This window comes from Gracilinanus agilis, chromosome 2, assembly GCF_016433145.1.
Source record: "Gracilinanus agilis isolate LMUSP501 chromosome 2, AgileGrace, whole genome shotgun sequence".
Lineage (NCBI taxonomy): Eukaryota > Metazoa > Chordata > Mammalia > Didelphimorphia > Didelphidae > Gracilinanus > Gracilinanus agilis.
This window is the reverse complement of record NC_058131.1, coordinates 190,605,339-190,677,427: the sequence shown is the minus strand read 5'-3', so window position 1 is coordinate 190,677,427 and position 72,089 is coordinate 190,605,339. Positions and strand designations below refer to the sequence as shown.

General features: G+C 40.8%; 1 non-coding gene and 1 pseudogene across 1 annotated transcript; both read left to right on the top strand.

Annotated features, from left to right (window-relative positions):
• The first annotated feature begins 26,171 nt into the window (after positions 1-26,171).
• On the top strand, positions 26,172-41,387 carry LOC123233455 (annotated as a pseudogene).
• A 17,688-nt stretch (positions 41,388-59,075) lies between these two features.
• Positions 59,076-59,199, top strand: LOC123238531. The gene has a single exon (XR_006505690.1). It is a non-coding gene; the product is annotated as a U6atac minor spliceosomal RNA (small nuclear RNA).
• The last annotated feature ends 12,890 nt before the right edge of the window (positions 59,200-72,089 follow it).

Sequence of the window (72,089 nt, the reverse complement as noted above, 5' to 3'; positions counted from 1 at the left end):
AGGGTGAGGCAGAGACTGAGTAGGCTTAGATGGTAAGGTGGGTAGAGAGATAGGTTTTTCTTCTGAATCTTGAGACTGATGAAGCTATCTTACTGTTGTATTTTCTTGGGGAGGAATGGACAAACTGCAAGGTATCCTAGCAGTGCAAGTACACGCAGGAATGATACTAAATGAAGTCATTCTGAAATTGTGAGTCCTGTGAATCCAGTAATGCTCTCCTAGATAGGGAGCCATTTTAGATAGGCAGGAAACTGCAAATTCACAATGTGGGTCACACTCTCCAGCACCATCTTTGGTCACTGAGCAGTGCTTTGCAGAGCACAGGCTGTGGGTAGGGTCCCCTCCTAGGATTCCCTGCCCTGAAATGCTTCTCAGGGTTAAGGGAGCAACTTTAGAGATCTTGCTGCTGCTCTCCCCAATGTTCCACCTCCCACTTAAGCTAATGCTGGAGGCCCATGGGGGCTCAGAAAGGGTCTTTAAAAAACGGACTAGCAGGAGCAAAATACTCTCCTTTAAAGGAGGAGAAACTGGAGATTTGGGTTACACCTGGTTTTGTTGTAGAGAAATCAGAGCTTAATTCCCCAAACCTTCCTCTATTTAGGGGGAAAAAATCTAAAAGCTAATCTTGTTAACCTTCCTCAATACTCAACCCCTTCTCACCAATCTGGAGTTTTGGGCCCTGAGGTAGTAGCTTTGATCAGTCCTGATTACTGGGTCTGGTTGATTTCTTGCTGTTTTTTAGCTAATCTAACTTAGCTACTAACAAACCTAGTTAAGGATAGTTTAGAGAGAGTAAAAAGTGAAGGAACTGAAGAAAATGAGAGTACTCATCAAACCTTTATGGTTGCCAAATTATAATAGTTAAAATTAAATTATGAGGCTACTAGTAGCTTAAATAATTTTATTACCTCAAAGTGATAATAAAGAGAGGGAAATGTAGGAAAGAAGTTGAGAGTAGCTTAGTTTACTAGCCTTTTTGCAGTTCTGATGGATTGAATCTCACCACCAACATCGGTCCCTTCAGGTTCCAATCTCTAGCCAGAAGAGAAGAAGCAGTCCCTCGTCTCACATTATAAGCAGTTTTCTCCACCCACTGGCTTTCCCATCTCACATCTCAAGAACCAGTCATAGTTCATTAATTTGCCTGGCACCGCCCAGGTGGGGGCAGAACCTGTGGGATCAGTTTCCCATCTTTTTGGTTTCAAATTCCTTTCTCTGAGGGTTTGTCTATACCTGCACATCTCAGTGGTAAACAACCTTCAGGCCAGTGATAGATGATGTCAAACAAAGTGACATAATGGAGAGAGAAATTCCCTTCCCACACAAGATTAGAAGGGGAAACAACTAGGAAAAAAGAATTTTATACTGATAAAGGTTTCATTTCACAAATATATAGAGAACTCAGACAAATTAATAAGGATACAAGTCATCCCCTGCCGGGGGCCATCAAAACCCACCCTGTCTGACATGGTCACAGGGGGGACCCCGAGGAAGAGCATGGCAGCCTCAGGAAGGATGGAAATCCCTCACTCAGATACCCCTGTGTTACTCTTCTCCTACTATCACTTCTTATTATTGATTATTGTGATCAATATCCCTACTCAGCCCCAGGGAAAAACAGAAGAACAGTCAAGGCAGTTACTAGAACCCTCACAGGCCTCCTAGGAAATTCCCACCTTTACATGCAATAATACAGAAATCCCCCAAGAAGTCATTTCACAACAAACCAGAAAATAGTGAGTTAATGTTAAAGATTTAAAAACCCTAATTTAGATATTCCATACACAGGTGCCTGCAAAAACAGATCAGAACAGTCTCCAAGTTTTCCCCCTTCCTGGTCCCTGATTCAGTTTGGTATGTTAAAATAAAAGAACAATGAATGATAAATGGAGAAATTGTCTCCCATGAAAAAGCTTGTACTTTCCCACCACTGTAGCTCAAGAGATATGTCAAACACACTTTGAAAAATATTGAAAGTCATTGGAGAATGAAAAGTTGTAACAAAGTATGACTTAATACTTTATCTCTATGTATGTAATCTTAAGAAAAAGGTATAAAAATTAAAGTCAGCAGATGGCAGATCAGAACAGCATCAGCAAGCTTACTGAGTTCCTGGCTGTTCTCATAACATCTCAAAATTGCTTAGCTGTTCCGCCCCACCCCACCCCAACCCCAAGATACCTAGACTGCTGGAGCAGGCTTTGGGCAATCCCCCACTTGAGAAATGGTCAAAAAAGATGAATAAGCAATTTCCAGATAAAGAAACCAAAGCCATTATTAATCATATGTAAAAGGTGTTCTAAATTGCTCTTGATTAGAGAAATGTAAATTAAAATAACATTGAGGTACCACCTCACACCTATCAGATTGGCCAACATGACAGTAAAGGAAAGTGATAAATGCTAGAGGAGATATGGCAAAAATGGAACCCTAATGCATTGCTGGCAGTTTTGAACTGATCCAATGATTCTGGAGGGCAATTTGGAACTTTGCCCAAAGGGCTATAAAACAATGCACTTTTTGATCCAATAATACCTCTACTAGATCTGTACCCAGAAGAGATTTTTAAAAATGGGAAGGGACCTTATTTGTACAAAGATATTACTAGTTGCTCTTTTTGTGGTGGAAAAGAATTGGAAACTAAAGGGATGTCCCTCAGTTGGGAAATGGCTGAACACATTGTGGTCCATGATGGTGATGGGATACTATAGTGCTATAAGGAATGATGAACAGGATGATTTCAGAAAGAGTGGGTAAGACCTACATGAACTGATGCAGAGTGCAATAAGTGAAATAAGCAGAACCAGAAGAACATTGAACACAGTAACAGCAATATTGTGGGACGTTCAAATGTGATCAACTTCACTGCTCTCAGCAAAGCAATGGTCTGGGACAATTCTGAGGAACTCATGACAAAGAATGCTACCCACCTCCAGAGAAAGAACTGTTGGAGTCAGAATTCAGATCAAAGCATGAAATTTTTCACTTAACTTTATTTAGCTTTGTGTTTGAAGGTTTTGGTTTTACATGATTATTCTCACAAAATGAACGATATGAAAATAAGTTTTGAATCATAACACATGTATACTCCAGATCAAGTTGCTTGCCAGTTTTGAGAGGGAGGAGGAAAAGAAGGAGAGAGACAATTTGGAAGACATAACTTTGGAAAACTGATGGGGAAAGTTGCTAGTACATGGAATTGGTAAAAATGAAATATCTTTATTAAAAAATCATGATAACTTCAAAGGATCTTTGCAGGAATCCTGCCCATTTGCCTGGAGGAATCTCAAAGAAAAGATCAGTGAAAACAGTGAAAGGGACTAGTGAGATGTTTTTGAGGTCTGTGATGATGGCATCGATAGTCTTTAGTTGGTCTCTCACACATTTCTCTAAGTGGGACACTCCCTATGTTACAAGAAGTGACAAAGCAACCATCTCCTCCCTAGCTGGCTGACAGGTAGTCCCAAGGTCAACTGGCAGTCCATCACCCTTGCTCCCAAAGTACAGCATCTTTCTTTTCTTTTTTTTAACCCTTAACTTCTGTGTATTGGCTCATAGGTGGAAGAGTGGTATGGGTGGGCAATAAGGGTCAAGTGACTTGTCCAGGGTCACACAGCTAGGAAGTGTCTGGGGCCAGATTTGAACCTAGGACCTCCCATCTCTAGGCCTGACTCTCAATCCACTGAGCTACCCAGCTGCCAAGTACAGCATCTTTCAATCCATTTCTCATGTCCTCCAGCAATGCCCTTATTTTGTCCTTTAATTGTTCTGGAACCACATTTGTGGAACTTTCAGCTTCCTGTAGATTTCTTCCTCAGCAACAACTCAGGTAAGAAATTCAAAAGGACTCTCAAGCCTCTTAGGATATGTTCCACTGCATGCTGGTCACAGTACATGCCTGGGGGTCTGATGCTGTTGGGACATCTCTGTAGGATGACAGGTCCACATTCACAATAACTATCAAATTAAGGAGGAAAGGTCTTAGAGGGTGCATGTAGTCCTGGGGTACTGGTGGTGCACCTGCCCACCATGTCTTCTCTGGTGCTACCAGTCTGCTCTGCTTTATCGAGGTGACCACTGTGGTATTGAAGTCTGCTGATTCAGTCCAGTTTGATGACTGGAGAAACCCTGTAGGGGTAGGAGCTTTGAGGGCCTTAAGGCATTTAGCAGCATTCATAATCTCCAGGGCTCTGGCAAACCCCATCTGTACGTCTCTTAAACAGCTATAGGTGGATCTGGGCAGGTCTGCAGGGCATTCTTTCTGTCATCCCCAGAGGCCCAGCCACTTGTGAAGACCATCTAGTTAATGTACAAAAGTCCATACTCCTCCTGGAGACCTTTTCAGTTGTCATCCCAGGAAGGCCAAAGAGGAGAGGGAACAAAGCTCTTAAATTCTCCCTATCTCTCTTTTCTGTGCTTCCCCTTCCTCTGATAGTTCTTGGGCTCTGGTTCTCCCACAGCTCTCTCCAGCCCATCTTCTCTGAGGTACTCAGGGCCACCTTCTTTGGCCTCCTGCTCCTCAGGAGCACTGAGTTAGAAGGTCAGTCACTTCTGTGCCATTGGCTCCCTATACATAGCCCTGGCCCTGGGGGAGGAGATAGTCCACCAGTTGTGGTTTGAATGTCTCCAGCTCTTCTGATGAACTAACTTCCAGAAGACACTTCCCGAAGACGCTTCCAGGTCCCCCACTCCAAGTTCTAGATCTTGAGCCTGCCTGAGACGAAATCTTTTAATGATGGCCATGTTTGTAGTGCCCAGTAGTGAGAGTAGGCCCCAATAAAATCAAAGACATAAGCCACCTAGAGCCAGGCACATGCAGCCTACTCCTCAGCAAGGGAAAAGCAAACTTTCCTCCTCCCCAAACACTGTATATCCAGCCAAGAAAATAATAATACAGGAGTTCTGTGAAAAGAATATACAGAATTCCATACAAAGCTGGGTCATACATTGATGTGCTGACATGTGATCTATTATCCTATAGAAAACACTGCTTAGAGCCACTAAGGTAGCCTACATCCATTGTTTCCATCTTGTAAATCATTACTAGCCATCATTCCTGCAAAAGGCTTACCTAATCCTTTAGCCTTCATCATTTTCCCCATATCATTCTGTTATGTTGATCTTAACAAAGATGTTTGGGAAGCTGAAGAGATGGGCTGAAACTAGAAACCTGCAGGACTCACTCCTCCCACAAACACAGGCTAGAGTGAGTAGGGAGGGGTAGGTACTCCTTACTCTCACCCCTCCCATCAAGCAATTGGAAATCAGTTGGAAATGGAGGCATAACTGATGTCTTCTGGCAAGCCTCAGCAAGGCAAATCTCTATGATGTTCACTTTCTCAATTTATATTCCCCACAGGTTTGACTGAGGGACAATAGGAGAAGCTTGATGTCTTGTCATTATCAAGGACAGACGAATCTAACTTGTATGGGCCAGACAGCTGAAGGAAACTTAGCTGAAGTTGGATGTAAGTATCCCCAGAATAATAAACAGGCACTGCTTTCAAAAGATGAAGTTTATACTGATAGAAGAATAAGGGAAAGCAGGGAAGGGGTTTCAAGGATTTGGATAAGATCTGAGAAGCCCTGAACTGTTAGGTAGAAACTGCCCCTTCCCTACCCCCCAAGGAGGGAGTGGCAGACTTTTAGCTAGCTTGCCCTGAAGCCTGTAATTATCATTTCCAATACCTAAAATTACTATATAACAATTGTGCTGTTGCTAGAAAGGTCTAGTTCTGCTAAACAAGCTAACTGCTGAGCTGAACCAAGATGGTTCTTGCCCCAGATGGCCTCCAAAGTAATCCCAAAACCAGGAACCGCAAGCAGCGTGACCTGCTCACTTCAACCCCCAGGAATCAACTGTTTAACTGCTTTCAAACTGTTCCCTCACCCAGAATTCTCTAGGGGGGGTCTCCTGGAATTATGGGTGAGGCTTGACCCTATATCTTACAGGAATTACACCCTGCCATTTTCCATGTTGCACATTCCCTCCCTCAATACAATTGCCATTGGCCACTTGATTCCCACCATCCCTCCTGAGTCCAACTGCATTCTTACCCCTTGGGACCCCCAACCAGGTGGTCCCCAGTGGGCCTCACAACTGCTGCCTGAACAGATTCTGACCCCCAAAGGGTTGAGGACCCCTCATTGAGGGATTATTGGTAAGAAAAAAACCTTCTCCCAGTACCAGAGGAAAAGTTGGAAAAGTAAAAAGGCAGGAGTCCAGTCAGGAAGGTTTAACAACCAGGGGGACTCACCATGTCTGGGGACTTTAAGCTAATAAATAAATAGGAATAGATAAAAGAAAGAGAGTTGCTCCAGCAGTTTGGGGGATCTATACTACAAACAAAAGGTATAAAAGTTAGCAATGCCCCATTACAGAAATTGCTTGATGTCATAGAAGCTTGGAAAGAAATCATGGAAGCCTTGGAAGAAGTAGGAGAGAGGATTAAAGTGATGAGGGACTGTTAAGATCCCAAACATAAATTAGACCCCTCAATCATAAATTTCAGAAAGTAGACCCCTGTTCAAAACTCCAGCAAGAAACAAAATGACCAGAATTTTTCATTCCCTCCCCATGAAAAAAACCCTCCCCTCTCAGCCACCTCAGCTGAAGAAATCAGCTCTACAGAAAACTTTCTGGGAAATCTTCCAAGGAAAACAGGATTAATGTAGCATAGAATCACTTCCCTCAGAACCCAAGGTAAAATCACTAGGAAAGGCAACCAATTGTCCTTTTCCTTCTGCTGCCCCTTCCCCTGCTAAAATACCCATGATGTATGTCCCCATTACAATTAACCATAGAGAAAAATCAGGACACAAATGATAAAATGCTGCAATATTTCTCTTTCCCAGTAGTATAGCAGATTGGCACACAGGGAACTCTTTTACAGATACATCGGTCTGTGCATTAACGTTTTTAAAAGATTTCAAGCAGGCTACTTCTGTATATGGTACTATAGCCCCCCATTTACACTAAATTTGGTGGAGACTCTTTCTAATAACATTCTTTTCCTGAATGACTGGAAAAGGATAGCTAGAGCTTGTCTATGAGGAGAATAATATTTGATGTGGAAGTCAGTATATGAGGATAAAGCAAAGATTCAGGCAGAAAACAACAGGATTGCTCAGTTTGGAATTACCTATGACAGCAATGGGCAAACTACAGTCTATGGGCCAGATGCAGCCCCCTGAAATGTTCTATCTGACCATGCAACATTATTCCTAATCTGACAAATACAATGAGTAGGATACAATACAATGGAACTTCAAAAGAGTTGCCTTAGAAACAGACTGACAGATGAGCATTTCCTTTCCTTTAGCCCCCCTTTAAAAAGTTTGCCCATCACTGCCTTATACTATTGTAACCCCAATAAAAATTCAGAATGTCGGCTAAGGGTTAAGCTCTATCACACAAGAGCTAACTCACTGTCTGACTACTTCATGTTGGAATTTTCTTTGTCTTTGGGTCTTTATTCTCACCTTATGCTCCCCTTCCCTTAGACTTAAACTCATAACCCATTTTTCTCTCAGTCCCTGTTTCCCCTTTCTGAGTGTTTTACCCACTAGAAACTTTTGTGTAGCTGCTGGTCAGCTGCATAATTCTTTTAAGGGAGGTACTCATAGTATCCCCAGAGCATGCTATAGTGAAACTCATGTACCAAAAAGGTTTACATAAACTGATATAGACAGTTTTAAGAAAAATACTCCCGAATATGAAGAACCGATGGGAGTCGTAAAGCTGTTAAAGCATTTAATTAAGCTTTACAATACTTCCTTTTTGAACTTTGACATCCTTATGGATGAATTATTGACAAAGAGGGAGAAACAGTAGATTATAGAGGACACTAATAATAACCCCCGAATTGCCAATTGGCCAACTGAGGATCCTGGATGGAAAGTTAACTCTGTTGCGGGGTACAGAGACTTAACTACAGCCAGGGAGGCAATAATTGAAACTATGAGGCAAAATTCCAGATATCCAGGAATCTGGTCTAAATTTGAGCACCTAAAGCAGGAAGTGGGAAAGATTCCCTCCACTTTCCTTGATAGACTTATTGACTATGCTGAAAAATGGATTGGGTTGGATATTTTAACAGAGAAAAACGTAAATCACATTTGTAGGCAGTTTGTGAAAAATGCATGCCCTGTGATCAGAAATTATTTTCGGAGTAACTGTCCAAATTGGTTTGATATGAGTCTTGATGAAATTCAAAGAATTGCTAATTATGTTTTCCAAGATATGATAGATAGGCAATCAGAAGAGAAAATGATATAATTGATAACTTAACCAAAGAAATCAGAGAGCTTAAACAAAAACTGAAATCCAATGAAATGCAGGAAAAAACAGTAGCTGCACTAACGACTTGTAGACAACCCAGAAATAACTACAACCCCAGACAATACAGACAAACCCCAAGATGTTATATTTGTGACAGACCTATTCATCTCATGAGAGAGTGCAGATTTAGGGGACAATTATTTGGACAAAACATCAGGAGAATCCGAAGCAATAGGTTTAATCACTTTAACGAATTCAGGCAAAATGGATATAAAAATTATGGGTTTAACAACAGATTCAACAATGGATTTAATAATGCATTCCAATATGGGAGACCAAACTACCCAAATTATTTTGATACTGGATGCTACCATAATACACAACAAGCCCCAGACCTGAATACCATGCAAGAATATATCAAAACAGGTGAACATCCAAAATATTCCCAGGTAGCTGGTGAGAATCCCCAAAAGCTCAATATGCAAAAAGCTGCAACTTCATTATGAAGGCGTCCCAAGGACTGTGTAGTTAAAGATGGAGAAAATGAACTAGGAAGTATGGGCAGTGAAATAAGAATTAATGAAAATGATGAAGAGATTTTAAAAACATGGTAAATTAGTACAAGAGAAATCAATGAAGTGTTAGAGAATGAAGAACAGGAACAAGTGTTGAGTTTTCCTGATCCCAGTGTATTAGTTCCTGTAATGCCTGTCTATTCTCCAGAAAATAGCACAGAAATCCATGTAACCCTAAAAATAGGAACCCAAGTTTACAACTATCTCTTAGACACAGGTGCTGCCAAATCTGTATTGCAGAAATCCCCTGAAGAGTGCAAAGCAGTGGGTTCAATGGAAGTTGTGGGTGTGATGGGAAAACCACAAAAAGTAAAGAAATTAAAGAATTACAGGAAATATAATTTCAACTCAAGGTGGTCCATTAGATTATGCACTCCACACAATAAAACCCGAGTATTCAGTTTACATCAAAAACTTTAATAGAACTAGCACAACACAACTATTATGGGTGGGGCTTTTCCACATTATTTGACAACACCTTCAGCTGTTCGTGTATTAAGAGAAAGAACTATGGCTGCATTGCTCACATGTGAAAAAAGCAACCACATGTGAAAAAAGCAACAACAGCAGAAGAGATTACAACAGACAACAGAGCTACAGTCAAAAAGACATCAGAAGAAGGAATTGTTCAAGAAGAAGGAGAATAAAATACAGAGATCAAGATGGAGACAAAGGAGAAGACAACATAGAAGACACAAAGAAGATGACAGCAGAAAGGATGATTGACCTGTAAGATAGACATTGCAGAAAAAATCAACACAGAGTAGAGGAACACAGAGTGATTATGGATATGAACTGTAAGATTTTTTGCACCATTCTAATAATACACATTTTCACTATACTTGTAAACAAACACTATATAATAACAGCACAAAGACAGAAGACAGTAGCAATGAAGTTGACTTTAATGATTTGGTAAGTATTCACTACAATATAACATACACATATAGGACACATTTCTCACAAACTCTGCAACATCCTAACCAGGTAATGAGTATTCATAGAAATAAATACAGATAAATCACCTTGGCAAGATAATAATAATTGTGCACATTAAATTAATAAGATCTTATTCATAGGAAGACTTTATGTGTTCCTAGGAGATAAAATCAGAACATACATATCTTTCTAAAGAAAATCTTTAAGGTTTTCTTAGACTATCTTAAGGGGAGGAGTTTATTTTCTTCCTGCAAAATGTAAATAGTTTGTAAATACTATGTACAAAGTCTATAATATAATCTGCACATAACATATACATAGGTATAGAAATTGTACAGATCCCTATATTTCTATAGATGTGTATATAGTTAAATTGTTGCAAAGTTTTGAATTTATTAGTATAACAAGTTAATTTTCAGTTTTAATATAGTTAGTTTTGTTTTCTGTATTAGCAATAGGATAAGGTCTTAGCATAGTAAAGAACTTCATTTTAATTGTTCAAACAGGATTTGTAAAATGCAGTTTGCATGAGTTTTACATAGTTATTTTAGATAGACTTGAGTTTTTTGTAAAACATGAATTAAATTGGGCTTTTGTAACTATTTTATTGTTTTAAAAGTTTTTCAAGTTTGCATTTCTGTTTTGCATTTTGAATTTCTGTATTATGTTTTGCATTTGCATTTGTGTAAGTATGTTTTCATTGATTATTTGTTTTCATTGAAATTTTCTTTTCTTTAATTTATATCCCTAGTGCAAGTTAGCATAGATAAGGTGTAGCAATAAAAAAAAGGATAAGCATAAGATTAAGACTATTTGGGGGGGAAATACAATAATAAAATAAGGTTAGGTATAGATTTAGAATTGCATAGAATAGCAAGCATACAGGAGAGATTTTTTTATCTCTCCAGTTGCTCAAAGGGGTAAATTATAAGAATGATATTAGAAAATAAGTCTTGTTATATTAGTTTAGAGATAAGAAATAGAGAGTATGAGTTTTAAGTCTAATGGTTTTTTTTCTGGGAGTTACTCTTTCTGGGAATGGCAATTGGTTTCTGACAGTTGGCAGAGTCACTCACAGAGACTCTCTCTGGGGGCATGGAGGAAGTGACTTTCTCTCTTATCTCTCTCTCTCTCTCTCTCTCTCTCTCTCTCTCTCTCTCTCTCTCTCTCTCTCTCTCTAACTGAGATAGAAGAAAAGGAGGGAAAGATCTGAAGGAGCTTAGTGTTTTCTTTTTCCAACTTGGGAAACATTATTGACTATCTATTACTGTTTTATAGATTATTTTAACTCTGAGAAGAACACAGAAAAACCTGGTCTTCAGTTTGGATTCTGCTAACACTCAGAGTCCTAACTTGGTTCTTGCTGAGACTCAGCCAGCTAGCCTTTGCTATTTTTGTAAATTGGAGGCAAAGTTAAGAATTATAAGGATAATAGTGTTAGTTTATTTAGCAGAGTACAAATTTGGGTTAGTCAGAACATGAAGGATCAGTGTAGCCAGTGGAACAGGAGAAGTGGTTCCTTGTGGAACCAGGGAGTTTTATTTGGGTGGAGTTAAAATCCCTTAGAGTCAGAAATGCTTTTTATCCTTGTATACTCTCAATAAAGCTATTTTTAAAAAGATTTTCTTTAGTGTCCTTGAGCCTGACCCTGAAGGGAAGTTCACTTATGAGCTTCACTTAACTGATATAAACTGAAGATACTTTGCAAGCACAGCAAGCAGAGTATTGTAAGGGTGAAAAAGGGGTTTTATGGGTTCAATATATTAAAAATGGTCACCAGAGGATTGAACTATTATCAATCCTCAATTAAGAATAATCTGAAATCAAAATTGACTTTTATGGAAGTTTATTTACATGAGAGAAGAAAATAAGAATCTATCTCACTAATTAATCCATGTAGATCTTAACCCTCAGCCGAGGGTTAAAGGGCCTGAGGCCTGGAGGTGAATGGAGCAAACTTCATTCACAGAGTCTACAAAATGAAGTGTCTTAATAGAAGTTCAGGAAGATTCAGTCTTTAAACTCACCACGTGGAACAGTCTCAGTCATGAACCAGCAAAGCTCCCTCAGGTCCCCTTCACCAAACCAGAAGCAGCCTCACTCACTCAACTCCCTCTTTTAAAGGGGTCACGAATGCGTCACTTCCAGTGCCTTCCCCTAGCCTGCATGTCCAATCACAATAGATGCTTTCTCATAGAAAGCTTAGGGGGAGGTGCTTTGATTCTGATTCATTACTCACTCTAGCACAGGTGGGTTAGGACCTCCCAGAATTGGAAGGTGTTCTCACCTTTGATGATTAAATCTAAAGATGGGCAGTGTAGACTTAATCTAATTATCACAGTATCAAATCAGTTTATAATAATAATCAATTCATTTACATTTATTTTTACAGGAGAAATGTCTGCCTATGACAAAACATCTAGAACAACACACACAGCATATTCTGGGACACACTCTAAAAAAAGGCCCAAGTAAAAAATGAAATTTCAAAAGCTCCATTTCTAAGCAAAAAGAATTGGAAGTTAGCTTTCCAGTCTTACACAAACCATACAAATTATACACTCACTTACCTTGCTTTTATTTGTTTCATTAAAAAAAAAAAGAGCAAATGTAGCCCCCAGCAGTGAGAGTAGGCCCCAATAAAATCAGAGACATAAACCACCTAGAGCCAGGCACATGCAGCCTGCTCCTCAGCATGGGAAAGGCAAACTTTCCCCTCCCCAAACACTGTATATCCAGCCAAGAAAATAATAATACAGGAGTTCTGTGAAAAAAAATGTACAGTATTCCATTCAAAGCTGGGTCATACATTGATATGCTGACATATGATTTATTATCCTATAGAAAATACTGCTTAGAGCCACTAAGGTAGCCTACATCCATTGTTCCATCTTGTAAATCATTACTAACCATCATTCCTGCAAAAGGCTTACCTAAACCTTTAGCCTTCGTCATTTTCCCTATAAATATCATTCCCTCCCTCAATAAAATTGCCATTGCCCACTTGATTCCCACCATCCCTTCTGAGTCCATCTGCATTATTACCCCTTGGGAACCCCAACTAGGTGGTCTCCAGTGGGCCTGACACATGTTGAGGATTAATCAGAAGAGGTGATGTCACTCTAGCCTTTAGAAATAAGGTAATGTGAGAAATGTCCTCAGGCGTGCGTGAAGAGGGGAGAGGAGAAGCTCTCTCTGGTTTCTGTGCCACAGGTTCACCAACATGGCCCTTGGACCTTAACATTCATCTATGTATATTCCTGTCATTTATTTCTTTTTCTTTTTAATTTTATTTTTCTTGTCATGCAAAACCCACTTCCATATTGGTCATTGTTGTAAGAGCACACTCAAACGTAACCAAACCCCCCCAAATAAAACCCCAAATACACTAATGAGAAAGACAACTCTGGCAGTTCTTTCTCTGGGGATGGAAAGCATTTCCCATCACAAGTCCTTCAGGATTGTCCCAGATCAGTGCTTTGCTGAGAGGAGTCACGTTTTCACAGATGATCACCATCCATTATTGCTGTTCCTGTGTACAATGTTCTCCCAGCTCTACTTATTTCACTCTGCATCAGTTCCTGTAGATCAATGATCCCCAAAGTGGGCGCTACCGCCCCTGGTGGGTACTGCACCAATCTGGGGGTTGGGAGGGAGTGGTGATGGCCACAGGTGCATTTATCTTTCCTATTAATTGCTATTAAAATTTTTAAAAAATTAATTTCCAGGGGCCTAAGTAATATTTTTTCTGGAAAGGGGCGGTAGGCCAGAAAAGTTTGGGAACCACTGCTGTAGATCTTTCCAGCCTTTTCTGAGATCATCTTGATCATTATTATCAGGTCTCCCCAAAGCTGTGTGGACCAGGCAGAATGTTCTTCCTAAACTATGCCTAATCTGACAGGCATAAGAGCAACTCCACTATTTTCCTCTACCCTTTAAAGTTTTTCAGTAGCTGATGCAGGAAGAGTCACCAACAAGAACAGTTAAGTAACAGCAGGTGGGCACAAGTGATGTTTCCATTTTCTTTATTTCTCTTAGATGGGGAGGTGAGGCCTGAAGCCAAGGAGTCACCCCAGAGCTGCACATTGGTGTGGAGAAGTCTTTGGGTCAGGACAGCTTTAGGAGGCACAGTCTCTGTGGGTCTCTAGCCGGAAAGAATCCTGGGCATGGGATGCCAGATTAGGGGTGCCCCAGAGCTTTGAGGAAAGAAATCCTCAGCCAGTAGTGAGGAGCCAGGAGCATCCTGAGGATGGCCAGAACCAAAGCTGTTCCCACAGCAGAGAATATCTATGGCAAAAAATCTCCACAGATGTGACAAAGAATATAACACACTGCAGGGAATTAGCTGTGTGCCCTTGGGCAAGCTGTGCCATGAGTGCCTACTATGGAAAGGAAAACTGTGAATAAAGCTTAAGCATTTCTGCGCACTGAGATGGAGCAGACAGCAGTTGAAAAGTGATGGGAGGGGGAGTGGCAGTTGGAATGAGAGAAGAGGATTGTGGGAGAAATGGCAAACTGAAGAGTCTTTGCCCTCTGAACTTGGTGGAGTGAGGAGCAAAAGACCCAGAGCTCTAGATCCCAACGTATGTAAAGCATTAGGACTGTTGTTCCCTTCCTCAGAGGAGAAAGACAGTTCCTGTTGTAGAGAGCCTCCATTGGAGAAAGAACTAACAATAATAGCAGCTGAGAAGGGGCTGATCCCTTAACTTCAGGGAGTCACCCTGAAGATTTCCATTTCTTGACCTTCCCAAGAAAGGGTCTCTGCTCCCCTCAAACCTATCACCTTTCTAAAATTTACTATGATTATTAAACTACTTGAGAAATAGAAATTGCAGTCAGATTCACATTGGAGAGAGAATAAAGAACAAGTGGCTAGTGGCTAAGCTTGTCCTTAGCCTAGGCAAAACAATGGAGAGCCAACAGTATCAGTCTATTGTCAGACAAAGGGAATTCCTGGGGTTCAACTACTAGTCAATCTTTGCCTAGTAAGCCCACTAATTCCCAGAAGTTTAATCAAAGAAACTGCTTCTGTCATCCTTACCTAACCTTATTCAGGGGTACTTCTCATGTGGGTGTTTGTGAGGGAATTTCAAAAAGAGCCTCTCAGCCACAGAGGGTATTCCTCCATTTTACCTCTCCAGCCCTCCAGTTTCTCTCAGACCCTGCACCTCTGCCATTTCCTGTTCCCAATCCGTCCTTATCGCAGTACCTTTCAACCTTACACTACTATATTCCAAGCACTGTGCAAAGGCCCAGGCCATATCCTCAAGGGATTCGTGGTCTGATGGAGGGAAATAACACGTCAACTATGTCCAGATGCAATGGGTAGAGGAGAGATGAGAAGTCATCATGAAAGAGAAGGCATCAGAATTAAGGGAGACCAGGGAAGGTGGGATTTCAGCTTAGTGATGAAGTTGGAGGGAGAGAATGCCAAGCATGGACAACAGCCCTTTGAGGTACTCAGCTGAGATGGAGGCTCTCGAAGGAGCACCAGCTAGGAGCCATGAAGCCGAGAGGAGGGCAGGGACTGAGAGCTTTTAATGTCACAAAGAAGGTTTTCTAGCTGAGGCTGGCCAGGATCAGAAGCCTCTAGAGTTTGGGGAAGGGTGATGTCAGACCTGACTGCAGGGCCTTCCTGGTGCTCTGCTGCCCTCCTCTCTACCACATCCTCTGACCTGGGCCACAACAGCTTCCTGGGGGGTTCATGAACAGAACCTCCAGATCCTGGCCAGAAGTACCTTCTCTGGCTGTCCCCCATGGAAGGCTGCCAAGCTGTCTCTCCCCAGCTCAGACCACTACCTTCCCTGGCTTCCCTATAGTCCAAACAACAATCTCATCTCCACCAGAAAGCCCTCCTGAACTCCTCTTCACTCTCCTCCCTCTCTCTGGTCATTATTGCCTATTTAGCCTGAATAGAGTATGCTTGGAGTAACTGAGGCAGAAGTTGTCCAAAGGGCAGGGGAAGGGGGTAAGAGGGTATGGGAGCAAGAGTTTGGGGGTCTGGGGCCCAGAGGTTGGTAGACAGGACTCCTCGGTCCTTACAGGGTGTGTTAAAACTACATCCTGTACTGCCCCTCCCCACCACACACACCTCTTCTAGTTAGGACGTTTTAGCTGGAAAGAAGATCCCAAAGGGGAAGCTGGTGGCCACAGCTGACCCCTGTCAGACACCAGAACAGCCCAGGGATATATTGTATCCGGCAGGAAATTTGCACCCTGGCACAGCCTGGCTCCACTCTGGCCCCACTTTCTTTCTGGACCCAGCCAGACCCACACAGCTGCAGAGTCCCAGTATGTGGGGGAAGGGGAGGGGCTCCCGGCTTTGGGGGAATTCAGGAATTGGGCTCTAGGAGGTACAGACGGGAGGTCCCCCCAAAGGGACTCTTAAAAAGGAGAATTCGAACTCAGCTCCAGCCAGGGTCCATGCTACAAATGGCTCCTGGCTCTAACCTGTGGGGAGGGGAGTGATACTCTCTGCCTCCAGCGCTCCCCCTCCCACTGCTGGGGCCAAGCCCCTCCACATCTGGGCCCTTCCTACTCGGACTCCCTTTTCCCGCTGTCCCCTGCCAGCACTTCATAATTACCTGAGGCTTGAGGCACAAGGTGTGGATCAGAAAAGGAGTCAAAAGAGAAGTCTCAGATTTTTATCTATTTGAGACTCTGTTGCTTTTATTGGCCTCCCACATAGTTGTGTCAATCAATTGAAAAAAGAATTTTAAAAATTTAAATATTCCAAATAAAAGAGAGAAAAAAATAACTTGTGAATGAAATGTAAAATATTTTAAGTCTTATGTACAAAAATGTAGGGAAAAAATTTTCAAGTTGCAGAGTTCAAAATAAACCCAAAGAAACCATCAGCATTCCTATATGCTACCAACAAAGCTCAGCAGCAGGAGTTCAAAAGAGAAACTTCATTTAAAATCACTGTAGACCAGTGATGGGCAAACTACTGCCTGCAGGCCAGATGTGGCCCCCTGAAATGTTCTATCTAGCCAGGCGACATTATTCCTAATCTGATGAATACAATGAGTAGGATACAATACAATGAAACTCTGAAAGAGTTGCCTTAGAAATAGACTGACAGATGAGCATTTCCTTTCCTTTGGCCCCCTCTTTAAAAAGTTTGCCCATCACTGCTCTAGACATTATAAAATATTTCAGAAGCTATCTGCCAAGACAAACTCAAGAATTATATGAACACAACTGAAAAACACTTTTCACACAATTAAAACTAGATGTAAACTGGAAAACCATTAAATGCTCCTGGGTAGGAGCTAGTTCTAAGCTAATAGAATAAAAATGACAATCCTACCCAAATTAACTTATTCAGTGCCATGCCTATCAAACTTCAGAAAAACTGTTTTATAGAACTAGAAAAAATAATAACAAAATTCATCTGAAAGAACAAAAGGTCAAGAATATCAAGGGAATGAATGAAAAAAATGGGAAGGATGGAGGCCTAGCTGTACCATAAGGCAGTGGTCATGGTGGATCAATGGATTAGACTAGGGGTAAATGACCTCAGCAAGCTCCCAAAGATGCCAGTGTTTGGGACAAGAACTCATTATCTAGCAAAAACTACTAGGAGAATTGGAAAACAATATGGGAAAAATCACGTTTGGATCAACGTCTCTAACCCAATACCAAGACAATTTCAAATTAAAGGGTAAATGACTTAAAATATCAAGAGGGAAATTATAAATGAGTTAGGAGAACTAGAATAGTATACCTGTGGGATCTGTGGGAAAGGAAGCAATTCAAGACCAAATGAGATAGAGAACATTAGGAAACTGAAAAAGAATAATTTTGATTATATTGAATTCAAAAACGTTCTGCACAAACAAAACCAATGCAATCAAAACTAGAAGGGAAGCAACAAACTGGGAAACACTTTATGACAAAGTGCTCTGACAAAGGTCTCATTTCTCAGATTTCTACTGAAGGAAATCAAAGGTACAAGAAATCAAACCATTTCCCAACCAATGGGAGGTCAGGGGATGTGAACAGACAGTTTCCAGATGAACAAAGTATGATAATTTTTCAAATCATTGCCAACTTTTTGCCAGAATTCTAAGGGAATCATACTGAGCATGGACTAGAACAAGTGCCAGTAAAAATTTCTTCGGTTACTGAAAAAACATCTTTGTTATCTGGTCAGAATGCAAAGAATGAAATCTTTAAGGTTTCAATAGTAGATATCTCTAATGAATTTCTGAGTGTTTTAAACTCTAAGATAATTTAATTGATTAAAAGAAATCATATTCTCTGCTCTCATTAAGGCAAGAATCAACAAGATAATTTGTCTACATTTCTTCTTCCATTTCTCACTGGCCATAAGTAAGGAAACACAGAAATCATAAAGACAAAAAAGGGGGACAGATTTGATCCCACCACCTAATTCTATTAACAGGTTAAATACTGAGATATATATTTAATTAAAATTACCAAGAATTCTAAATGCAATCTAAGAAAAAACTTATTCACACGAAAAGCAATGATTCTGAACTGTGTACTGAGGTACAGAAGTGCAATTTAAAACTTTCTTAGCTGATCAGAATCATCAGTTTTGAATAAGTACTGTTGGTATAGTATAAATTTATTGACTACCAATTAGAAAGTGGAATTTCAGTTAATTTTAAATGTGCACAAAATTTATATTGAAAAAGTTATCTATTAGGATTTGCAGTGTGTGAAATATGGATTTAAATAATAAAATTTGCCAAAAATGCTTATCAAATTGAATTTGAGGTTTGCAAAATATAAGCATAAAGCATATAAGAATACTAATTCAGAATTTAAAAGAAATATTTAATCAGGTATGTAGAATTGTCCTAAAGTATAAAGAGGCAAGACTACAGGTTTTATTCTGCTTTAAGCAGGGGTATGAAAGAATAATTGGTATATGTAGGAAACTTTGTTAAGAAATTTAATCAGGGACAATTTGGATGTAGTAAAGTTTAAAATAATATTCATTTGAAAGTAATTAATTATCAGGTTTTAAAATAATCATGCAAATTTTATAAGTGCAGTAAGTAAAGAGTTAAAGGACATAAAGCAATAAGGCTGCACAGCCAGAGGGAAAAGCAGCTGCAGCCTTGGAGACTTTTCAAAAATAATTTAACCCCTTCTGCACATAGAAGAGAGAGGCTCTGACTATAATTATTTTCAGAAATTGAAATAACAGACAAAATAAGTTTAAGTGTCACATGATTGTTAAGTTACTCTACATGAATTTTAGAAAAATAATTTTAGAACCCCTGAAATGTTAATTGATAACTTGAATAAACTTTGATCTAGTACTAAGAATTATTACACCCTAAGTCAGAGAGTAAATAGGAGTTTCTAAAATTGGTTAACACAAAAATAATATTTGCCTTAAGAATACAATTTATTATAAATATAGAAAATTTGGACAGCATTTGTATTTAATTAAGATAAAAAATTCATTTTAATTATGAACAATGTATAAAATTAATAATCTAATATATGACATGCAAGTTGTAATAAAATTATACTTATGAGTAAAAACAAAGGCCCTGTTGTAAAAGAAACAGGAAGGAATAGTAATTATTGAAGAGTGACAGTTTTTACCAACTCAAAACTCAGTAAAGTGAAAAAATTAATAAGGAGTTAATGTTAATTTTGTAACTTACAGAAATCTAGCTCAACTTAAGTAGTTATCTCTGTTTCAAATACTATTACAAAATGCAATGTATAGTAATCATTGTTCAATTCAAATCTATGCTTTAAGGTACTAGATCTTAGTCAGATTATGCCTCCTGTGTTTACTGTTTCACTAGTCCTTAAAAGTTAATTAAATAGATTAGTATGGAGGACAAAATGTAATAGTTAAAGGGAAAGGTAATTCAATAATGTTGCAAGCAAAGCTGATACAAATATTGGGTTTTAACAATATTGTTATTGAATGTTATCAAAACATGTACCTTACTTTGTGAAAACTGAAAACATATGTTTAAATGTAAACTATGTGTAAAAGCTATTTGTTAAAAATTGATCATGCCTATTTGCAATAATATATGATTTGTATTATAAACTAAAAGTTTAAAGTGAATTGACTATCACAATGAGTTAAGTGAATAACCAGCCCCTACCTTAATCCTCTCTAATCAAAATAACATTAATGAAAACTTAATTCCAAGCAAGTTGTTAACTCTTTTTTCTGTATTTCTGGAAAGAATTACCAGATTATTTATTCACTGAGAAATTGTTGAAAAGAAAATTTGTCTATGACATTTTGTAACAATATGGTTTTTCATTGTGACATTTCATTGTCAATCTTGGAAACCTTTCAAATGCTATTAGTAATAATTACTGTTTAAGGTAAAAGTCATTGGATTTGCAACCGATATTATTCATTTGTGGATCCTTGATTTGGATTCAAAAGAAAGATATCACTGATAAATAATCCCTGACTCTTACCTGAAGTCAAACAATGTTATACTCCCTTCCCTCCTTTTGCTATAATCCAAGCAAAGTGATATATTAATTGAAGCCCCAGAAATTTGAATGTGTATAGCAAGTATAACTGTTTACTTGAGAAACTGTACCCACCCCAAGTGTTGTTTCAATGAAAATTAATTTGAAACTGTTATAAATTAATTTATTTGTATAATTTCTGAGCATCAGTTGGAATAACTAATTACAAATACAAAGAAACAATACCCCAGAATTATATTATGGGGGTCTAGGTTTTGTTTTATTTATACAAGAAATGGATCTGATTTTTGGGTAAAAGACCTTTCACTAAATCTAAGCTATATATATGTAATTTTGATTTTTAAACATTCTTTTACTTTAAAAAACATTGTATTTTTCCCTGAATTTTTACTTTTCTTATTGCTTTTCCTTTTTTATAGAATAATTGACTTTTTACCTTTTTCTCATTTTTTGTACTTAAAGTACATATAATCAATGTTAATAGTTTTTTATTTTACAGTAATATAAATTTAATATTAATGCATATCCATAAAGCTATGGAAACCTGCCATGAATTGTAAATATTATGAGACTATGATTAATGATTCTGTCTGATTCTAGGAGAAGGGAACAAAAGAGCCACAAGTTTAAGGAGACCACTAAATCCAATGGGATTAGTGAGAAACTGCACAGTGCCTAGCACCACAAAGTCAAAAAAGACTGTACCAATCCAGGAAGAATTGACAGAACTTTCTCATGCCAATACTGAAGGACTTAAACAATTTTTATAGATAGTCATCCATTTTACATAGATTGTCAGATGTATTGTCATAAATTGGGCAAATATTTCCTAATGTTTGCTCAATTTCCTTTTCATTGGGGGAGCAGTCACCCTTTTCCTTTTTGAAGGTGCAGTGATTCTTTTCATTTTTAATACAGGTAATTGGATGTTCTTTCCTTTTTTGAACAATGAAATTAGTCAATATTTTATTTTTTATTCCCCCTCATAAAAAAAAACCCTCCTCTTATTAGTTCAATAATTCTCTTACTTTCAATTGTGTTCATTTTTCCTTTGATTTTTAGGATTTCCAATTTAGTGTTTAATTGGAGATTGTTAATTTGTTCTTTTTCTAGCCTTTTTTTTTCATTGTATGCCCAATTCATTGATTAGCTTTTTCTCTTTTTCATTGATGTAAATACTATAAAATTTTCCCTAAATACTGCTTTGGTTTTATCCCATAAATTTTGAGATGTTGTCTTCTCATTGTCATTCTCTTTAATTAAACCACTGAATGTTTCTAAAATTTGTTTTTGGACCCACTCCTTTAGAAGAATTAGATTATTTAATTTCCAATTAATTTTTTGTCTTTCCATAAATTGTTACTGATTACAGTTTTTATTGCATCATGATCTGAACAGGAGGCATTTATTATTTCTGCTTTTTTTGCATTTGGCTATGAAGTTTTTATGCACTAGAATATGGTCAGAGCAAGAAGGGAGAGCCTAGAGACACCTGACCAAAAGGGACCTGGCTAGAGAAAGCATACCAAGAGGACAGGAATAGAGACACAAATAGAGGGGCGTGGCCGGAGACACCTGGGAAAAGAGGGGCTGGGTAAGAGGGAGGACCAAGAGGGCAGGGCTTTCTCCTACTTTCTTTTGCCTGTGGCACATTCCTGAAATCCTCCCGCAGACCTCCACCATTAGTTCACCCTCCCTGCCTGCCTCTGCAGACACTTGGGAGCCTTGCCACGCCCACATTTCTTTTCTATAAGCATGGGGGGAAGGAGAAATGAATCTCTCTGCCATCCCCAGACTGTCTTAGGACCGAAAAGAGCATGGAACTCAGATGCCTGAGGCCCCGGGACTCTTTTCTTTCACCCTAAAACCTTGGAGCCTGGAGTGCCCTAAATTGAGGGGGCGAGCACAGGCAGAGCTGGCCGCTTGAGCTATTGGAGAGGGGCAGGGAGCAAGGCAGGACCATAATGGGTGCAGAGGAATGAAAGGTGGGGCTGAGGGGAGGCGGGGCTCACACTGGAGGTTTGGAAGAGAGGAGCAGGAGGAGGGGAGACAGGGTGGGAGGCGCAGAGGCTTCTGGGAAGCAGGAAGTTAAGATAGCTCGGAGTCCCCCCTCCTCCTCCACTTCCAAAGATTTTCCCGCCTTGGCTCCTTAGCCAGCGGTGAAACTTCACTGCCCCATACCTCAAGCCTCAGTAATTATGAGCCTCTGCACCCCAGACCCCCAAACTCCTGCTTCCCCGCCCTCTTTTCCCCCACCCTTTGGGGAACCTCTGCTTTAATCACCTCAAGCATGTTCTAGTCTGGTGTAGGGATTAAAATTAGGAGCTTGACAGAGATTGGAGAGCAGTTTAATAAATTTTTCTTTTAATTGAGAAAAAATAGTAAAGACAGAAAGATAGGAAAGAGAGATTTAACTTACCTAAAGCCTACCCAAATTTTCTTATATCAACCTATAAACTACCTAAAAACTGTCCTTTGAGAGAGTCACCGAGAACTCTTCAGCCTAACTAGCCAGGCCGAACCTGCACTATCACTCCCTCCCTCTCTCCCTCTCCTTCTCTTTCTCTTTATGTATGTATGTATGTATGTATGTATATATATATATATATATATATATATATATATATTCTAATTAACTCACTAAACAATGGACAGCTACCAACCCACACACTGTCCTTCATATTTTACAGCAGCCAACTGTCACTAGGCCTCAGGAAACCTTAGAGGAAAAGTCCTTCTTACAGTTTATCTCTCACTGTCCAACTGTCATTCTTACCTCACTTCCTCTCTGAGAGCAGTTTCTATTTCCTTTAATTGTGGGCTGGTCTCCATGGTAACAGAACCTCATCTTCCAGCTCTTCCCCAGTTAAATTAGAACAAGGGATTAAGACTTCCCTTTTACAGTGACTAAACAGACAATAATGACCAGAAAGAGGGTGCAGAGTGAAGAGGAGTTCAGGAGAGCTTCCTGGAGGAGGTGAGATTGTTGTTTGGACTGTAGGGAAGCTGGGGAGGGCAGTGGTCTGAGCTGGGGAGGAAGAGCCTGTCAGCGCCCATGGTGGACAGCCAGAGAAGGTGCTTCTGGCCAGGATCAGGAAGTGCTGTTCATGGACCCCCTCTAGGAGGCTGGTGTGACCTGGGGCAGAAGGTGTGGCAGGGAGGAGGGGGATGGGGCCATTAGGGCTGAGAGTGCCAAAGAGCATCATGGAGGATTTGATGAGGGTGGGGGGGAGCCAGAGGAAAGTCACTTCAGGGGCTGAATGGAGGCTGGTAGGAAGGAGGAAGAGAGCCCAAGAACCCAGCAGAGCACCAGGAAGACCCTGCAGCCAGGGATGTGGGGCTGAGGGGAGGGGGGAGGGCCTTCCTCACAGGGCCTTCCTGCACTCTGGCAAAGGGAGCCCCACCTGGGCCACTGGGGAGCACAGGGGAGAGTGCCAGGCCTGCAGTGGGGAGGCCCTGGGTTCCAATCTGGGCCTCAGACCCTTCCTGTGCTTTTGATGACTCTCTCTTTTGTCTTTGAACCCTGAGCCTGGCCTGGCCCCCTGGAAGGGCTTCCTGACTGGAGGATCTCCACCTTGAGGCTGGATGGGCCCCCCCATGTTGGGACCTCCATGACCCTCCCCCAGCCCAAGGGGGCCTTCAGTAGAAACTTGAGGACTTCTGGGATGGAAGAGCTCCCAGGTGGTCCTCCTGCCGCCCCTCTCCCTCCCCCTCCCCCTGAGAGCAGGACTTTAGCTTTATGCCAGCTTCTTGCCAGAATAGGCCCACCTTGCCCTCTTGGCCACATCCAGGCCCTGTTCCTGGTTTTCTTCCTCCCCTCCTTCTCGTCCTCCTTCCTCTCTTCACCCCTCTCCCTCCTTCCTCCTCCCACCCGCACTGACTCCCCTTCACCTGCCCAATTCTCCTGAGATGGTTCAAATCCCCCCAGAATACCTGATGGCCCCTCACTGTGACCCTCACTTCCCTCAGTGCCCTCCATGGAGCCCTGCTCTCCCCCAGGAGCTCTCTGCTGCCCCCACCTCCCTCAGGTTGTATCTAGGCAATGGGGGGGGGGAGGAGGGAAGATAGGGGGAAGGGAAGGAACCTTGGATGTGGGGGAGGGAAGAAAGAGCTGAATGCAGGGGGAGGGGGGCTTTCTCCAGCCTGGTGGTGGTGGCCCTGGGGGAATCCCAACCCTGGGATGGAGTCTAGAGGTTGGGGAAGGGTCTAGGGAGAGAGAGGGGGCCATTTCAGGGGCCCAGAGATTCCTGACCCAGGTGTCCTGATCCCCAGCTCCTGCTTAGAGATTCCTCTGTGCTGCCCTCAGACTGGTCCTCTGTGAGCATCCCTGAGCTCTGCCTTCCTGCCCCTGGCTCCCCACCAGGAGCCAAAGCCCTTTCCTGGCCCCCCTTCTTTGGCCCCCTGGCCCTTGGGCTGGTCCCCATCATGTCCCAAGCCTTGGGCTCCCTGGCTCCAGGTCCCCTTAGGGATTCCAAGTCTGAGCTCTGCCAGAGGATCCCAGGCACTAGGGAGCTCCTAGGGAGACCTCAGCAACCCTCCATCCTATTTCCCTAGGCTCAGCCACCCCCAGGAACACTTGAGTCTCTCCAGGTCCCTGCCCTCCTTGCCAGGAGCTGTTGGACCCTGTGCCTTCCCAGCCCCTCCCTTGGCTCCCCTTCCCATGCTTCCCTGCTCCCCGTTCTGGCAGAGCCCTCAGGCCTCTTCCCTGTCTGGGGCATTTGAGCTCCCACCCTCAGCCCTGGAGTGTAAAGGGTAAAATTATGGTTGGACTAAATTATTTAAGAGAGTTGGGTCATCAGGAATTAAGTACTTAATTCCAAATGAAAGTCTCAAGTCAGAATTTTATGATAGTTTATTGACTAGTAGGAAGATAGAGTGAAAGTAAGAAAATCAGAGAGAGGATAGGTCAAGATATCTAACCTAACATGCTAAGTTTTCTTGCTCTGGCCGCTGGCTCAACCCAGGCAGGGCTAATTAGTCTTCAGCCAGAGGAGGCTCAGCCTTGAGCTGAGGGCCAGGTGATAAATAAAGCAAGGGCTTCAGCCATGAAGCCTCTCCCAAGAGGGGAGGCCTCTCCTGAGGATAGTCCCTTCAGAAAATCCAGGAAGGAGTCAGTCTTTTTCACTCACTCATGTGGTAGATTCTGATTCCTCACCCACTTTTGCACACGTGGATTACAGACTTCCCCCCACTCAAGTATAAGTGGGGTGTATACACTTCTGGTGATTAAATCTAAAATTGGGCAGGGAGAGAGTTAATCCCATCTTCATTGGAGGCTCTGCCTGGGCCCATCCCATGTGGGATCCCAAGGTCCTGCTGCCTTTTGGGGGTCTGGGAAGATGGGAGAAGGAAGGGGAGAGAAGAGGAGGAACAGAGGGAGGGGACTCATCTGCCCCTTCAGAAAGCTGCACCCCTCCCCCCACTTGGTAGCAGGCTCCCCACTGAGGGCAGGCCTGGCCCTTGGTAACTCCTGTGGCCCCTTACCCCCGTGTGGATCCCTGTGGGGCAGCCTCAGGCCTGAGAAGAGGAAGGGAAAACCTCTGCCCCTCTGGGTCCCTTTTTCTCCCCAGCTCATGGTACAGAAGCCCAGGGCCTGGTCCCAGGAGGGATGGGGCTGAGCCAGATCACGAGCTGGAAGGGAGATCAGGGCAGCTTTCTTCTCAGGTCCAACCAAGAGCAATTGGCCCAGAGCGTGAGCCCAAAGGCAGTGAGGAAGATGGGCTTTTCTACCCTGGGGGAAAGAGGGGATGGTCTGCTCCAGGAGGGGGGCTCCAGGCCAGCTCCTGCTGCTCAGAAGTCAGACATTCCCTGGGCCAAGGGAGGCCTGTTGGAAAGAGCTGGAGCTCTATTCAGGGGGCCATAAAATGGGGGGAAAGTTGGGGGCAGGACCCTGAGTGGGGAGACAGGGCTAGGAAGAGATGGAGGAGCTTTACCAGATGGACTCATTGGGGCTACTTTGCTGCCTCTACAGGGAGCCTGGAGTCCCAGGGATGGCCTTTGAGAGGGACAGACTCCCAGCCCAGGTAAGTGCATTCCAGCCCCAGATCAGAGCCCCATCAGCCAGTGAGGCCCTTCCCTGGCCCTGACACAAGATGGGCTGGGAAACTGCTCCCTCCTCCCTGCTGGGCCATTTCTGTGCCCATATCCAAGGGAGGAGGAGCAGCACTTCCCGGCTCTCTTCCTGGGTTTGGGAGTGATTCTTTGGTCCTTGGGCAGCTCAGACCCCAAGAGCTCCCTCCAGGGGCTGCCTCCCATGTCGGATATCTCCCTGGGCACAAGTGAGAGCCAAGGATGACCATTGACTCCTTCTTCTTTCCTGTCTAGGGATTGTGTTTTTGCTCTCTCTGCTTGCCTGAAATCACTCACACCCTCTTCCTCTACTTCTTTTCACCTGTTCCCTCTTGAGTCTGGTCTGGAGCAGAGCCCGAGTGTGTCCCCTGGTCTGTGCCATCCTCAGGGAAGACATTGTCCCCTGGTGCTGCTCCCTGACTTCTGCCTCAAGTGCTCTAGTCTTCCTGGTCTCTCTGGCTCCTTCCTCTTTCCCACTTTCTTACCCCAATTCAGCCAGTCTAGAGGAACACCCTGGTATGTGCCCAGCACTGCTCAGCACAAAGGAAGGGAGAAGCCATCTGCCACCCTTGTTATATTCTAATCCTGGGAAATGATGGATGCCACCTTGAATGACAAGGGAAGGCAGTTGGAAGACATGGAATGTTCCCAGGTGCTGTGAGCCAGAGGCAAAAGTTGGTTGGTCTGGCAGTATAAATTCCCCTGACAGCCACTTGAAAGGGGTCTTTTGGTCTTTTGCTCTTGGATCTTTGGGCTCTTTAGGTCTTCAGATCTCTGGGTCTTTCTATCTCTTTAGGTCTCTGGGTCTGTGGGTAGTGAAGGGAGGCAGGGAGGTCTAAGAAGAAGAGGGTAGGAAGAATCTGAATATTTCCTGAAGACTGTGAGAGCTAGTGCATCACCAAACACTGGCAGTGAGAAAGCTGAGAGAATAAGATCACCAACACAGCTGCATCAGTAGCAGTCACTATTCTCTGGTTTGGCTGTGGCCAGGCTAGGCCAGAGGTGTAGTGGAGAATAAAGCTCCAGCTTCTACTAGATCAATAGCCTCCAGTCCTGATTGTCAACTAGTCATAGATATTAGATTGATAGGATTCCCAATCCCCATTCCTTATCCTGTTTATCCTATCCCCGATTATAGATTATAGATAAAGAGAGTTTAACAAGTACCTTCCTGAGTGGTCTTTATATCAGGACCCTTGGGGAGGGAGTCAAGGCAGTCAGATATCAAATGTGATCCAAGGCAAACCAAAAGCCCTATAATAATTTATCCAACCCCAGGTTGGACCTAAAAGGGTTACCCATCCACCTAACCTTTTGGGGTCCTCCCTTGGCAACTGTTAGAGAAAAGGGGAAATTATGAAAACTATCAAGGGTGATTGGGGTTGGTGTTCCTCCATCATCTGCAACTAGGGAGAATACATAGATACATTCACATCACTGAATATCGTATATCTCCCTCAACCCCTTTTGTTTATAACACCCTCCAGGTGCCCCACCCACCCAGTATGTCAGAGGAGACCCCTCAGCAGCCATGTCCAAACATAGTTCAATCCTCTGGTGACCATCTTTTAATATATTGAAACAAAAAAAAAACCTTTTCCCCTTTATATTTTTTGCAGACCACTTGGGTTGTGCCGAATACCCTCAATCTTCTGATATTTTCTTGCCTCTTCTTTTACTCTGTAAACCTCAACTCAAGCAGCTGGGGAAGCACCCAGAGAGCTCCCCTGTTTGTATCCATTCCAGAGTGTGACCCCACCCCCAATGGCCTTCTGCTGCTGAGCTCCCTGACCCAGAGAGAGTCTAAGGAATTTGGTGTGAGCCCAGGAAGGGCTCTCACACAGAAATGGGGCCTTTTTCTTAGAAGAGGACCTTTGAATGTTCTTGAGCAGAGCTGTTTATACAAGAGTCAGCAGCTGGGTCCATTCCTTCTCTGTTCAGTAGAATTCCTCACTGGTCTAGTCCTTCCCTTGTTGGACAGGCTGAAGAGAAAGGAAAGAGTCTCTGGAAGACCCTGGGAGTTTTAGAGTTAGAGTTAGAGACCCTAATAGGGTTAGGGAGGTCCTGAGACATCCTGGGCTTGTCAGAAAGGCATCCAGCTCAATGGCAAAGACCTGGGATACAGACAAACTGGAGTGCATTATGTTCTCCTAAAAATCTGTTAGGGTGAAAACCAGGGAAGTAGGCTTAAATATTAAAATGTGAGTTCTGTGGGTGGATAGGAGACAGGAAGGGACAATGGGAAAAACTTTACAAGCCAGGAAACCAGGTTTAACTACAAGGGAAAGACCATAAGCTGAAATGGCAGTTAAGTCTGACCAACTGTCACTCAGCCCCACCCTGCCTGGAATAAATATAGATTAATACGTACATACAATGAGGGCCTAAATTTACTAAAAACACACAGGGAATCAGTTTAATTATAATATAAGGGGATTGGAAAGGGGGTTAGGTAAACTATGGCTAACAACCCAGGACCAGAGTCAAAAGGGGCAGGATCCCTAGCCAACCTGGATTCTGCCAGGCTTTGACAGCTTGGCTAAGGACCTGGGGAAGAGGGCTTAAATTTGGGATCTCACAACTCTTCCAGGGATGTTACAGGATGCCAGGAACCAACTCCTCCAGAACTGATGTAGCCAGGTAGGGATTGAAGCCTGTAAGCTGTCCACCAGATCACAAGCCACTTCCCTACTCAGTGCTGTTTTGCAGGGTTGATGTCTTCTGCTGTCAACCTTCGCCTCTCTCCAGGATCCCAGGGAATCAGGGTGCAACTCCACTAGCTCTGAGGTTTCCCAGGGTCAGTTCCAGTTTGTCCCAACCACCATGGAGTTCATCTCAGAGACAGAGCAAGCCACTTCCTGCTTCCTCATTCCATGTGGAATTCTCCAGCCCTTCCTGCTAAGTCTCCTACATAACAATTAAATAATCTTTCCTCACAACAAATCTGCTTTCATTAATCTGTGTAATAACCATCTGGGGCAAATGTTCTGATTCTCATCATTTCCCAATTGAGAAAACTGAGAAAAACAGAAATTTCTGTGCAGATGTTTTTCTGTTTTAAGTAATCAAATTTTTCCATTTGTGGATAATTGCCTCTATCTCAAGTTTGGCTAAGCATTTGTGTCCTTGAATTGCAAAGTAAAACACCTCTGAGGCACCCTCTCATGCCTTGTCAATTTGGCCATTGTGCCAGAAAAAGAAAATGATCAATTCAGAGATGTGTGAAAGCAGGGACACTCATGCATTGTTGGTAGAATTGTTGTCCATTGATTGACCATTTGGGGGGCCATTTGGAACTTTGCCCAAAAGGCTTTCAAATTGTGCATACCCTTTGATCTAGACATGTATCCCAGAGAGATCCCCAATGGGGGAAATAACCTATTTATACAAAGATATGTATATATGTATATGCAGATCTTTTTGTGGTAGTAGAGAATTGGAAATGAAGGAACATTCATTAATTGGGGAATGGCCAAACGAGTTGTGGTGTGTGATCATAGTGTAACCGTGTTGGGCTATGAGGAATAACAGACAGGGTCATTTCAGTGAAACCTGGGAAGACTTCCATGAACTGATGCAAAGTATGAGCAGAAGAAGGAGAACATTTTATAGGATAACAGCAACATTGTGTGGTCAGAAGCTATGAATGACTCAGCTGTTCTCAGCAATTCAGTGTTGTAAGACAATCCCAAAAGACTTGTGATGAGAAAAACCATCTGCTTCCAGATGGACCCTGAATTCAGACCACAGCATGTTTCACTTTTTTCCTTACTTTCATTTTCTTTGGTTTGAGATTTCTTCCACAAAATGACTAATAAGGAAAAATATTTTATGTGATTGATTGTTCAGGGAAAGTCTAGATGATTGCTTACTCTCTCAGGGGGAGGGGATGAATGGAGGTAGGGAGACTATTTGGAAATCAATTTAAAAAATGAATGTTAGAAATTGTTTTTACCTGTAAGTGGGGAGAAAATAAAATATTCTACATACATCTGTAGCTGTGAGATCTGTATGAATGGTTTCTCTCCTGCCTTCTTATAGTGTGATCTTTAATATTAAGCTCACATTTCCTTTAACCATGTCTAGTAGAGTATGGTGTAAGCTTATGCTCTGAGACTCACTTAATTCCAGGCTGCATTCCAGTTTTCTTAGCAATTTTTACCAAGTAAGGGATTTTCTCCCAAATTGCTTGTTTGCCACTTCACATGAGTTATTTTCTTTAATCTGTTCCATTTCTTTATCTCATTATCTTACCAATTCCTCAGGTTTAGGTTGACTGCTGACTTGTGATCTGGTCTGAGATCTGGTAGTGCTGTTCCCCAGTTATCCTGGCTTCTTTTCATAATTTTCCTTGATATGGTTGATCTTTTGTTTTTCCCAAATACCCCCTTCCTCATGGCATGAGGGGTGAAATTTCTTTTTTTTTTTCTCCTGGATTATATTTTTGAATTTGATACTCTAAGATTCTGTTCAATCTGAAGCTGTTCCTATGAGGTTTTGCTAGAGAAATTTGCATGGACTAAAGTATTGAGATCCCCCTCTCTAAGGAGATATGCCGAGGCTGACATGGCTATTGTTTCCAGAAAATCTCTGTTCTCAGTATTCCCATAAAGTATGGTCTCAGCATTTCCTGCAGGGTGTGTGAAGAAGCTGGGACAAGCCAACCTTGTGCTATCTACTAAGCTGATTCCCTCTTGGGAAGGAAGGGAGGGGTTTTGGGCAGCAAGGGGTGAATTGTGGAAACACTCTCCATTTTGTGACTCAGTGCTAGAGCTGACTCAGTTCCCTTCATTCAGTTGTGTGATTCGTCCACATTCTGCTGGTGAGGAAAGTTTATTCAGTAGGGAGAATTGGGAGAAAGCCGTATTACAATATTTGAACCTCTTCCTGCCTGGCTGGAAAACTGAACTGCCTGTACCTTCTATTTAGAGATCCTCAGCTAAGGCCTGAGATTAGGTTGACCAGAAACACAATCAGATTCTGAGACTGATGGAAGGAGTTTTCCCCTAATTGTACATCTCAGGCATTCAGTGGGTCTTATCTGCAAACTGGGTCCATATTGTTCAATCAGTTATTGCTGCTTTGTTCTTTTGATTAGTTAAGAATATTGGGAAGGAGTGGGAACCCTTTTCAGGGAACTTCCTCTCTCCCTCTTCCCCATACCAATTTGGCAAGTCCCTAGTATTTTCTCCAGTTAGAAAGCAGATGGCCCAACATTTGATTGGTTCCTTTGCATTCATTGGTCTTATTTAATTTATCTCTTTTAAAGTCAATAAGTCTCTTTTCCCCCTGATTTCAATGTCCTGGTCCTTATTGGTTAGGCAGTTGGTATCCATTGCTTTAATAAATTAATGTGCTCAGAAGAGCAGAGCTTTGATTCCTCAGGCATTTCATCTTTCACTTGTCAGAGTTAACCTCTTTATTTTCTTCCACATTTGCCTGAAAATCAGGTCCCTGGGTCCAAGCTATCCCAGTGCTCCAATTGCCACACTGGGCACCCCCACCCCCACTAGAAGTTGCAGCTTCCTCCCACTCAGGACAAGTAGACTGCAGGCACCAAGTCTCTCTGGCCCATCTCCCTTTACCCATAAGAACATTCATCAGTGGAACCCCTTCCATGTCAAGGTAGGGTCTCCATCCTTTCTCCATCTTCTCAGGCTTTGCCTCCTCCTCTGTACCTCCTCCCCTGTATGCTCTTCTCTTTCTGAGATGATAGAGACCACCTCCTCAGTTCCTTCTCTCAGACCTATCTGTAGCCTTTGATGCTTTTGGCCCACTCTCTCCTCCTTGATTTTCCCTTATCTCTAGGGTTTTAGGGCATGTCTCTCTCTCCTGGGTTAGCTCCTACCTCTCTGACCTATGATTCTCTGTCTTCTCTGCTGGCTCCTCCTATCTTGTAACACTTGTAACACTAGGGTTAGAGTGAGGGAGTTCCTCCAGCCCTGTCTTTGGCCCTCTACTCTTCTCTCTCTAGATTTCTTTACTTGGTGACCTAATCGCCTACTAGGTATACAAACACCATCTCTCTGCTGATGAGTCTCAGATCTACATTTTTCATCCCAATCTCTGTGCTGAACTCCAATCTTTCATCTCAGATTTCCTTACAGGGATTTTACACTAGGTGACAAGTACACATCTTGAGCTCAGTGTGTCCCAAACACACTGTTCTTTCTCACCTAGACAGAACCCCCACCTTCTCTATAGCTATATCCTCCTCATCCCTTAGTCTCAAAACCAAGGAGCCCCCCTTAACTCCTTGCTGTCCCTTACCATATATACAATTTGGCACCAGGACCAGTTTCACCTTTGCAGCATCTCTCCAATACACCCCCTTTTGTCCTGTGTCACTGCCATAATCCTGGTGGAAGCCCACATCACCTCCCTCCTGGACAACCTGCTACTGCGTCTGTCTCCCACAAGGCTCTTCCCACTCCAGGGCCTCCTCCATTCTCCCACCAGAGTGATTTTCCTACGGTGCAGTTCTGATCATGTTACTCCCCTACTCTGTAAACCCCAGTGGCTCCCTATTCCCTCCAGGATCAAATACAAAACATTCTATTGGGTGTTCAAAGCTCTCTTTCCCATCTTCTTATTCATTACTCCCCAGTCTGTATTCTTGGATCTAGGGAACCTGGCTTCTTGGATTCCTTCAGCTGCAGACTTTAAAAAAATCCTTTACTTTCTGTCTTAGAATTTATGATGGTAAGCATCTGTTGTGAGGCAGAAGATAGGTAAAAGGTAGGCAATTGGGGGGTAAGTGGCTTACCCCGAGTCACATAGGAAGTGTCAGATGTCATATTTGAACCCAGGACCTTCTGTCTCTAGTTCTAGTTCTCTATTCACAGTCACCTAACTGCCTCAAAATGGAAAAGGTTGTTCTTTTTATAACCCTTACCTTCCATCTTAGGATCAGTTCTACAATAGATGAGTGATGAAAGCTAGGCAATCAGAGTTAAGTGACTTACCTAGGATCACCCAGCTAGAAAGTGACTGAGGTCACATTTGAACCCAGGTCCTCCTGACTCTAGATCTGGCACTCTATCCATCTTGTGATCTGGCTTTGTTTAGTTCTAGGCATTTTCAATGATTTTATCTCATGTCTGGAATATTTTTCCTCCATATTTCAGATCACTGACCCCTTTAAACTTCCTTTAAGTTCCAACTAAAGACTAAAAACTTTCTAAAGGCAATCTTTCCTTGTCCCTCTTAGTCAGAGTGCCTTCATTCTTTCCATTCTTCCCTATTTCTCCTAGGCAGAGCTTGCTTTGGGTTCATGTGTCTGTGTATTGTCTCCCTCCCCCACTGGATTGTGAACTCCTGGAGGGCAAGGACTGCCTTTTGCCTCTTGGGGAATCCCCAAAAGTGCAGAACAGGTGCTGAATGTAGAGGTAATGGAAATGAAAGTTTCTATTCTGTCAGATATCCTGCGTGTGTATATACCTTCTCTGTATATACCTCCTCTTCTCCCCTGTAGTCCTGCAGTCCAACACAAGAAGCATTCTCCTGGAGCAGATGGGATGTCAGAAGATTCTTCCCATGATCCCCTCTGTCTTTGCCTTCACCTTTAGCCCTCCCAGGTTTCCTCCTACCTCCCTTTTTCCTTCTGTAATTTTTAAAAGAAGCCTCTTTCTGCTCTCTCTGATGTTCTTCTGCTGCTACTGTTGTCTTCAGTTATTCACTCCTCCTGCATTTCTGCTGCTCGAGGTGTTCAAGAAGCAAATGGTCTCTTCCCTTCGGGGGTCTCTTCCTAAAAATACTGCAGAGTCCTTTTCATTAGTGAACATCTAATGTTCTGACCAACATTGTGAAGCTCACATTTGTAGGTTTGGGGAGTGAAATTTAACCGAAGGGTAAACTGAGATATCTCTCAAAGGAAGAAAAGCAGGGGAATGTTTTCTGTCAGTAAAATGGGTCAGGGGCTTGACTGTTAATGCTCCAAACCATAAGCAGAAGGATAGATCTTGTTGATAGGTTTGGGGGAACACAGAACAAAGAACAGACAAGGGTAAGTGATGTTTTTCATAGGATGGAGGGTCACCATTGGTTATGGAGCTGGGATAATCAGCAACACTGTGCCTGCTTGGAATAATCAGTAATAAGGGGCCAGCGATGCCCCACCCCTCCTCTCTTCAGACTAAGAAGTGATTATTGTGTGAGTCCAGTGCAAGGTCAGGGCCCTGACTTTGGGCAGCAAACCAGACATCTCTGAGATGGGTCTGGGGTGTAGAAAGACTAGACCTGATGCCCTGGGGCTCACCTGAATCTTCTAAGGTTAGCTAATTCCTTGAAATGAGGCTAGAACAGTGATGAAGGGCCCAAGAGTTGGATTTTGCACTTCACCTATTACAGGCTAGCTGAATGTTGAGCTGAGTCAAGAGACAGAGAACCAAGAGACAGGCAGTTACCAGACAAAAGCAGTTACTGGTAAATAGGATCAATAAGTAAATGATCCAAGATCAGGACAGCCTTCTCCGAGGAAAAGTTACCCTGGGCTGTATCCTGAGTTCTTGAGCTCTCTAGAATACATTCTCTCCTTTCTCATGCCTTCCATAGTGTTATAAGTAAAAGCCGATCTCGGGGCTTATTACCAGATTTATGCACATTTTTTAGTAAAGAGAGAATTTGAAAGAGGCAGAAAGAAAGAGAGGTCTCAGCCTCTCTAGAGCTCATTCTTGATTCAGCTTGCTCAGGCTGGGCTTGCTAGAGATCATGAGATCAGGAAAGCTCAGAGAGCAACTCCCAGCCCAGAGAGCCAGTTAGTTCTGGGGAGATGCACAAAAGTCCTCTCTCCTTCCCTCGCCTGCCTTTTACATTCCCAGTTCCTCCCTCCATAGCTCTGGCTCTGGCACATTGATTACTCTTACACTGATGCTGGCTGCACTGGGACACAGCAACTGGGCAACAGACACGTGACTAACACCTACATGCCAGTGCTGGGACCCTTGGGATCAAAGCTGCACTGGAGGTCCCCTAAATATTTCCCTTCACACAATAGAAACTTCTCAGCTTCCTTCCTGAGCATCATAGAGCTGCTTTTCTCAAACTTCCATTGGACTCTTAAACACTCAATTTCAAGTGCTAATTCTGACACTGACAAAGGGTAGGACCTTTGGTCCCCTTCCTTCTATGTGGGTCAGTTTCCTCCTGTAATTGATCAGAGGTGAGCTCTTCATTGTGATGTGGCTTTCAGCCCACTATCCTCTGACTTGGGCTGCTCTAGGAGGTGGTGACTTTCAAGGATGTGGCTGTGGACTTCACCCGAGAGGAGTGGTGCCTCTTGTCCCCTCCCCAGAAGGAGCTGTACAAGGAAGTGATGCTGGAGAATGCCCAGAACCTGCTCTCTGTGGGTAAGGAGCCCTCTCCCTGCTGCCCGAGTCTGCCATCCAGGGGAATATAGCCCTCAGAAGGAGGCAGGGTTGGGAACAGTTTTCAGTCATGAAGAAGGGATGAGGGCTGCTATGCTGACTCCCAGAGCCAGGGCCCTCCTGCTGCCTGGTTCTCCTATAAAAGGACTTTGCATTGTGTAATGGGACCTTGGGGGTTCCCTTTGGTGCTCCTGAAGTACGAGATCAAATGCTTGTTGGAGAATCTCAGATGTGGAAGTAATCTCAGAGCCAATTCCATCTCTCCTCTCCCTGTCCTGGAATTGGGTCTTCCAAACGCATCTGGGAAAACTGTTCAGGAGGATTTTCCTCCCACCCTCTTCCCTTCTAGGTTTGATCTACTATTGAGAATTTTTTCCTCTTTAACCAGCATAAACTCATAGCTCACAGCTCTTAAGTGTCCCCAGGAGATCAGGTTTGTCCTTAGTCTTCCTTCCTATTGCCCTAAGCCTCCAGCAGAGCCAGTGAGGAAGGGAGAGAAGGGACAAAGTGTTTATAACAACCTGCTCTTGGCCTGGAACACTGCAGAGGGTTTTCTCTGTAACATTATGGCACTTCCTCCTCACCTTCATCTTCCTAATTCAGTGATGAATTATCCTCATTTTATAGTTGAGGAAATAGATTTGATTAAGTGACTTGTTCTGAGACACCCACATAGGACCTATTTGTGGCTAACTGTAAACTGAGGTCTTCCTGCCTCTAATCCCAGGTCCCTGCTCCTACCCCTTCTAGCTGCCTCTTATTTCCAGATAATGGAAATCTATGGACTGAGTCCAGCCTTCTCTGAAGAAAATTCCCTAGAACAGTGATGGGCAACATTTTTAAAGAGGGGGACAAAAGAAAGGAAATACTCATGTGTCAGTCTGTTTCTAAGGCAACTCTTTCAAAGTTTTGTATTTTTATTGTATCCTACTCATTGTATTCATCAGATTAGGCATAATGTGCATGGTCCTGTTAGAACATTTCAGGGGGCCTACATCTGGCCCACAGGCCATAGTTTGCCCTTCACTGCCCTAGAACGTAATGCTCTGGTTCCAGATTGGTTCCCCGACCTTTTCCCCTCCTCTTTTCCCCACCCTAAATTCTGTAGAGACTCTCCTCCAAGAGGCCCTGTAAGCCTCCTGCAGGCCTTGATTGCCCTCCTCTGTGATTGTCAGGATGAATGGAGTATTGCTCTTTCAAGGTCCCCTAGCAGGGTAAAAGGCACATCCTACCCTGGGCTCCTGCATTACAGACACTGAGGGGGTGAGGGCAGACTCCTATGGGAACCCCATGGAGAGATTCCCAGAGTAGAGTCACTGGATTCCCCAACCTTTCCCCTATGATAACTCAGTGATGAACTTCTTTCCATCCTCCTCTCTGACTGAGAGCTTCTAGCTTCCCCAGAAGACGTGATTGCTTATTTGGAGGAGAGGGAAGTCCCATTGATGCTGGAGCAAGAAGGCCTGGGGAGCTGCTGCCCAGGTGAGGAAGGATAAAAGAAGTGTGGTAGAGCCAGGGTGACCAGAGGCTTCTGTGTACTCTGGTGAAGCCAGGGTTAGATTTGGAGGCAGGAGGGTCCAATTTGGAATACTTTTTCAGAGGTTTTAGCAGGGATTCCCTGGGCAAGTCACTGAACCCCTGAGCCTCAGTTTCCTCATCTGTAAGATGAGGCTGTTGGACTCCATTTCCTATCTGCTCCTTTAGGGGATCAGTCTGTGATCAGACTCTATGAAGGCAGTGTTTGGGACTGAAGGACATGGAATTCTCTGGTAGGTGCCAGAAGGGCACCTTTAGCATCTTTAGTATCTTTAGTATCCAGAAACTATATGACTACTTGCTCTGTTTTGATGCTGGGCTCAGATATAGTGGACCTAAAGGGCTGCAATGGACATCCCCTCATGAGCTCACCCTCTGCTGGAGCAGACAGCATGCCGACAGTTCTGTAGAAGCCCTCTAGATTCCAACTCCAAGGCAGCCAATCCAGAGAGTGAAGGCTCTGAAGAGGAGCACTAGAGAGGTCTAATGGGGGAGGTAGGCTGGGGCTTCAGGAGACCCAGATTGAAGATTCTGAGGTTAAGTACAGCAGAGAAAACAAGGAAAGGTAGTGGTACAACTCACTGCAAATGGCCATCTCTAGCACTTTAGCCCTGAACCCAAGGACAGATATTGGACAGTATCTCATGGGGAGGAAGAGATTAAGTGAGAATGAAATGGTTTATTTGTGCCCAGAGGAAGAGAGTCATTAGCTCATTAGTGTGGAAAAGGCTGAAGATGAAAGAACAATGGAGGCCCTGCAGGGAGGAATAGATGGGCTTAGACTAGGGATGGGATGGGCTTCTTTGCACCTGGAAAGAGATTTTCTTTAGGAGAAGAATGACCTTTTCCTATGATCCTGAGGTCAGAGAGGAAAAGGAGGCAGCTGAGCTGGATGAGATGTGGAGGAAAAGAACTTTGCAAAGAAGTCCAGCTTTTGTTCAGTGAGATATGAGGCCAAGTTCTCAGCTCAGAAGGTGAGGCAGAGGGTTGAGAGGAAGCCATACAGGGGAGTTGGAGACCAGGGAAATATTTGGAAGGCTGCTATGGTGGGTGGCAAAGGGAATCCATGAGGGAGATGTCACAGGATTGCCTTGCCATGGTAAGGACCCAGCTGAGATCAGGGAGCCTAAATGTAGAGTGGAACCAGGCAGCTGGTTTCCTGATTTTTCTTCTCTCCATTAACCTGCAGCCCATGAGGAGGAGTAAAGACTGCTACCTTACTTGGAATCAATCCAAGGCTAAGCTTTCCCTAAATCATCAGTTCCAGGCCCTTTCCTGATCTCTGGGGTTCAGTCTTTGTCCTGTTTTTGGATAATCAGGTGACCACAGCACCTCACTTTAGGGAGATGAGAGCTTAGAGAGAAGCCTTTGGGATCTTCAGGATTGGGTTTGCTTTAGTTCCAATGGAGTTACTGTTAACTGCTGAGAAATAAGGGCAAGAGAGAGACAGAAACACAACTGAGGCTAGAGCATGCATCTGCCTTCTAGGAGAGAGACCAGAATGCAAGGATCCTGGTAGAGGTTGGGCCTGACATAATCCCTGGGCCCAGTTAGTAAACATGGGTAAAATAATAAATATGTTCTCTGAACCATGCTAACTAAGCCCTGAGCATATGAAGGAAGAGAAACACCAGTCTGGGCTATCCTGGAGCTCACAATCTAGAAGCCAGACATGGAGGTGGTTTAGAAAGAAGAAACAGATCCTGAATCTCACTCTGAGATGATCTAGGGAGAAAGGAATGTTGGGCAATGGAAATGCATTTAATTCAATGAAAATGAAAACAAAGGAATTGAAAGTGAATTGTCTAGTACTGTGGGCAGAGCATGCCCAGTTATATCACAAGATTTGGACTCAGCTGACCTTTCTGAGTCTGAGTTATGAATGTAATAAAGCTAGCCTCTCCAAAATCCCAGATTTGCTATGAAGAGCCAATGAGATCCTATGGGAGGCCCTTTATTATTTAAATTGTTCTTTAGCTTTGAGGTAGTGGCATTTTCAAAGAATGAATTGTGAACATTTCAATTGGAAGACTTTTCTTCTTACCTGAGGAAATAAGATATAAAGCATTTAATGTTCTGACAGTTGAGGACAGGAGATAAGAGTTATATATGTGTATATGTCACTCTATATGTATGTTTTACTATTTGTTTCTTTTAGAAGGAGAGATCAGACATGAAATGAAGGTGAATCCAACAGAGGTGAGCTTTGCTGTGGTTGAAATGGACCCAGAAAGATTCATGAGTGATGGTCCCAATAACTTTGCTTTCAGAGAATTCTGTATTGCACCTCAAAATTCAACTCATATTGAACATCAAAGAATGCATACAGAAGAAAAATCTAGTGAAAGTAATAAGTGTGGAAAGACTTTTATACCTAGGGCAAATCTTGCTGGACATCAGAGAATCCACATTGGGGAAAAACCTTATGAATGCAAACAGTGTGGAAAGAAATTCAGTAGGAGTTCCCATCTTGCTGTACATCAGAGAATCCACACTGGGGACAAACATTATGAATGCAAGGAATGTGGAAAGACTTTCAAAGTGAGCTCCAGTCTTGCTGAACATCAGAGAATCCATACTGGGGAGAGACCTTATGAATGCAAGCAGTGTGGAAAAACTTTCAGTCAGAGATCCAAACTTACTGTACATCAGAGAATCCACACTGGGGACAGACCTTATGAATGCAAGGAATGTGGAAAGACATTCAGTCGAAGCTCCCATCTTGCTGTACATCAGATAATCCACACTGGGGAGAGACCTTATGAATGCAAGGAATGTGGAAAGACTTTCAGATTGAGCTCCCATCTTGCTGTACATCAGAGAATCCACACTGGGGAGAGACCTTATGAATGCAAGGAATGTGGAAAGACTTTCAGATTGAGTTCCATTCTTATTGTACATCAAAGAACCCACTCTGGGGAGAAACCTTATGAATGTAAGCAGTGTGGAAAGACATTCAGTCGAAGTTCCCATCTTGCTGTACATCAGAGAATCCACACTGGGGACAGACCTTATGAATGCAAGGAATGTGGAAAGACTTTCCGATTGAGTTCCCATCTTGCTGTACATCAGAGAATCCACACTGGGGAGAGACCTTATGAATGCAAGCAGTGTGGAAAGACATTCACAGACAACTCCAGTCTTGCTGTACATCAGAGAATCCATACTGGGGAGAGACCTTATGAATGCAAGCAGTGTGGAAAGACATTCAGTCGAAGCTCCCATCTTGCTGTACATCAGAGAATCCACACTGGGGACAGACCTTATGAATGCAAGCAATGTGGAAAAACTTTCAGATTGAGCTCCCATCTTGTTGTACATCAGAGAATCCACACTGGGGACAAACCTTATGAATGCAAGCAATGTGGAAAGATATTCATATATGAGTCCCATCTTGCTGTACATCAGAGAACGCACACTGGGGAGAGACCTTTTGAATGCAAGCAGTGTGGAAAGACATTCACAGGTAACTCCAGTCTTGCTGTACATCAGAGAATCCACACTGAAGAGAGACCTTATGAATGCAAGGAATGTGGAAAGGCATTCAGATTGAGTACCATTCTTACTGTACATCAGAGAACGCACACTGGGGAGAGACCTTATGAATGCAAGCAGTGTGGAAAGACATTCACAGGTAACTCCAGTCTTGCTGTACATCAGAGAACCCACACTGGGGAGAGACCTTATGAATGCAAGGAATGTGGAAAGACATTCATATATAAGTCCCATCTTGCTCTACATCAGAGAATCCACACTGGGGAGAGACCTTATGAATGCAAGGAATGTGGAAAGGCATTCATATATAAGTCCCATCTTGTGCTACATCAGAGAATCCACACTGGGGAGAAACCTTATGAATGCAAGCAGTGTGGAAAGCCATTCAGTCGAAGCTCCCATCTTGCTGTACATCAGAGAATCCATACTGAGGAGGAACCTTAAGAATACAAGCTATGTGGAAAGTCATTCAGTCAGAGTGCCCATCTTCTTCTCCATCAGAGAATCCACACTGGGGACAGACCTTATGAATACAAAGAATGTGGAAAGACTTTCAGATTGAGCTCCAGTCTTGCTATACATCAGAGAATCCATACTGAGGAGGAACCTTAAGAGTACAAGCTATGTGGAAAGATGTTCACATGCAGCTCCAGTCTTGCTGTTGTGTGAAAGAAATTTACCCTCCTCCTTTCTGGGGCAGTATACCTGGCATGAAACTGAACTTGACTCAGAGGCAAGGATTATGTGATGGAAAAATTGAGTGAGGATATAATGGCAGCAGGAAAAGCAGCAATAGAGTCGAGAGATCAAGAGACTGGGACAGGGTGATGTCCCCTCCATTGCCCCCTGGACTTCCCCCCTGGGAAGCTCAGGCAAAATAGAAACCCAAGGTTGGCTCCTGAGATATGTGAGTTAGTGTGGAGAAAAGGTTTGATAAACTGAGGCAAGAGCAGATATACAAGCTCTTTTAGTTTTGTTCCTGGCTGGACTTCCCTGTGAGCATGGCTAGGGCACCCTAATGGTGGCCACAGAATAGAAAGCTAAATGGAACAGTGAAAAAAGTATCTCTCTCCTATTTTTCCATCTTTTTCCCCTACTACCTTAGAGAAAATAAAATTAATTTAGGGCCAGTCTCTTATATACTATACATCACAGATACCACAGACATTCACACTGAGCTCTCTTCTTGCTCAAAATCAGACAGTTCACTCTAGTATATCGTAAGCTTTCCTAAGATTAAGTCCAAATGGGCATATGATTTAGACCTAACGTGTCCTCCCATAAGAAAACTAAGAAAGTGTAGAGTAGTTTATCTTTCAGTTCAATTTATTGATTGGGGAGGATTTATGACAAAATAAGAAATAGATAACATGAGGTATAAAATAAGTAGTGTTTGTTATATTAAATTAAAAATTGTTTGTACAAACAAAACTAATGCAACCAAGATTTATTTTTTTTGAACCCTTAACTTCTGTGTATTGGCTCCTAGGTGGAAAAGTGGTAAGGGTGGGCAATGGGGGGTCAAGTGCGCAACCAAGATTTAAAGTGGAAAGAAGAAGTTATCATTTGCTTTATAACAATATATCGAATTAAATACTTCAGTTTTTAAAAATTCTAATCCTGTTCTTGAATGCCTTAATTCAACATTTTATGGCATTTTAAGCCTATTTTACATTATTGTCTGTTCTACATATGTAGCGAAAATTTATCACACCAATACAGAACTACAAGCTAAATATGTTTGTTGGGAGGAGGTCAGACTCCTAATAAAACCTGACCCTCATCAAATCAAGAGCAGAGACCCAAAGCCTTAGGAGATAGCCTTTTTTATGTCAAAAAATCTGATGACACAGTGACAGAAAATACAATCACAATGAAAATGGAATGGATGCAAGATCATTCATATGGACATTTTAATAATGCAAGTGCTGATTAATCTGCTAAGTATAAAAAAAGATCGCTATGGTTGATAGCTTTGCAGTATTCAGTCAGGGTCTTGGTGTTTTTTTACTGATGATTATGGTGGAATAATAGTAGTCAGCAGTTTTGGTTAACTGATGTGAAAACAAGAATAGCCCTTGTAAGAATGTATTTGAGTCACATTGAAGTCAAGATGATGGATGGTTACCTGTTTGGAATGTAGGATGAACTGAGCGTGGCAGGAGCCAGGGCAGTTAGGCTCAGGTATAAAGAGCAAGGATTTGAAGTCATCTAGGTCTCAATTTTGACATATTTTTGGGTTGGAAGGGTGGTTGGGTAGGCCAAGGTGTGCTCTATTCAATCTTCAATCAGAAACTAATTATAAATCTATTTCAATAATCCCTGTTCCTGAATTACACTGACAAAGAAAACCAACAACACATTATTCAGCAGGAGAACCTTGACTTTGGGTTTGGGCCTGTCTGGCCCAACCAGGCTGTTAACAACCAAACACGATCAACAGTATATCAGAGAATCATCAATAATATATTTAGCTTTAGACAGTTAAGAACTTCCTATTCCCATTCTCCCAGCCATTATCCTGCTTCTCTTCCCTAAGTCTGTTAGATAATAAATCATCTTAAACGTCTGACTTGAGCTTCATCAAATATCTAGTGGGCTCTAGTATATCCTGTGACAATTTGAGGGAAGAGGATTATTATAACTTAAAGAATTTGTGATCAAACTGCAGTCAACCTAAAGTGTTATCCAAGACACAAGGCTTCAGTTAGGCCTGAATACCTGGACAAATTTATCAGCAGATTCTTATTTGGCTGGTAGCCCTGGGATACTGTTATCATCTGGAGTTTGGGTCAAGCAGATTCATCACATTTCATTAACATCAACTGCTTGGAGTTGACCTGTGGATTCACTACACAACTTGGTGTCCCATTTAGGATTCAACTCCCACAATAATCCTGCTCCAGATCCACTTAACTACCCACATAACAGTTTAAACATAACAGTTATTTTCTTTAAGTTATAATAATCCTTTTCCTCTACAATAATACACGTTCCTCTATAATAATACACAAGAGGGGCGTGGTAGGATTTATGGAATCTCCTGTGTTATATTGGGTTATAGGCTTAAGGTTAGGATGTAAGCAAAGTTTGATAGCACCTCAAACTGTAATTTTCTTAGCTAATGTTTATAATTTTTATATTTTATAGTTTATAAACCAAACTATATTATTTGACTATGAACTCAAAACTAGTGATTATGTTATAAAAATAATCATAAAAGCTAATACTATCATAATCTTAAAAAGGGGTAGGGAGCTTCACACTCACACATACAAGGTCAAATATAATCATGTGAATTGAAGTGCTACTACATTATAATTTAAGACAGTTACATCAAGTCTAGATTCATCCTTATAAATGGCACCCTACAGAATCTTTTCTCAAGAGACATTTGCTGTCAGCATCTCAAATGGTAGGGACCTCTACTTTCAGATTAATCTGTTGCTCAGGGTTTGTGGATATCTACCTGCTTAGTAGGAGGGTCTGAGTCCTGGACATGAAGGAGAAAAAGAGGCAGGATTGAAGAGATGGAGAGACTGGATCCCCACAGATGAGCAAGGATAGCAGCCCAGGTAGAATTTAAGCCCTGGGACAGAATTGAAGGCCTGAGGAAGAACAAGATCTAGGACTCTCAGAAGGAAAGCTCTGAGAGTTTTAGGGATGAAGAGAAACTTCTCAGAAAGTGAAATGCTACCTGAGAAGACTGAATCCAAGAGGTCAAGGTAAGCATGAAGGACATATTCCAGGCAGTGGAGACACCTAAGGGAAAGGCAGAATTAGACGATGGAGGGTCTTGACCAAGATCATTTGGGAGGCCAGTGTCACTGGGTCAGAGACAGAAGTTCTTGTGGGATAAACACACCTAAGTTTGCAGAAGAATCTCAGCCCAAGAATGGGAGACTCAAATTCCATTCAATTTGTAAGAAAAAAATTTTTTAAACCCTTACCTTCCATCTTAGAATCAAAATTGGGTATTGGTTATAAGGCAGAAGAATTGTAAGGGCTAGGCAATGGGGGTTAAGTGACATTCCCAGGTTCATACAGGTAGGAAGTGTCTGAAACTAGATTTGAAACTAGGACCTCTCATCTCTGGGCCTGACTCTCAATCCACTGAGCCACCCAGCTGTCCCCATAAGAAAAGAATTTTGTTTGAAGAAGTAGTAGTTTGTGGTTGTATAATAACTAGTGGAATAGTCTGGAAACTAATCAGGTAGACCTAGGGCTGATGGACAAGTCCAAGGGCTAGTAGAACAGCCTCGTTGCGGCTGATTTTATACCGTAGCAGCTCTGTTGTACAGTGGCAGCTTCATAGATGGAATAAAAGCCACAACTGTAACATAGCAGTTTCTCAGCTCTGTGGATTAGGTTTGGCATATTTATTAGGGCTACGGAGTTTGTCATCTCTCATTCCAAAGAAATCTTCAGCTTTCCTGAAAACCCTAGAAGGGGGGCATCACCAAATTCAGGTGCATGTGTGTTTTAGGGTGATGTCATAGGGAATAAGGAGCATGTGCAAATTTGGGGGATTCCTCTGGAATGCCAGGAATCCCCAGTGTGCAGACCCCTTGTTCCACATTTCTACTTGCTGTCATTGGTCAATATGAGAGAGCTCTCCCTGTCCTGGAATGAGAATATAGGGTGGGGGATGTGGTACACTGAAGGATTGCTATAGGTAGTTAATTATGTTACATTTCTAAGAATATGAATACTTAATAAAATCAATTAGGCACAAAACTGATGCCCAGTACAGAATATTACAGATCCCATATAGAGTTGGTAACAACTATAATTCCTGTTTCACCGATGCTGAAACTACATGTTTTGTAGTTGATATTTAACCAGTTTCAACTAATGAGAAATGACAGATTTCAGAGTCTAAGTGTCTCTTTCTTCATTATCCCTCAGTGCTGCTATAAGTCCACATCAGAGCAAATGATACAAAAATCTGGAAAGGGGGTTGGGGAATTCCTTATGATGAAGGGCAGGACTTGGCAAGTAGAGGCAGGCAGAATCTTGAGATCCTGTCCCAGGGTATAAATGGAGGAAAGGGCCCATCTTGGGACTTCAGAGGCTGGGCAGAGTTGTGCTCTTAAGTCTCAGAAGACTCACCCAGAGTGGGTTGGATGTAAGCAAGACACTCAGGGGCTGAGATCACTCTGCTTCCTAGAAACCAATTCTTCAGGTGCAGGTCCCAGGTAAGTCTGGGCAAGGAACCTAAAAGGCACCAGATTTCTGCTGGCTCCCCTTTCCTTTGAGATTCATTCTCTTATTTCTTACCTCATGGTGAGCATCTTCTGAGGCAATCTGGAACATGGCTCTCTCCTAGAACTAGCGACTGCCTACCCACACTTACATTCACATCCCAAATGTCATAGGGCACCATCCCCAATTTTACAATTGAATCACACTTTCCCTTCACACATTAACTATACCAGCTCAGGTGTCCTAAATCCCTATACCCAGCTCTTGGTTAGAGGATTGGTGATACTGCCTCCATCACAGGCCACTGTGAGTTCATAACTTATGAAATGTGGAAGGGCCTATCTCATTCTTTGGATACTCAGTAGGAATGATCAGGATTGGTATTCTGAAGGTGGCAGCAATCATTTTAATAAGACCCAGAGATAAGTACTGAAAATTAGAAAGGATAAAACTACTCCTTTGCTTATTTTCTCAAATAATTTGTATAGTGTCTTGATTCTGGGTTAAGATGGTGGCAGAGTAGAAGCAGCTGCTTAACCTCTCCTAACCCACACATATAGGACTCCCCAAGAAGACATAAAAACAATCCAGACGAATGAAGTGACCCCACAACAGGGCACAGCATGAAGGTACATGGAAACTGGGCATTTACATGCTATAAAGGGGTGAAACAGCTCTCACTAAAACATGAGCTGAGCAACCTCCCCCACAACACTTACTGGGCCAAAGCCAGTGCACAAGACCTAGAGCAAGCTTGGGGCACCCATTAAATCCTTGGCAGCTACCTGGGGTCACCAGGCCCTGCTCCACAGAGCAGCAAGACTTAAGACCCCAAGAGGCTAAAGAACTCTCGGACTTTGAACACAGACCCTAAGCACAGGTGCAGACACAAGTGTGGACTCGGATCCTAAGCGCAGGCGAGGACATGGAGCTAAGGACAGAGGAACAAGCAAGGGGACCACTACGAGGCTTGACCCTGAGAACAACTAGACCTGAGACCTCAGGAGCCTAAAGCGCTCAGACAGACCCTGGGTGTGAGAATAAACCTGAGAGGGCACAGGGCTAACAATGGCAAGCCAGAGACAAGAACCCCAAAAGAGAAAGATCATCAAGTAGAAATCTGTAACACTCAACAACTTTTACACAGAGAAAATCCAGACAACAGAGCAAACAGCAGAGGAGAACAAACAAATAATCATATCCAAACCTTCCCAAAATAACGAAAACTGGTAATAAGCTCTTGAAGAGTTCCAATCTGAGATGGTTAGAAAGATGGGAGAGATTTGGCGAGAGAAGTAGGAAATAGCTCAAGAGGAATTTAACAGGTTAGAAGACAGAAACTTCTAATTGGAGAAAGATGCCCAAAAATCAAACAAAATGGTAAGCAAATAGGAAACCAAAATCTGGCAAGAAAATAACAGTTTAAAAAGCAGAATTTCACAATTGGAAAGCGAGGCAAGTAAATTGAAGACCAGAAATGACCAGATTGAAAAGGAAAACCAGTCTCTAAAGGCTAGAATTGAGCAATTAGAAACTAATGATCTCTCAAGACAGCAAGAGCAAATAAAGCAAAGTCAAAAGACTGATAAAATAGAAGGAAACATGAAATATCTCAATGAGAAAAGATCAAGAAAACAGGTCTAAAAATTGGGATATTAATGCATTGCTAGTGGAGTTGTGAACTGATCCAACCATTCTGGCTGGCAATTTGGAACTATGCTCAAAGGGCTATAAAAGAATGCCTGCCCTTTGATCCAGCCATACCATTGTTGGGTTTGTACCCCAAAGAGATCATAGATAAACAGACTTACACAAAAATATTTATAGCTGCGCTTTTTGTGGTTGCAAAAAACTGGAAAACGAGGGTATGCCCTTCAACTGGGGAATGGCTGAACAAACTGTGGTATATGCTGATGATGGAATACTATTGTGCTAAAAGGAATAATGAACTGGAGGAATTCCATGTGAATTGGAAAGACCTCCAGGAATTGATGCAGAGTGAAAGGAGCAGAGCCAGAAGAATACTGTACAAAGAGACTGATATACTATGGTAAAATCGAATGCAATGGACTTCTGTACTAGCAGCAATGCAATGACCCAGGACAATTCTGAGGGATTTATGGAAAAGAATGCTACCCACATTCAGATGAAGAACAGCAGGAGAGGAAACACAGAAGAAAATCAACTGCTTGCATACATGGGATGATGAGGACATGATAGGGGATCAAAAATACCACACCAATGCAACTATCAACAATTTGGAAATAGGTCTTGATTAATGACACATGGTAAAACCAGTGGAAATGCATATCGGCCAGGGGAGGGGGGAGGCCGGGGGGTGAAGGGGAAAGTAAGAGCATAAATCTTGTAACCATGTTAACTTTTCTAAAATATAAATATTAATAAATGTTTAAAATTTAAAAAAAAGAAAACAGGTTTAGAAGAGACAATTTGAGAATCATTGGACTCCCTGAAAAAGCAGAAATTAATAGAAATTTGGACTCCATACTAAAAGAAATTATTCAGCAAAACTGCCCTGAAGTTCTACAACAAGAGAGCAATATAGACATTGAAAGGATCCAAAGATCACCCTCTACACTAGACCCTGAAAAGACAACCCCCAGGAATATAATAGCTGAATTCAAGAGCTTCCAAGTAAAAGAAAAAAATTTTACAAGAAGCCATAAAGAGACAATTCAGATATCAAGGAGCACCAAACAGGATCACACAGGATCTGGCAGCCTCTACACTAAAAGACCACAAGGCTTAGAATATGATATTCAGAAAGGCAAGAGAACTGGGTCTACAACCAAGGATCACCTACCCATCAAAACTGAATATATACTTCCAGGGGAAAGTATGGGCATTCAACAAGATAGATTTCCAAGTATTTGCAGAGAAAAGACCAAGACTAAATGGAAAGTTCAATATCCAACCACAAAAATCAAGAGAAACATGAAAAGGTAAATAAGAAACAGAGGGGAAAGAAAGAAAGAAAACTCTTATTTTTTAAATTTGCCTCTTTAAGGACTTCAATAAGATCTAATTATTTGTATTCCTATATGGAGAAATGTTACGTGTAATTCTCTGTAAGGAACTCTATTCACTATTATAGTATTCACTATTATAGTAATCAGAAGAATTATTCATAGGGAGAGGTTGGAGAACTAAATGTTCTAAGATGATATGGGGAGTGGGAAAGAGGGGGGTGAATAGTAGAGGACACCAAGAGAAATTTGAATGAATGAGAAAAATAGGATATTCTATTATACACAAAGAGGGCATGGGAAGGGGAAGGGATGAATACTATTATAAGAAGGCGAGGAAGAGAGCATAAAGAGATAATATTTAAACCTTATTTCAGTGGAATTAACCCTGAGAGGGAAGAGTAGCTATATCCATCTGGATGTAAAACTCTATCTAACCCTACTGAGAAAGTCAGAAGGGATAAACCAAGGGGAGTAAGGGAGTGGGGAGGTCAAAAAAGGGAGGGTAGAAGAAAGGGGAGGGAATTCATTAGGCCTTAACAATGAAAAGAGTGGAATAATAAGGGAGGGTGTTGAAAGGGAAGTAAATCAAGGGAAGTTTAAAAGGAAAGGTTTAAAAGGAAATAGTGTAAGAAGAAATAGAACTAGGAGAGGATACGAAAATGTTGGTGAATACACAACTGATAATTATAACTTTGAATGTGAATATGATGAACTCGCTCATAAAATGGAAGCAAATAGCAGAGTGGATTAGAAACCAAAATCCTACCATGTGTTGTCTACAAGAAACACATATGAGGCAGGTCGACATACACAGATTTAAGGTAAAGGGCTTGAGCAAAATATTTTGGGCTTCAAATGAGAAAAAGAAGGTAGGAGTGTCAATTATGATTTCTGACAAAGCCAAAGTAAAAATAGATATGATAGAAAAAGACAGGGAAGGTCATTACATCCTGATTAAAGGCAGTATAGACAATGAGGAAATAACATTGCTCAATATGTATGCACCAAGTGGCATAGAATCCAAATTCCTAAAGGAGAAACTGGCAGAGCTCAAGAAGAAAATAGATAGCAAAACCATACTAGTGGGAGATTTAAATATTCCTCTTTCAGATCTAGATAAATCAAACCAAAAAATAAATAAGAAAGAGATAAGAGAGGTGAATGAAGTCCTAGAAAAATTAGATTTAATAGATATGTGGGGAAAAATAAATAGGGACAAAAAGGAATACACCTTCTTTTCAGCTGCATGTGGTACATTCACAAATACTGACCATGTAATAGGGCATAGAAACATTGCAAACAAATGCAAAAGAGCAGAAATGATAAATGTAACTTTCTCAGATCATAATATGATAAAAATAATAATTAGTAAGGGTACCTAGACAGACAAATCCAAAACTAATTGGAAATTAAATAATATGATTCTCCAAAACCAGTTAGTCAAAGAAGAAACCATAGAAACAATCAACAATTTCATTGAATAGAATGACAATGATGAGACATCCTTCCAAACTCTGTGGGATGCAGCTAAGGCAGTAGTCAGGGGAAAATTTATATCCTTGAGTGCATATATTAACTAATTGGGGAGGGCAGAGATTAATGAATTGGGCATGCAACTTAAAAAATTAGAAAGAGAGCAAATTAAAAATCCCCAGATGAAAACTAAATTAGAAATGCTAAAAACCAAGGGAGAAATTAATAAAATCAAAAGTAAAAGATCTATTGAATTTATAAATAAGACTAGAAGCTGGTATTTTGAAAAAAAAAAACAGATTAAATAGACAAAGTACTGGTCAATCTATTAAAAAAAGGAAATTAGAAAACCAGATTGACAGTATCAAAGATGAAAAGGGAAACCTCACCTCTAATGAAGAAGAAATTAAGGCAATCATTAAAAACTCTTTTGCCCAATTATATTGCAATAAATATAGCAATCTAGGTGATATGAATGAATATTTACAAAAATATGAATTGCCTAGATTAACAGCAGAAGAAATAGAATACCTAAATAATCCTGTATCAGAAAAAGAAATTGAACAAGCCATCAAAGAACTCTCTAAGAAAAAATCGCCAGGTCCTAATGGATTCACAATTGAATTCTATCAAATGTTCAAAGAGCAAGTAATCCCAATACTATACAAATTATTTGATATAATAAGCAAGGAAGGAGTCTTACAAAATTCCTTTCATGACACAAATATGGTACTGATTCCAAAGCTAGGTAGATTAAAAACAGAGAAAGGAAATTACAGACAAATCTCCTTATCAACAATTTGGAAATAAGTCTTGATTTATGATACACTTTAAATCCAGTGGAAATGCACAGCGGCTATAGGGGGGAAAATTCGGGGGGGAAAGTAAGAGCATGAATCATGTAACCATGTTATCTTTTCTAAAAAATAAATATTAAAAATTAAAAAAACAAATAATTTCTATATTATTGGAATTAGTTCTTTAAATTTTGATAGAATTCACTTGTGAATCCATCTGACCCTGGGGATTTTTTCTTAGGAGTGAGTTTTACCAAATTCCTTTTATGACACAAATATGATACTGATTCCAGAGCTAGGCAGACCAAAAACTGAGAAAGACAACTACAGACCAATCTCCTCAAATGAACATAGATGCAAAAATCTTAAATAGAGTACTAGCAAAAAGATTCCAGCAAGTGATCAGATTATTCACTATGATCATGTGAGATTTATACTAGGAATGCAAGGATCATTTAATATTAGAAAAACCATCCATATAATTGATCATATCAATTATCAAACCAACAGAAATCACATGATTATCTCAAGAGATGCTGAAAAAGTGTTTGACAAAATATAACACTCATTCCTATTGAAAACACTAGAAAGTACAGGAATAGAAGTACCGTTCATCAAAATAATAAACAGTATATATTTAAAACCATCAGCAAGTATCATCTTCAATGGAGACAAGTTAGGAAGTCTTCCCAGTAATATCAGGAGTGAAGCAAGGATGCCCATTAACACATCTTTTATTCAATATTGTACTAGAAACACTAGCAGCAGCAATTAGAGAAAAAAGAAATTGAAGGGATTAAAGTAGGCATTGACGAGCCTAAACTAACAGTCTTTTCAGATGATATGATGATATATTTAAAGAACCCCAGGAAATCAACTAAGACTAGTGTAAATAATTAACAAATTTAGTAAAGTTTCAGAGTACAAGATAAACCCACATAAATCATCAGCATTTCTATATATTTCCAACATATCACAACAGTAAGAGGTAGAAAGAGAAACACCATTGAAAATCACCCTAGACAATATAAAATACTTAGAAATCTATCTACCAAAACAAACATAGGAATTATATGAATACAACTACAAAACAGTTTCCAAACAATTAAAACTAGATCCAAACAAAGAAGACGGCTAGATGTTGATAAAAGATAGTGACAGGATCACAGGATTTTTCTTTAAGGACACATTGCAAATCAGGAAAGCAACACCGACAGGATCAAACTCTTCAGGACTTGCCAGTTACCCTCTCCAGGTGCACATACAGAGAGACCCAGACTAACAGTCCCTGAATTTCAGTTTAACCCTTCCTTCCAGCATTCCAGAATCTTTCCCTGCTGGTCTCATGCATCTGTCCTTTCATTTTCCTACTTAACTTATCTCTTCCTCATAACATTAGTATGGGCTATGTGTATTTTAAAATGCACTAACCCTGGGAGAGTACCTCTCCCAGGATGCTCTACCCTAACTTCCTCAGACACTTCCTACTCCCTTTGTAGGAGGTGTCTGAGGAAGGTATAAGACAGTGATTCCCAAAGTGGGCGCCACCACCACCTGGTGGGTGCTGCAGCGATCCAGGAGGGCGGTGATGGCCACACTTTTTTTTTGTATTACATTCTATTCTGAGTTCAATAAATAGTTTCATAATTTCCAGTGGGCTCTAAGTAATATTTTTTTCTGGAAAGGGGATGGTAGGCCAAAAGAGTTTGGGAACCACTGGTATAAGAGAAAGGGAGAGTGTGGGTTTTCCCAACTTTTCCCCTGACTAGTGGAGGTACCTTTTTCCCCCAGTGGGTAGAAGCACATTTTTCTCCAACAAATGGAAGCTTCTTTCTAACCAAGAGAGTTTTCCCCCCAGGATGGAAGAGCACTTCTGGAGAGCCCAATTTCCCTAGCTTTCCTTTTCCTAACCTAAATAAACCCAGTTTATAAACATCCCTATCATCTAGCTTGGTTTTTGTTGAGCTCCAAAGAGCTTGGGTCAATTTCCCCACCAGGGCTGGGGTCCAGATACCTTACTTCCCTACCACTGGCTTCCCTACCTTTCTTTCCCCCTTCCTCCCATCCATCCTCATCCTATTTCTGACCCACATCACAATCTGGCAACCTCCACTGGGACTTGAACCTGCCTGCCTGCCTTACTCCCTCAAGTAAGTTAAAAAACAAACTTCTAAAACCCAGCCCAGTGGGGATCCCTTCCCCTACTAAACCCCTGCCAGGCTCCTCTGACTCAGAAGGGGTTCCAAATCTTAATTCCCCTCACTCATCCCAGGAGGTTAACTAACCCTCCTTACCCCTGCTTGAAAAATAAACCCAGTAGGATGTCTGACTTCAAAGGGGTCCAGGAAAAACCCAGTCCCTGTCTCACTTTCACCCACCCCAGCCTAATTCTAAAATTCCCTGCCTGTTCCTAGCTCTAACTACCTGCACAGGGGAAAAGAAAAGAAAAAACAAAAGCCCCCAAATCATACTTACCTTTGCAGGAAGGAAACCCAGAGTGCTTTGGAGTGCTTCAGCTCCACCCCCTTCCTCCATTTTGGTTCCCAGAACCCCACAGTGCCTTAACTCCATCCCCTTAACCACAATTCCCTTTCCAACCCCAACCCCAACTAGTAATTTTGGCACTGCATCTTGGCCACTAGAGGACAGCACTGACCACTCAGAGTATTTTTTCACCTTTCCTGCTGAGCTGCAGTGCTATATTTCTGCCACTAGAGACCAGCACTGAGTATTCAGCATTTCCCCCCCTTTTTTCTGCTAAGTTGCAGTGCTACCTTTCTACTACTGGAGGGCAGCATCAATAGCAAATAAATAAGTAATTTTGGCAGCTGAGACTGACTAAATAGATAAATAAACAAACAGAAACCATAAATATATAAATAAAACCAAGCAGACAAATAAATAAATAATTGAGACTGACCAACTAAATAAATAAATCAATAGAAGCAGCTCAATATGATTGCTTCTATACAGGAAAGACTTTTGGCTTTTGCCAAATTGGAAACCTTTAAGGCTTCCGAATGCCTCCTTTTCCTGATGCTGCTAGGGAATCTTCTTTTCTTAATTTTCAATATGAAGATGCAAAATCTTCAAATCACAAAATACAAGCAAAAACCCAAGCAGCAGTACAACTCAAATTAGCAAGTTTCAAATACTCTATACCTGATCCAGTGGGAAAAGAGGATACAATTCAAATATCTAATTCAAAATTTTGTGAACCTGTTCTAGACTACTCAGAGAAGAAAATTCTATTTCTCTTGAAATAGAAAAGGAGACAGATGTGACAAAACTCATCTCTGGTGTTGAATATCTCCTGGCCAACCCTCCATCCCTTGCTCCTTCTCTTGACACCCCGTCTTCTCCCAAAACACATCCTCTCCTGTCCCTTCTCACAGGGCATGACCAACCCCAGTGCAGACCATACCGGTTCCTACCCTCACAGCCTCAAATGATTCAAAAGAAGACCTTGGTTAGCAGGCAAACGACTCCAAAAAAAAAATCACAGACTGATTCTGATTTTATGATGGCTTTTTCCCCTTAAGGGAAGTGCCCACAATAGGACGATATGGGGATGTGATAAACTTAAGACATCATACTCCTTTCACACCCCAGGATATTAAAGAATTCAAAAGACATATGCCAGGTTTTGAGGAAGAATCCATTGCTGTAATGAAAGAAATGACTTCTTCCAATATGATCCTTCTTATAAGGACATTGAAAAATTACTTGAGTCTTTTCTGATGGAATGTGAGAGAAATAAACTCATCTCTCATGTAAATAAAGCCCAAGGGTACAATGCTGCACACTGGCCACCCCAAGATCCTCAATGGGACTATAATGTTCCCAGAGAATATTTACAATTAAACAATGCTAGAAACACCATTCTCATAGCAATGTGAGAATGCACTGAATGACCAGATGTTTGGACAAAATTTGACCACCTTACACCTTACACACCTTCCAATTTATGGATAGGCTCATTGAGCTGGGAGGTAGGTACCTAGACCTACATCTTTCTATCAAAAAAGATATCAGACAAATATGGTGTCAATGCATTAATAATTCTTGGAGGATGGTCCAAGACTTTTAAAATACATTGCCCCAAATGGCCCAAGATGGATTTGGAAGAATTAAGGAGAACCACTATGTATGACTCAAAAGGACACCCAGAGAAAATAGTAGAAACTAATGATTTATTGGAAACAAAACAAAAGGACCAGAAATCTTTGCCTGATAAAATAGATAAACAGGAAATAGGACATGATACTACACCAATACCACTTGCCCCTCTCTGAGAATCTAATTATCAATCCTTGACCTGCCACTTCTGTGAGAAGAAGGGCCATGTAATGATGAATTATAGAAATCTATTCCAGGCAATTAGGAATAATAATAATAACAACTACAATAATTTTAGGAACAGCAACTATAGAAACAATTTCAGGAATAAGAACTATCAGAAAAATAACTATAGTAATTGCAAATATAGGAATGGCAGATGACCCCACAACAAATGACCCTACAACAATATCTTTTAAGTGGAGCTCATCCACAACTACTCAGGGCACCAATGCCCCTTGGGAGGAGCCCAAGGAACTACCAAAAAATTATAAAGGTATGCAGGGGTGGCGTTGGGGCATGGGAATCAGAAGATACAACAACCTTTGATTTTCCAGACCTTGATTGATATCTTACTGCCCTCCAGTGCCTCCCCCATACTGATGAGCCCTACATAACAATGACACCTATTATGATTGCCTTTTGGACACTGGAGCTTCCAGGTCTGTATTGAGTACCACACCAGATTCGGCTTGCAATTCCATTAGCTCAATCAATGTAGTGGGCATATTGGGGACACCCTAAAAGGTTCCAAAGCATATCCCTAGGATGATATCTATAGGACCCTTGTCAGTGGAGCATTCTTACCTCTTAATGCCTGGCTCCCCTATAATCTTCTATGGAGAGATTTATTAGATAAGCTTAAAGCCACAATAAATTGCTTGCTTAATGGCTCTATCTCATTAGATTTAGAAGAGGAAACCTTAACTTTGCTACCAGTCCTCCTTTCAGATGTATAGGAACCTCTTACTTTTCAAATCCCCACTGATATTCCTAAGTCTCTCTGGGCCACATCATCTTCTGATGTTGGTCTATTTAAATTGGCTGTCCCTGTCCAAATTTAAAGAAAATCTAGCCCACCTCCTTCCATTCCTCAGTACCCTCTCTCGAAGGAGGCAATTGAAGGTATTACCCCAGTAACAAATTCCCTGATTGACCAGGGTATCATTATTCCTTGCAAATCAGAATACAATACGCCCATCCTGCCTCTTAAGAAAAAACAAAACTGGCACCCAATGGCAAGCATTTGTATCTATTTGTCCAGGATTTGTGGCTCTGAATAATCACGTAATAAAGAGGCACCCCATAGTTTCAAACATAAATACCATTATTTCTTCTATTCCTAGCAGAGCTACACACTGTTGTAACTTATGTTGTAGACTTATGCTCTGCTTTTTTTTCTATACCTGTACATGAGGATTTTAGGCCTATCTTTGGATAGGTTCCTGTGGGCCTGGACTGGATTGCCACAAAGTTTTGGGAACAGCCCTACATTATTTACACAATTCTTGAATATAGATACAGATGCCATTAAATTAAAAAACAGTCACTTAACCCAATATATGGATGATTTGCTCTTGAATTCACCAAGTGCAGAAGCATGTCAGGAGGATAGCAAGCATCTTGGAGCTACATAAAAGAGGCCACAAAGTCTCCAAAGACAAAGTTCAGTGGTGTCTCCTCAAGGTCCAATATTTAGGTTTCATTTTAACTGCTGGGTCTTATCTTATTTCTCCAAAACATACTGAAAGTATCCAAAAAGGGACTTCCTGATTAAGATGGAGGCTGAGTAAAAAGTAGCTGCTTAACCTCTCCTAACCGAAACATATAGGATTCCTCAAGAAGACATAAAAACAAATCCAGAGGAACAAAGGGACCCCACAACAGGGCACAGTGTTGAAGGTACGTGGAATTGGGGCATTTCCATGCTATAAGGGGGTGAAACAGCCCTCACTAAAACGAGAGCTGAGCAAACCCCTCCCCCACCCCAAACCACCTACAGTGCCAAAGCCAGTGCATAAGAGCTAGAGCAAACTTGGGGCACCCATTAAGTCCTTGGCAGCTACCTGGAGTCACCAGGGCCTGTTCCTGAGAGCAGCAAGACTTAAGACGCCAAGAGGCTAAAGGATGCACGGACTCTGAACACAGACCCTGAGAGCAGGCTCAAGCGCAAGCTTTTGGGTCCACTGATCCTGAGCACAGAAGCAGATTCGGATCCTGAGCGCAGGAGCGGACTTGGATCCTGAGTGCAGGAGCGGACTCGGATCCTGAGCGTAGGAGCGGACTCGGATCCTGAGCACAGGAGTGGACCTTAAGTGAGGACCCAGTGCAGAGGGGTGCATGACTGTGGAAACAGCTCCCTAAAACTCTTAAAGCAGCCTCAGACAGAGGAACAAACAAGGGGGGCACCAGAAGGCTTGGCTCTGAGAACAACGAGATCTGATACTTCAGGAACCTAGAGAGTGCAAACAGACTCTGGGTGTGAGGAAAAACCTGAGAGGACACGGGGCTAACAATGGCAAAACAGAGACAAGAACCCGAAAAGAGAAAGATCATCAAGAAGAAATCTGTAACACTGGACAACTTTTACACAGAGAAAGTCCAGACAGCAGAGCAAACAGCAGAGGAGAACAAATAATCACATCCAAACCTTCACAAAATAATGAAAACTGGTTACAAGCTATTGCAGAGTTCAGATCTGAGATGATGAGAAAGATGGAAGAGATCTGGCAAGAAAATAACAGTTTAAAAGGCAGAATTTCACAATTGGAAAGTGAGGCAAGTCAACTGAAGACCAGAAGTGACCAGATTGAAAAGGAAAACCAAAAGATTATAATCAAAAGTTAGTTATTAGTTAGTTATTCCTGTTGACTCCCAGAGGAGCATAGGGCCGCAACCATCTCACGCCAACGGACTCTGTTCTGGGCAACTTCCCCCAGCTGGGCCCATGTCATTCCGATGGTCTTTGTTTCGTTTTCAGCAGATCTTCGCCAGGTCTGTTTTGGCCTTCTGACTTCCTCCTCCCTGGTGGGTTCCAGCTCAGTGCTTGTCTGGCAACGTTGTCCTCCGGTTTTCGTAGCATATGTCCTATCCATCTCCACTTACGTTTCTTTACGTCCTGACTGATGGGATACTGAATTGTTCTTTCCCAGAGTCTGGTATTGGAGATCTTTTCAGGCCACCTGATGTTCAAGATGTGACATAGGCATCTGTTAACAAAGTCTTGGATTTTGTTGGTGTTAGCGCTCATCACTCTTGAGCTTTCTGATCCATATAGGAGGACAACCTTTACTTTGGTGTTGAAGATTCAGAGCTTAGTGATGAGGGACAGTGCTCTGGAGGTCCAGACAGACCTCAGGATGTTAAATGCATGTCTGGCTTTGTTGATTCAGCTTCTGATGTCCTCATCTGCCCCGCCGTCCTTGCTGACTATGCTACCCAAATAGGTGAAGTGGTCCGTCTCCTTGATGTTTTCTCCCTGTAGTTGGATTGGCAGGTCCTGTCTGCTGTTGACTGTGATCACCTCAGTCTTCCTCTTGTTGATCTTCAGACCAGTCTTCTCCGCTTCTTCAGAGAGTCATGTAAGTTTGGATTGCGCATCCTGCTGCTTGTGAGAAAGGAGACAGATGTCATCTGCAAAGTCAAGGTCCTCAAGCTGCTTGGTATGAGTCCATTGGATGCCCGCATTGCTGTCCATGGTAGTTCTTCTCATGATCCAGTCTATGACCATCAAGAAGATGAGGGGCGAGAGCATGCAACCTTGATTCACTCCGGTCTTCAAAGGAGAAAAGGTTAGCACTCCCCTTGATAAGGATGGAAGAGGTCCTAGTGGCCTTTACAACACACATACGGTTAAGGCATTGCCACCTACTCTGTGGCATCTAACCACGTTTATAATCAAAAACCAGTCCCTAAAGGCTAAAATTGAGCAATTAGAAGCTAATGATCTCTCAAGACAGCAGGAACAAATAAAACAAAGTCAAAAGACTGATAAAATAGAAAATCAAGAGAAACATAAAAAGGTAAATAAGAAACAGAGGAGAAAGAAAGAAAAGTCATATTTTTTTAAATTTGCCTCTTTAGGGGCTTCAATAAGATCTAATTATTTGGATTCCTATGTGAAGAAATGTTATGTATAATTCTCTGCAGTGAATTTTATTCACTATTATAGTATTCACTATTATAGTAATCAGAAGAATTATACATAGGGAGAGGTTGGAATACTAAATGGTCTAAGATGATATGGGGGGTGGGAAAGAGGGGGGTGAATAGTAGAGGACACCAAGAAAAACTTGAATGAATGAGAAAAATAGGATAATTTATCACACACAAAGAGGGCATGGGAAGGGGAAGGGATGAATACTATTATAAGATGGAGAGGAAGAGAGCATTAAGAGGTAATATTTAAACTTTACTCTCAGTGCAATTAACCCTGAGAGGAAAGAGTAGCTATATTATCCATTGGCAGAGCTCAAGAAGGAAATAGATAGTAAAACCATACTAGTGGGAGATCTAGATAAATCAAAAAAAAATAAGAAAGAGATAAGAGAGGTGAATAAAGTCCTAGAAAAATTAGATTTAATAGATATGTAGAGAAAAATAAATAGGGACAGAAAGGAATACACCTTCTTTTCAGCTGCACATGGTACATTCACAAAGATTGACCATGTAATAGGGAATAGAAACATTGTAAACAAATGCAAAAGAACAGAAATAATAAATGTAACCTTCTCAGATCATAATGCAATAAAATTAATAATTAGTAAGGGCACATGGACAGGCAAATCCAAAACTATTTGGAAATTAAATAATATGATTCTCCAAAACCAGCTAGTCAAAGAAGAAATCATAGAAACAATCAACAATTTCATTGAAGAGAATGACAATGATGAGACATCCTACCAAACACTGTGGGATTCAGCCAAGGCAGTACTCAGGGGGAAATTTATATCCTTGAGTGCATATATTAACAAATTAGGGAGGGCAGAGATTAATGAATTGGGCATGCAACTTAAAAAATTAGAAAGCTAGCAAATTAAAAATCCCTGGATGAAAAGTAAATTAGAAATACTAAAAATCAAGGGAGAAATTAATAAAATCAAAAGTAAAAGAACTATTGATTTAATAAATAAGAGTAGAACCTGGTATTTTGAAAAAAAAACAACAGATAAAATAGACAAAGTACTGGTCAATTTAATAAAAAAAAAAGGAAAGATGGAAACCAAATTGAAAGTATCAAACATGAAAAGGAAGACCTCACCTCTAATGAAGGGGAAATTAAGGCAATCATTAAAAACTATTTTACCCAATTATATGGTGATAAATATAGTAATCTAGGAGATATGGATGAATATTTACAAAAATACGAATTGCCTAGATTAACAGCGGAAGAAATAGAATATCTAAATAATCCCATATCAGAAAAAGAAATTGAACAAGCCATCAAAGAACTCCCTAAGAAAAAATCGCCAGGGCCTGACGGATTCACAATTGAATTCTATCAGACTTTCAAAGAGCAACTAATCCCAATACTATACAAATTATTTGATATCATAAGCAAAGAAGGAGTCCTACCAAATTCCTTTCATGACACAAATATGGTACTGATTCCAAAGCTAGGTAGATCAAAAACAGAGAAAGAAAACTATAGACTAATTTCCCTAATGAATATAGATGCAAAAATCTTAAATAGAATACTATCAAAGAGACTCCAGCAAGTAATTAAGAAGATCATCCACCATGATCAGGTGGGATTTATACCAGGAAAGCAAGGATGTTTCAACATTAGGAAAACCATCTACATAATTGACCATATTAACAATCTAACGAACAAAAATCACACGATTATCTCAATAGATGCTGAAAAAGCCTTTGACAAAATACAGCATCCATTCCTATTGAAAACACTGAAAAGTATAGGAATAGAAGGACCTTTCCTAAAAATAATAAACAGTATATACCTAAAACCATCAACAAACATCATATGCAATGGGGATAAATTAGAAGCCTTCCCAATAAGATCAGGAGTAAAACAAGGATGCCCATTATCACCTCTATTATTCAACATAGTACTAGAAACACTAGCAGTTGCAATCAGAGAAGAAAAAGAAATTGAAGGTATCAAAATAGGCAAGGAGGAGACTAAGTTATCACTCTTTGCAGATGATATGATGGTCTACTTAAAAAATCCTAGAGAATCAACTAAGAAGCTTGTAGAAATAATCAACAACTTCAGCAAAGTTGCAGGATACAAAATAAATGCACATAAATCATCAGCATTTCTATATATTTCCAACACATTAGAGCAGCAAGAGGTAGGAAGAGAAACACCATTTAAAATTACTCTAGACATTATAAAATACTTAGGAATCTGTCTACCAAACCAACACAGTAATTATACGAAAACAACTACAAAACACTTTCCAAAGAAATAAAACTAGATCTAAACAATTGGGAAAACACTGATTGCTCATGGGTAGGACGAGCTAACATAATAAAAATGACCATTCTACCCAAATTAATTTACCTATTTAGCGCCATACTTATCAAGCTACCAAAAAAAACTTTTTTACTGAATTAGGAAAAACTATAACAAAGTTCATTTGGAATAACAAAAGATCAAGAATATCAAGGGAAATAATGAAAAAACAATGTGAATGAAGGGGGCCTAGCAGTACCAGATATTAAACTGTACTACAAAGCAGCAATCATCAAAACGGTATGGTACTGGCTAAGAGACAGAAGGGAGGATCAGTGGAATAGACTTGGGGTAAGTGACATCAGCAAGACAGTGTATGATAAACCCAAAGAGCCTAACTTTTGGGACATGAATCCACTATTTGACAAAAACTACTGAGAAATTTGGAAAACAATATGGGAGAGAATCGGTTTAGATCAACATCTCACACCCTACCAAGATAAATTCAGAATGGGTAAATGACTTGAATATAAAGAGGGAAACTATAAATAAAGTGAACACAGAATAGTATACTTGTCAGATCTCTGGGAAAGGAAAGATTTTAAAACCAAGCAAGAGTTAGAGAAAATTACAAAATGTAAAATAAATGGTTTTGATTACATTAAACTAAAAAGCTTTTGAACAAACAAACAACAATGTAGTAAAAATCAGAATGGAATCAACAAATTGGGAAAAAATCTTTATAACAAAAAACTCTGACAGGGGTCTAATTACTCAAGTATACAAGGAGTTAAACCAATTGTATAAAAAATCAAGCCATTCCCCAATTGATCAATGGGCAAGAGACATGAATATGTAATTTTCAGATAAAGAAATCAAAAGTATCAATAAGCACATGAGAAAGTGTTCTAAATCTCTAATAATTTGAGAAATGCAAATCAAAACAACTCTGAGGTATCACCTCATACATAGCAGATTGGCTAAAATGAAAGAAGGGGAGAGTAATGAATGCTGGAGAGGATGTGGCAAAACTGGGACATTAATGCATTGCTGGTGGAGTTGTGAACTGATCCAACCATTCTGGCTGGCAATTTGGAATCATGCTCAAAGGGCTATAAAAGAATGCCTGTCCTTTGATCCAGCCATACCATTGTTGGGTTTGTACTCCAAAGAGATCATAGATAAACAGTCTTGTACAAAAATATTTATAGCTGCACTTTTTGTGGTGGCAAAAAACTGGAAAGGGAGGGTATGTCCTTCAGTTGGGGAATGGCTGAACAAATTGTGGTATATACTGGTGATGGAATACTATTGTGCTCAAAGGAATAATAAACTGAAGGAATTCCATGTGAATTGGAATGACCTCCAGGAATTGATGGAGAGTGAAAGGAGCAGAGCCAGAAGAACATTGTACACAGAGACCAATACACTGTGGTAAAATAGAAGGTAATGGACTTCTCTACTAGCAGCAATGCAATGATTCAGTAAAATTCTTAGGGATTTATGGAAAAGAATGCTACCCTCATTCATAGGAAGAACAGCAGGAGTGGAAACATAGAAGAAAAGCAACTGCTTGAACATATGGGTTGAGGTAGATATGATTGGGGATTTTGATTCGAAACTACCACACCAATGCAATGATCAACAATTTGGAAATAGGTCTTGATCAATGACACATGTTAAAACAAGGGGAAATGCGCATTGGCCAGGGGTCAGGGGAGGGTGAAGGGTGAAGGGGAAAGTAGGAGCATGAATCATGTAACCATGTTAACTTTACTAAAAAATGAATATTAATAAATGTTTTAAAAAAGGGAAAAAAGAAGTATCCAAAAATTAATCTTTCCTATCACTAAAAAACAATTAAGGGCGATTCTTAGAGCAATGGGATTCTATTAGCAGTAGATCCCTTGCTATGGGGAAATCACTAAGCCCCTTGTATCTCTTACAAAAAATTTAGCCCCTGAACCACTTAAATTAGAAACAGTAGAAACAGAACACCTGAAATCTCTTTCTAATTTAAGACAAGGTATCCTGTCTGTCCCTGCTCTAGGCATCTCAAAGTATGATAAGCCATTTACATCATATGTCCATGAACAGAGAGGAGTTGCTTCAGGTTCTGACTCAGCTTTTGGGACCTGCTGAATGCCTGGTGGCCTATTATTTGGCCCATCTGGAACCAGTAGGTTCAGGATCACCAGCATGCCCTAGAGGAGTAGCTGCCACTGCTTTATTAGTGACTAAATCTGCCAACCTAGTATTAGGATGCCCTCAGACCATAATGTGCCCACACAAGTTTGAGGCATTGTTATTAAGACATAGGACACAGGCATTTACAGACCAACGGATTACAAGATCCGAGATAACCCTATTGAACAATGAACATATCACCTTAAAACACTGTGGAGTTCTTAATCCTGCAAATTTGCTCCCTGATTTGCCAACTTCTGGAGAACCTTTACATGATTGTACCTCTGTAGTGTCCATTGCTCATAAACCTTGTAATGACTTACTGGACACCTCTTTGGATAATTCCAATTCAATATTATTTACAGATGGTTCTTCCTTTATGAGGGATGGCATGCGCTATATAGGAGCTGCAGTAGTTATTTAATTTGCCACTCTGTGGTCAGCTTCCATACCCTCAAATGTAAACGCACAAGATGCAGAACTCATAGTTTTAAAATAGGCCTGTATTAATGTGAATGATAAGAGGGCCACAATTTACACGGACTCCCATTACACATTTGGCATATGTCATGCCATTGGCATGCTATGGCTTGAAAGGGGATACCTGACATCAGCTGGAAAATGTATTGCTAATGGAAACATTATTACAGAACTTATTTCTGCCCTCCAGCTCCCCGAAGCCATAGCTGTTGCTTATTGCTCTGCACATACACATGGTACTGACCCTGTCTCCAGGGGAAATAACTGAGCAGATGCCTCAGCAAAGCTAGTAGCTTTGAAGGACCTGAACTCATATTGGCACTGACAATCCCTGATGATTTGGATCTATCCCTTTCCTATACTGACAAGGAAGTGGCACAATGGAAAAAGAAATTTAAAGCTAAGCAAGATAATGGAGTATGGCTATCATCAGATGGCAAACCCCTACTTCCTAGACATTTTCTGCACCCAGATTTGTCAATCCATTCACAAACATTGTCATTTTCGCCCCAAAGGCATTGTAGACTGTAAGAGTAGAATTTGGGAGATGCCATCTAAAAGTATATATATTTTCTATGGACACGTGGAAATTATTCAGTTCCCTGAAAAGCTGATAGAAAATCAGATCAGAGAGAGACATTTTCCTTAAGTCGTGGTCCTGAATGGGTAATTGCAAACTGCTGAATTCACTTTAATTAGGCCTTCATTCAAAGGTCTAAGTTTATTTTCCCCAGATTTTTTGCACATTTTACATTTCATTCACAAGTTAATTTTTTCTTCTTTTTTCTTGAATTTTATTCTTTGTATTTTGCCAATTGATTTCATATAACCCCCAGGACTCAGCCACTCATCCTTATCTGACCTGAGGTACCTATTTTAAGAATAAAAAGGTGTGTTTAAGATTTACCTTAGGGGGATATCTGTTAAGTTTTTTAAAATTCGATAATGTAAAAATATATGTATATTTAACTCTTTTAGGAGTAATTTCAGGGGGAATTGTATAAACCTTAAAAAATGTATGTTTTGTAATTTATAATGTAAAGTTTAAATTCTTTTGAGAATAATTTCAGGATAAGGATCTTGCCATCTCCCCAGAATCCAGACATCGAACCTGTTTGGTGAAGACACCATGAAGATGTCTGAAAAGCCTTCACTGTACCATGAAGACCAAATTTGAACTTTGGGGTGCAGTTGATCGAACTATGGGGAGTGGAAATTGAGTTGTATATATTGTTTTAATTGTACACTGTTATACCAATAGAGGACTGCCCCCAAATTGGTTTTTTGTCAATGCGACTAATTTTATCCATTCGTTCATCTATTTCTTTTGTCCCCAGATTCCTGAAAATTTAGAAGTTGTCTATTTTTGCAGGTTCAGCGAAGAAAAAGGGCTAACCTTTTTTTTTGATGGACCTCAGGGGGAATTGTAAGAGTAGAATTTGGGATATGCCATCTAAAAGTATAAATATTTTCTATGGACACGTGGAAATTATCAAACTACATTTTCCCATGGTCCAACGGGTTTCCGTTTCCGGTTCTTTGGGCGTGGGAACACCTACGTCTCCACACTGAACAGTTTAAATCTCCTGGGTTAGGGGAGAGTGGCCTCTTGGCTAGCAGGCTCTGGGAGAGATGAGAGGTAACAAAATGGAGGCGGCAGTTTTGAATTCTTACAAGCGCGTGGTCTAATGACTTTATTTATCAGCATGGCTTTAATTAAAATACTAATTTTTATATTTATAGCAGCCTTTATCACTTTTTATCCTTATGAGACTCTATTAAAAGAGTATGGGTAGCACCTGGAATAACTACAATTACCTTCAAAATATGTAAAGCTTGCCCTACCTGCCAGGTCTTTAATCAACATGCTTTTCATGGTAAAGTCTTCAGTGGATGTCCTCTTGCTTACACACCATTTGAGCATTTACAAATTGATTTTATCTCTGTGCCAAAAGCTGGACAGTAAAAATTTTGTCTGGCCATAGTCAATCAGCTGACCAGGTGGCCTGAAGCATTTCCTACTGCTTGTGCCTGTTATTTTAAAAAATGATGAAGGCTGATATTATGAGGAAAAGTAATATTTTAATTAAGGCCATTTAAGTAGAATAAAATAGAACCACAAACTTGGCTATTCCAAAATCCCGCTTCTGACATTACGTTCAGTATTTTACTTAATCTTTTCTACATCCCCAGAGAGCACGCTCAGGTATCAAAACATGCCCACCTCCAGTCACCCCAGGAGTCTTATATCATTCTCTTACATCATCACACTTCCTGTCTGCTTCCATTTTTACAAGAGGAATCATGGAAAATGTAGTTTCCAAAGTCCTCTAAACATCCATAAGAAGTTTGTCATACATTTACATATCTTAAGGCTCAAATGAGCCCCAAATACCTCTAAATGGAACCCCAGAACTTATTTAAATAACACTTTTCCCCCTGAGTTCTGGCAAAAAAAGACTGGTATTTTTTAGTGGATCTTTTAAACACAGTCAACTTCTAAATTGCAGAAAATTGGGGATAAAAGAAAAGATGATAAAAAAAAAACTAGCCTCATTGACAAAAAGCCAATTTGGGGCAGTCCCCTATTGGCACAAGAACGTACATTCAAAACAAATGCATTCAACTCATTCAGCTCCCCATAGTTCAAATCAACTGCACCCCTAAGTTCAAATTTCGATCTTCATGATCCAGTGAAGGCTCTTCAGGGATCTTCATGGTATCTTCACCAAACAGGTTCATTGTCTGGATTCTGGGGAGTTGGAAAAATTCTTATCCTGAAATTACTCTCAAAAGAATTTAAACTTTACATTATAGATTATAAAACATACATTTCCTTCTGAGAATTATACATTACCCCCCTGAGATTACTCCTAAAAGAGTTAAAATTAACTTGCTTTATAGATTATAATTCAGACATTATGATTATAAAAACTTAACACACAAAGCCCTGAGTAGAATTCTAAATAACGCATTTCTCCCCTGAAGAGGGCACCTCAGGTCAGCTAAGGATGCATGGCTGAGTCACAGGGTTGTATGAAATCAATTGGCAAAATAAATAATAAAAAAAGAAGAAAATTCGAATAAAGAAGAAAAATTAACTTGTGAATGAAATGTAAAATGTGCAAAAAATATAAGGAAAAATATACTTATAACAGGTCTTTGAATCAAGGTCCAATTAAAATGATTTAAGCAGTTTGCAATTACACATTCAGGGCCAGGACTACAGAAAATTGCCATTTTATAAGAGAGAGAAAAGGACCAGATTTATATGCAAGGGAAGTGCCTATCATTCCCTGGTCTGATTTACCTTCACTCTCAGGAATATATGGGTAAGCCAAGATGATGGCCAACCTATGGTACCTGACTGACAGTGTAGTTCAAAGAGTCCTATATCTTAACATATGTTAAGCATTGCAACTTCAAGTCTTACACTGAGTTCAAGTCCTTAGTATTGGTGTGGAAGTTCTTCAATCCCACCTGTAATTGTATGGTTTTTTTGACCTTGTGCTCCTTGGCACTATGCAGTTACTCAGTCTTCACAATGTTGTGGCTCTTTTTAGCACTTCTCCTGGAATCAGACAGAGAGACATTAAATCACAGTCCCATAATATTTACTAATAATTGGCAGGTTACCATAGTCTTAGGCTTTTCAGGTATGCATTAATATTATAGCAAATATATATTTGCATTCAGCTTATGTCACTGTAAAATCAAAAAAGAGAAAAAAAGGAAAAAAATCAATTGCTCTAATTTTAAAAAATTTAAAAGGAAAAGAAATAAGGAAATTAAAAATAAATTCAGGGAAAAAATACAATGCTCTCAAGGATAAAAAAAATGGGAAAAGAACAAATATTGCATTGCACATGTAAGGAAGAAAAATAAAAAAATGTTTTAAAAATCAAAAAATAAATAGCTTAGAACTAGTGAAGGGTTTTTTACCCAAAAATGAGATTCATTTCCTGTTAAACCTTTGCATGAGCTGTGAATGTAAATGGGTTTTACAAAATAGCAGCTTCACAATGTACATTCAAATAAAGTACCATAATTTCTCATAACATATTTAAAGACAATAGTAAACAACCCATTATTATAATCACTTGCTATGATGTTTAAAAAAATTGTATACTTGTTACAAATTCAACAGGTGTAGTAAACCTTTGGCTAAGATGCTTTCTCAACAAACTCTGTTACTGCCTCCATAGCAATTGTGGGGCAGAGCCTAAAAAATATGATTAAAAAAAAACCTTCTGGTTCTTAATTATCCTTAAGAGTTCTAGATCCTTCTGATAAAAGTAGGCTAAAATGTAGAGACTAACATCACGCATACAGAAGCTCTTCTGGCTTCCTGTTTAAAAAATACATATATATATATATATATGTATATATCTGACAACAATTCTTCACAATAAAATATATAAAACTTTATCCTTTAAGACAATAATTCTTTAAAATAAATATATAAAAACCTTATCATTTATACAGAAGGGACTAGGATCTAAAGTCAATTTAAAACCTCTTATAAAATTACAATTTCATTTCTCAAGGCATCAAAATCTCCAAGGTTGTACACAATTATCAAGATAGAATAAAAACTTACAACATGTGCTCCTATAGTTGAGATGGAAAATCCAGTATACATAAGGCAATTTACAACTTTAAAATGTATAAGATGTTCATAAATGGTACAGAGAACAGCATTGTTTTTATACAGTAAAAAATGAAACCTTAAAGAAATTAGGAAATACAATATGAGTAACAAATAAGCTATACAGTCAAAAATCTCTTTCACCAGTTCTAATACATTTGTTCACTATTTGGGAGTTACAATAAAATCATGAACAGAATTAATCTAGCAGCCAAAACTTCATTAGCTTAAAATGATTCAGTGTAACAGAAAAATCAACAAAAAATGACAAAATTAATTCTAATTAATAACTAATCAGCAAAGTACAGTAGAATACAGAGTCTTTTTAAAACAGAAAGAAAACCCATTCAGTTCTGAGGTTTTAAAGTCCACCTCTGGTCCAATTCAATGTCCTTATAACCAAGCTCTGCTCTGAGCTTAAGGGATATATAGTTTGGGGGTGAATTTTTTCCCTGAGTTCCAGTTTAATAATCGCAAGAAAGTTTGCCATTTTACTTCCTGTTTGAAGAGTAAACACTAGCACCCACTTGGAAGCCAAGTGGGGTAGGGGATAGAGAAAAGGTGTGGGGGTGTCTAGATTAGGCTTTACAGGAAACACATGGAGGGAGAAAGTGCTGTAAAAGCTCCTTTCAGGTTAAAAGTCATTAACAAGAGAGTGGGGGGGAGAGGCATACTTCCCAAATCTTAAGCAGGAGTCGGCAGTCTCTGGGATTGGCATGTGGAGACAGTGGGGGAGGGCAGGTAGCTGTAGAAGCAGTCTCTAAGAGGGTGCAGAAAAACCTCAGGAGGCCCAGGCAGGAGCAGGAATCAAACTTGGGAGCAGAGGCCAGCATTCAAGCAGTCAATGTAGGGTAGGAAAATCAGAAGCGGCCATGAGTCAGGAGCTGCAGGGCAGTAGTAGAAGCGTAGCTGGCAGGAATGATTAGCAAAAATTAAGACCAGGCCCTGGGCACTGGGCAAAAGAACTAGCAGCCCAGTGTCATTTAAAGCCATTTTCCACTTTCCCTGAAAAGCAACCTCGAGACTGGGGAGAATAGGGAGAAGAGCAAGAGTGGAAAAAGAGCAGGTCTGAGGCTCTGGGAATGATTCTAAATGCTCTTGGTAGGCTATCTGAAAAATTGAGATTCACATTTACCATGTGGCTTGCCAAACTGTTATTTTAAAAAATGATAAAGGCTGATATTATGAGGAAAAGTAATATTTTAATTAAGGCAATGTAAGTAGAATAAAATAGAACCACAAGCCTGGCTATTCCAAAATCCTGCCTCTGCTATTAGGTTCAGTACCTTACCTAATCTTTTCTATATCCCCCAGAGAGCACGCTCAGGTAGCAAAAAAAGCCCGCCTCCAGTGACCCCAGGAGCCTTATATCATTCTCTTACATCATCACACTTCCTGTCTGCCTCCATTTTTACAAGAGGAATCATGGGAAATGTAGTTTCCAAAGTCCCCTAAATATCCATAAGAAGTTTATCATATATTTACATATCTTAAGGCTCAAATGAGCCCCAAATACCTCTAAATGGAACCCCAGAACTTATTTAAATAACACAGGCCACAGAGGCTTTTGTTGCCAAATTCCTTCTCAAAGAGATTATTCCTCATTTTGGCCTGCCAGCACATATTGATTAGGATAGAGGAAGCCATTTTACTGATTCAGTCTTATAACAAATTTACTCATGTTTGGGGATAACTCCTAAATTTCATACACCTTATCATCCCCAGAATTCTGGCCAAGAAGAAAGAATGAATAAAGAACTTAAAACCATGATTGGCAAATTGTGCATGGAGAGTCATCTAAAATGGCCCAAAATTCTCCTTTTGGCCCTATTTTTTGTCAGGAAGCCGACCCAGATGTGATTTGCACATCTCACATGCACCATTTGAGATGCTTTTCAGACATCCATCTATTCAGGCTCAACCATTTACTCCTGCCTATACATCATTGTTAAGAGAGGATATAAGCATTGTCACGTATATCTCAATTACAAACAAAATTGTGAGAACTCCGCAACTCTGGAGCTACTGTTCAGGTAGGTCTCATTGACTTCTCGCTTCATAAACTAAATCCCTGTGATAGTGTCTACATAAAGAAATTCAAACATACTGGGTCGACTGAACTTGCTTATGATGAACTAGAACCAGGTCCTATTGACTACACCAACAGTTATTACAATTGGGGAGAAGGACTCATGGATTCATTGTAACCAAAACAAGTACCTTCTCTTGATACTGAATAATTGACTATACCATCCTGTAATTGACTATTGATTGTACCATCCTGTAATTGACTATTGATCATATTTGAGACTTCCTTATTGCTGAATCTATACTATTTGTTGTTGTTTCACTGTATTTATCAATCCTTGTACTTGTATTTTGTGTATTTGGAAAATTTGAACATATATTGCCTGTATTAGTGACCTATATTGAATTGACTTGATTTGCATTTTGTGAAATTTTTGTATGTTCTTCAATGTATTATTGTTTTATACCTCCATTATTTTATCTACCCCATTTGCACTCACACTGTGGAACATGGCTAAGTTAAGAGGAAATGCATCTAAATTCTGGCATAAGAACCTTTATATTCTACCCCTCCTTAAGTGACACTAATTGTAATACATATACATTTTTTCTGATTGTTACTGATTATAGGAGATATATATTTTTGAATATTAGCACATTTTTTATAATTGCATGTGCAATTTACATTTTTCCTAAGCTCATGTCATCTATCTAAATTGAAAGATTTTTTGATTATTAGATTAGTGTAGGTTTACTATGTCCATTAGTTCTAACTATAACTGCCTTCCCCAAAACCTTAGTCTACTGAAACTGCCATTGGTATCGGTATTTAAGTAATATGGGACTTTGTACATATGTCCGATTTGAGGAAATGGGATCAAAAAGGAACACAGATTTCATCTACACAGTGCCAAAGATGCACAGACATCTACATGGTGCCAAAGCAGCATGCATCTAACCTGAATGATGCCAAAAGAGCACACAGGTCAGAAAGAGAAACCAGTCCTGGTAGGATTGCTGAGACTT